Source organism: Ursus americanus, chromosome X (assembly GCF_024610735.1).
Source record: "Ursus americanus isolate L20-20 chromosome X, mUrsAme1.1.p, whole genome shotgun sequence".
Lineage (NCBI taxonomy): Eukaryota > Metazoa > Chordata > Mammalia > Carnivora > Ursidae > Ursus > Ursus americanus.
The window spans coordinates 28,080,523-28,141,470 of record NC_142164.1 but is presented as its reverse complement, the minus strand read 5'-3'; the positions used below and the strand labels follow the sequence as shown (position 1 = coordinate 28,141,470).

At 41.9% G+C, this 60,948-nt stretch overlaps 1 protein-coding gene and 1 long non-coding RNA gene across 11 annotated transcripts; one reads left to right on the top strand and one right to left on the bottom strand.

The window, feature by feature from the left end:
- Nucleotides 1-712: 712 nt before the first annotated feature.
- Nucleotides 713-5,493, bottom strand: C1GALT1C1 (C1GALT1 specific chaperone 1). Of its 4 annotated transcripts, none has more exons than XM_087859477.1 (3): nucleotides 5,272-5,493; nucleotides 2,200-3,203; nucleotides 713-1,786 (listed from the first exon to the last, which is right to left on the bottom strand). In XM_087859477.1, the coding sequence occupies exon 2, from the start codon at nucleotides 3,196-3,198 to the stop codon at nucleotides 2,242-2,244; it is 957 nt and encodes a 318-aa protein (XP_087715603.1). In that variant the 5' UTR covers nucleotides 3,199-3,203; nucleotides 5,272-5,493; the 3' UTR covers nucleotides 713-1,786; nucleotides 2,200-2,241. The 4 variants fall into 4 exon arrangements, with proteins under 4 accessions (XP_087715603.1, XP_087715604.1, XP_045660002.2 ...); XM_087859478.1 differs by having other exon boundaries at nucleotides 713-1,576; XM_045804046.2 differs by having other exon boundaries at nucleotides 713-3,203.
- Nucleotides 5,494-5,571: 78 nt separating this feature from the next.
- LOC123796547 (uncharacterized) lies at nucleotides 5,572-32,851 on the top strand. 7 transcript variants are annotated; one of them, XR_015723250.1, is made up of 7 exons: nucleotides 5,625-5,936; nucleotides 10,150-10,237; nucleotides 11,633-11,828; nucleotides 16,443-16,606; nucleotides 26,271-26,410; nucleotides 31,040-31,112; nucleotides 31,201-32,851. It is a non-coding gene; the product is annotated as an uncharacterized LOC123796547 (long non-coding RNA). The 7 variants fall into 7 exon arrangements; XR_015723248.1 differs by having other exon boundaries at nucleotides 5,572-5,693; nucleotides 26,271-31,112; XR_015723249.1 differs by having other exon boundaries at nucleotides 5,599-5,936; nucleotides 11,633-11,790; nucleotides 26,271-31,112.
- The last annotated feature ends 28,097 nt before the right edge of the window (nucleotides 32,852-60,948 follow it).

The window sequence follows — 60,948 nt, the reverse complement described above, 5'->3', positions numbered from 1 at the left end:
AGGATCTCACACTTCTGGAACTGGTTAGACCTGTGTTGTCCAATGTGGTAGTCACTAGCCATTTGTAAAATGTATTCACAACATGATTAATTTCCATTAACCTCCACTCTTCACAATTCTTTCCCCAGTAAGAGTGAGGTTAGGGTTAAGTTTTTGGCTTTTGAATGCACAGTGATCATATCTGTAACCATGACCCCAGTAGTACTATTTTCTGTATTACTGAATCAGATTTTATCTACAAGACTGGGTACAAATAAATTCAAAGAGACAGCATATTAAGACAAGTAACATTTTATAAAGGAATACTTGTGTATAAAAATACAATCAAGAGCATCAATTTGGTTTATTAAAAAATTTTTTTAAAGATTTTATTTATTTGACAGAAAGCGAGCACAAGTGGGGTGGGGGAGGGGTAGAGGGAGAGAAACAAGCAGACTCCCTGCTGAGCAGGAAGCCCGACAGAGGGCTAGATCCCAGGACCCTGAGATCACGACCTAAGCTGAAGCAGATGCTTAACTGACTGAGCCACCCGGCTGCCTCATAAAAAAATTTTATGTAATCTCTACACCCAATGTGGGGCTCAAACTCACAACTCCAAGATCAAGAGTTACATGCTCTACCAACTGAGCCAGCCAGGCACCCTTGAAGAGCATCAGTTTGGTTTAAAAAGCAATTGTTACCTTAGCACCCACCAGGAAATGAAACAATGGAATGCATTCTCTGACATATTTATTACAATTATACCGATACATTAATGTAATCAAAAGTGATAAATGCATAATTCTTTAAAATACATTGTTGTTGGGGCAAGGTGACACTTATAAATTGGGTGTCACATTCAGGGAGATGCTGTTTATCATTGTACTTACACTGAACATGACTTGATCTGTATTAATTGCATCTGAGACCACATATTAAGAGTGCTTGATAAAAAGGTCTTATTATTTTTTTAAAATTAATAATGCTTCCTTTTAACCAAAAGCCCCAATAAGGAAAATCAGATAAATTTTTAAAAAGCGCTTTATGCATTGATGATCGATAATTTGAAGCCCGAGGCCCTCTTGAGGAAATTCTCTTTCTGGTTTGCAAAAGCTATGGGAGACCATTAACTATCATGAGGCCAGTTACAGGAAATATTGATCTCTAAAATGTCATGGTTGCACACCCTATGGGGGTACTTATGGATCTCACTTAATATAGCATGTGCAGGCCCAATTATAGAACAAATCAGCAGCAAGCATTTTACATTTATAAGCACGAGAGCTATTGTATTCACCCCTGGATAAAGCTTCTGGGTAGCCACTGAAATAAGGCAAATGGTATGGTAATCCAAGGTGAACTGTGAGGTTAAGGCCTCCACACCCAAAACCGTTGGACATGATACAACTATGAATATGGGAAAAATCTCATTATTTGAATAGGTAAACAAAGACCAGACTCCACTCAGGTAAGTGAAACTGCCGACTATCAAAACAAGTTCTTGAAAGAAGACGTCCACAGATCTCATTTGCCCAGCAGAAGTAAAGAAATCTCAACTGACATAGAGTCTTCATAGTGACCACTCCAATTTCAGTGTCTGCACAGAGAAGTAGAGAGTTACACAACTTGTGTTTGCTGAGGAATGCCACTAAATTAGCTCCTGGGAAAATTATTAACCTTCATAGGTAATCTTCACTTTTTCTCTCAGGGACAGAATTCAACTTTCACTTTAACGTTGGTTCGGAACATTTCCTTTGCTGCTTGGTTGTGTATTTTGAGAAAGCAAATCCACGGGCACTTGCAGAGGCTTAGAATTAGAATATACACCAGCATTAACAAGTAATGGAAACACATAGCTGAAAGTTTTACTTTGATCACAAATTCACAACTAGACATTTTATTTGCGTAGCTTAGAAAGCTAAAAAGACATGAACTTTTTTAACTGATCAGCAAAAATATGTGCCACAGATTCATAATTTAGGATTTATCACATAAATATAATATTTATAAATATATCTTATTTTCAAAATTATCATTCTTAAAACATTTCTTTCCAACATGTTTGAAATTTTCACATGTTTTAAGGAAAAAAAACCCCACCCTATTTAAAAATGTACCACTAAACTTTAATGTGCAACTAAACCAGTGCCACCAAACTAAAAAAGAAAAACATACTGTTGTGTTGGATATGTAGTTGTTAACAACAAATAGTGACAATACCTCTCCTATACGGTGCTCGTATACACGCTCTTCTTTCACTTCTCAGTCATTGTCAGAACCATTTGGAGGTAAGAAAACCAATGCATCGTGGAAAATATGTCCAAATGCCCTAAGACGGTATACCCCATACATCATCACATGCATCTGATTGGGAGTCAGTCCATTAAAAGTAACAGCCATATCTGAACAGCATCCTTCTACCACAAGGTTGGGGTGGTTAGTCATTGCCTCTTTAATAAAAAGCCCGACGGATTTGGTATTAAATACATCTTTTCCTTCAGAATCTTCTGCGTTTTCTGCAAACACCCCAGCGTATTTCAGGCAGACTGCTAGCTGCTTATCTTCAGATATCTTCCAAATCATCCCTCCCTGTTCAGGACACTTTTCAGGGATACCGAGGAGGCCGTTAAGTCTTTTCATCGATTCTATACTTAAGACGATGCCTCCTTCTACACTCACATATTCAAGGTCTCCCGATTTTATAGTGTGGCCTAGATAGAAAGGTTGTGATGGATCCTTTTTTAACAAAAAATACTTTAAATTTTCAATAATAGCAAACGTAGTGGGGCGTGCAAGGAAGAACCAGTTGTATTGGTCTCTGTATTTATCAAAGGCATATTTGTAAGCTTTTCTCATCATTAGCCATATGTCATCTGTTTCCATGTTAATTGACTCAAACACTTTAACATTTTCAGAACTGAAGAACTCTGCTTTGTCACAGTGTTTGGTCCAAGTCTCCCTCACTGCAGCCCAAAGACTCACATCTTTGGGTTTTACAAGGATGATGCAGTATACCCGAAAGCTCTTACTGAGCTCCATGCGTTCATCCTCTGAAATTTTCAAGATATCTTCTTTATTAGGCGCTTGCAGGTGATGATGCTCATGCTGGTGCATTCTATTTCCATGACCAATCCTAACGTGTCCTAGCATAGTGATCAAGGCACAGAAAATGCTTCCGAGCATCACACCCTTCAAAAATGAACTGCTTTCAGAAAGCATGTTTCCTATAAAAAAAAAAAGATCCTTAAGATACTGAATAGAAAAGGACTTGTCTAGAGATTTGATTTGGTATACCTTATATACTTACATTTTGCTCTTAACATTAAAAAAAAGGCCCCAAGTTTGAAATCAAGTTAGTTGCATAGAGTACCAATACCAAGAGGTCTAAGAATCTTAGCTCCCAATGGTATCTCATCACTGTTCTGTAAAAACTGGAACTTTACAACAACACCTCCACGCACTAGAATTTTCTGGGAGGCCATTTTTGCACTTCATCCTTGGGGATTTAATTAACTAAGTACTAAATCAAAACATTAACCCTAGAAACCAATGTTACAGAGGTTCAGTCCATTATTCTCTTTGAAGGAATTTCATTTCACAAGCTTGCATTATATTATTTAAACACTTCCGTAGCTATAAATAGACTTTACATCAAAACCTTAAATTTAACAGATAAAACCACCTACAATTAGTGAATCACCAATGGTATCTGTGCTGGCATTTCTGTTCTCAACCTAGTGCTTTATTTAACTGATGGCTGCTGTCCTTAGGTGTTTGAGTACATTTACAGCAAATTTCTTGAGACTGATACCACACATGTTATTATTACTCTTTCGCTCCTAAGACTAAATGGTTTCCAATACAGTATCTCAATCAACTAATGTAATAAAAGCCCATAATGAAAATAGTTAAAATTATTTGGATGAGAACCGACTCAATATAGGCATATCTGATGAACCATTAATGAACATTTTAACTTCCTCCAAAGGCATTTTTTTTTATTCTTTGGGGAAGTACAAAGGGAAAAGTCTACACTTTGATTTCAATTATAAATTAAAAGAAAAGCCCACCTTAAATACAACTGTTGAGATTTCCCAATCTCCTCTCTCCACAAGGAATGTTCTACTGAGCTACTTAGATTTTTTCCCTTTGCGTCTTAAAGTTGAAAGAAGCCTTAGAAGCTACCTAATAGCATTTCTCTCATTTTATAGATAGGGAAAGAGAGGGTCCACAGAGGTTAAGTAACTGACCCAAAGTCACACAGTCAGTGGTAGAAATGAACCAGAAATCAGATCTCCTGAGATCAGTGCAATGCTTTTTCTATTACAGAATAATGATCTGTAGAGTGCTTCTACTCATATTGTTGAAAATTTAATAGATGAGTTACCTAATAACCTTGTTTTTCTATGAATGAAAAAAATACGTGGGATTTGTTAACCATGATTGACATTTTGCACCCATCTTATCATACTGCTAAAAGGAAACCACCCCTTGGTTTTCTTCTACAGGAAATGGACTTTGACTTCTATCAGAAGGCCAAGGTGTGGAATAGCTTGGCAGAATAATTCCTGAGTGTGGGTGGGGGTCGGCAAAGAAGCAGGATGGTTTTCCCGTGTCACTCACAGAACTTGGTCAACAAACAGCTCTATGAAGGAAAAGAGAACTGATAGAAAACAAGCTCTGTTTAATATCAGTATTATTAGATGCACTCTAAAAGTAATTTATAATAGGACTTTACTTCTGGCCCATATAGGATAATTCACACGTGTCTCTTAGCTTGAGAACAACATGTCAGAATTCTTCCTGATGGGGATACTACTCATGGATCATATGCATAAATTAAGGAGTAGATTTTTTTCCATCAGGGGGGCAAAAAAATGTAACACTGGAGAGGTACACGATAGGATATTTGGTGCGGAGGAGAGGGAAACTTAAAACTGCACACGGGCACAAATGAGGCAAAACCCACCAGAGTGGTTTCCGCGACGGCATCCTTTTAGAAGGTGAAGGTGGCTGGCTGGAGTATGGAATAGGGAGGAGGACGAAATGGAGAACGAAAATGAGAGCGAGGACGTGGTCACCTCAAAACCCCATTGAGGGGCCAAGGCAGCGCCTCCACGCAGGAGACTCTCATTCTCCCCCACTAACTACTACTCCCACTGCACCTGCCCGGGTACCCGGCGTGGAGCATGCTGGGACTGGGCCAGATCCCAGGCTTTCCCCCCAGGAGAGGGGCGGGGTCGGTCCGCTCCAGGGTCCGCTCAGGGTGCGGGCCGACGCCCCAGCACTCACCCGCGTCTAGAACGGCTCAGGGGCGGGAAAGCGCAGCCGCGCACAGCTTTCCTCTCACATTCGCGCACCACCCGGTTACGCTCCTGGTCGGGCTGCTCTAGATGCAGGGGGTGTCCTCTCGTTGGTTTCACTAAAGGCGGGGAGGGCCAGGAAGTGAACACCGCCACCGCGCCGGCAGCGGGGCGGGGCAAACGAACCGGCGGCCAGACGGAGCCGCCGGCCCGTGCTGACGTCGGAAGGGCCCGTACGCACGCAGTGCTCTCTTATTCCCCGCCTCCTGCTGAGTTCAGAGGATCGCGTCTTGCCGGCGTGACCCGCACGCTTCCCTGTACCCAATGGGACGCCCCAGAGGCGTGCGTACGTACGACCCGCGGACACTTCCCACCTCTTCACCTTCTCGGCGTGGAAACCGCGAGAGCGAGGTAGAGCGTTAGTACTTGCAGCGCTTGTGTCAGGTTTCTCAGTGGTTTCTCTAATGTACTCCTGCATCTTTGCATCCTCATATCGATGAGAAGGGTGCGCCACCCAGTATTCCTGGGTTGGGACCAAAATGCAAGCCACTGTATATTCCTCGAATTATGAGGGCAAGGATTTTCTATGGTTATTGGAGTGGAATCTGAAGCCCTACTGACTGGAATCCAATCCTGTCTTCACCGCGTCCTTTGGTATGCTGGAAAAGTTACTTCACCTCCCTATGCCTCAGTTCCCTCCTTGTAAAGTACAGAAATATCATGGTAGTGCTCCTAGGAGATAAATGAGAGTGCATAGGACTCCATTAGTAAAAGACCAAGCACAGAATAAGCATTCATTAAATGTTGGCTGTTATTATTATTCATCCCTGTGTCACTAGCACCTAGCCTAGTGCCAGCACGCAGTAGACAGTACATATTTGTGGTATTAATGAATGTTAGAGCTACAGATGAGGACCCCAGGACCAGAAAGGAAAGGAACTTCTTAAAGGTCGTGCGGTAATTAATGGTGGAAGTGGGACTGGAATCTAGGTTTCCTAATTACAAGCGCAGAACTCTGTTAAACACGTGGTCTTTTAAAATTAGTTTTTTTTTTTTTTTGTGGTAGCGAGGTTGTTTTTTTTTTTTTTTTTTTTTTTTTTGCTAAAAAACACAAATATCCCCAAATATTTAAAATGTACTGTCACTAGGTTCCATTCAAATAACATTGAGTGGTGACTTTCTTGGGGACTGAGTTCCTAACGGTAAATGTTTCGAGTATTGACAGTGACCCAGTTTAAGTAGACTGAAGGTTTCAGGAAGCACTGAAACAATGAACAAATAGATTTTAGGCAATTACCATCCTGGCAGCACTATCCTAAATTCTGAAGATAGAGGGGTGAACAAAATTGGCCCCCTGCCTTCATGGAGTTCTCAGTCTAGCAGAGAAGGAAGACATTGAACAATTCATTACAAATAATTATAATGGTAGTATGTTCTCTGAAGGAAAACAAAAACAAATTTTAGAACTGGAAAGGAACTTAAAACTGTGGAGTATCTCCAGTACATTTTGTTAAATACTAGATATTGTCATTGTCACCTATAAAAACATATATGTATGTATGTATATACATATATAGTTGAGTGAAACAAGTTGCAGAACAATGTGTATAGTATGATTATACTTTGGTGTAAAGAAAATTTTATGTATGTGGTCTGTTTGTATGAGCAGGGAAAGTTGTGGAAGACTCAGCACGCTGTTAATATTGATTATCTCAAGAGGTGGAGGTGGAGGTGATGAGCTTTGTCTTTATACATCCTCGTATGGAATTGTTTCACTGGTTCTAACAAGCATTTGTTACTTTTGAATTTGAAGAACAGTCAATAAAGCGATCTTTAAGATTAGAGGGACAAAAAGTAAAAGAGGAAAAGTTACTAATAAAAATACCTTTTCAGGGGCCCCTGGGTAGCTCACTCGGTTGAATATTGGACTCTCGGTTTCCGCTCAGGGCATGATTTCAGGGTCGTGAGATCGAGTTCTCCTTGGGCTCCGTGCTCAGTGGGGACTCTGCGGGAGATTCTCTCCTTCTCCTTCTACCCCTCCCCACTGCACTCTCTCTAGAATAAATAAATCTTTAAAAGATACCTTTTTATTTTATTATTTTAAAAGATTTTATTTATTTATTTGACAGAGAGACAGAGAGCACAAGCAGGGGGAGCAGCAGAGGGAGAGGGAGAAGCAGGCTCTCTCCTCTGAGCTGGGAGCTCCACGGGGGGCTCGTTGTGGGGCTCCACTCGGGGCTCGATCCGAGGACCCCGGGGTCATGACCCAAGCGGAAGGCAGTTGCTTAACCACTGAACCATCCAGGTGCCGCTAAACAAATACCTTTTTAAAGAGTGCGGAGAACCAGTCTCCTTGCAAAAAAAGGACCAAGAAAGGACAGATTGAAATGGCACTCAGAATTCAGAGACTGACAAGGTGACAATTTAAAATACCACTTCCTGATACAGGAAGGTATACCGAAGTGGATGTACTGATACAGGCTGCTCTGAAACAGAATAAGCCATGGGATTTCTAACACCAAAGGCACTGTTAATGGGAGGTTGTCGGAGAACCCAGTTCTCTACTTAAAGCAGAGCTGAAATATACTTAGCGTTTGTAGTGAAGTTAGTAAGATGATTGACTTATAGTTAAATAATTTTAAAAATGCAATTACCTATTTATTTAAGTAAAGATAGATTTATTTATTTATTTGAGAGAGAGAGAGCACGAGCCAGCATGTGGCGGGGAGGGGCAGAGGGAGAAGAGGATTTCAAGCAGACACTGAGCATGAAGCCCAACGCGGGACTTGATCTCAGGACCCTGAGATCATGACCTGAGCAGAAACCAAGAATCAGATGTTTAACCAACCGTGCTACCCAGGCGCCCCTAGGTGATTGCATTTTTAGAACACCATTCCACATTGTAGCCTGATTTAAAAATACATGCAATTAGTATTTATTAAAAATTAAGAATATTTATACTCTTGGCCCAGCCAGCCCATTTCTTATAATCTGTCTCTCAGAAATTAAAGCACCAGAATATAAGGCTAAATGTAGAAGGGTAAATGCATGGTTGTCTATAATAAAAAAGGTGGGAAACATCCATCAGTAAGAGAAATGGTTGAATTAATTATAACGTATCCATATAGTGGGATATTAAGCATAAATAAACAGCTTATTTCACATACCTACACTGAGCACTTCACTAAACACACTAGCTGGCACCTTGTGCAGGAGATTGCTTTTGATTTGGTTGTCCTCATGTACCCAGCATTTAAGGCAAGACTGCATTTAAAACTAACAATACTGCATTTTTGATAAAGACCTCCTGTCAAGTGCATGCATTATTCAGCATGAGAAGTCATAATTTCTAGTAATTGGCGATTTACTTGCATGTGAGCGCTCAAATTTTCAAAATCTTTCCAAAGGCAAATTAATGTGGCTTTCCACAACAGTTCACTGGAATAGTTAATATTGAAAAAAACCTAAGGTGGATTGTTTTCCACATAACATCTTTTTGGAGGGTTAAAAATGTCTTATGTGTTTACCCAAATTAAGTACCTGTAATGTATGTACCTCTTCTGCCCAGACTTTCACAACTGTTCATTTTCAATAAACAAATTCCCTTGTCTGGGCAAATTCATTATTGTTTCCATTTGAGTATAGTTTGGTCCCTAAACGAATCTCATTTGTGTTTTCAGGCATATTCATGCTTGTAATCTCATTTCCAGAATGTTTTTCCATTTGATGGCCATCTGAGAGCTTTCTTTAAAAAAAAAAATTGCCTGCAACAGATACATATTAAGTATTTACAGTATGTCAGTCACTGTGCTAGGTATTGTTTCTTTTAAAAACTTTTTTATTATGGGAAATTTTAAACACACACAGAAATAAAAGAGTGTAATGAAATCACATGTACTTTTAAGGAAGCTTCAACATCATGAGTTCACAGCCAGTCTTGTTACATCTACATCCCACCCACTTCTCTCCCTTCCAAATTATTGTGAAGGACCTTCAGGACATCATATAATTTCATCCACAAACATTTCAATGTGTATCTATAAAAGATAAGAGCTTCTTTTAAAAACTCCCACAATACAACTAGACGACTAAAAATTAATCATCTTAATATAATCAAACATCTAGTGAGTGTCGAAATTAGTATGTTTCTCAGTCCTTTGTGTTTCTTATAAATGGATAGTTAGATCTAAAGTAGGATCTCCAGGACAACTGGGTTGCTCAGTCAGTTGAGTGTCTTCCTTCGGCTGGGGTCATGATCCCTGGGGTCCTGGGATCGAGCCCCACATTGGGATCCCTGCTCAGTGGGGAGTCTGCTGCTCCCTCTCCCTCTGTCTCTCCCCCCTGCTTGTGTTCTCTCTCTCTCTCTCTCTCTCAAATAGGTAAATAAAATCTTTAAAAAACAATAAAGTAGGATTGCTAGATTTAGCAAATAAAAATACAGGGTACCCAGTTAAAATTGAATTTCAGATAAATAATGAATACTTTTTAAAGTATGTCCCAAATATAATGCATGGGACGTATTAAATATTGCATAGGACATGCTTACACTAAGAAAATTATTTGTTGTTTATCTGAAATGCAACTTTAATTGGGTTTCCTGAATTTTATCTGGCAACTGTAACCCTAATCTAAAAGCAGTGTTTGATTCAGGTTCCGTTTGGGGTGTGGTGGGGGGCAAAATTAACTTCATAGATGGTGGGTGGGTGTGTGCTTCCTTCAGGAGCCATAGTGTCTGGTTGTCTCTGTGATGATAGTTGCATTGATGCTCAGAGCCTAGGTCTGTAATTCATTAAGGTTATAATATGGTGATCTTCTAATTTTCCAAGGCATATTTTTTCCACTGTTTTTTTATTTTTAATGTTTTAAGCTCTAAGCCCAGTGTGGGGCTTGAACTCAGGACCCTGAGATCAAGAGTTGCATGTTCCGTGGACTGAGCCAGCCAGGTGCCCCTCAAGGTATATTTTTTTTAAAGGACTAATTTTTTTGGAAGAGTTTATTTATTTATTTGTCAGAGAGAGAAAGTGCACAAGCAGGGGAAGCAGCAGGCAGAGGGAAAAGCAGACTCCCCATTGAGCAAGGAGCCTGATGTGGGACTCAATCCTAGGACCCTGGGATCATGATCTGAGCTGCAGCAGACACTTAAGGGGGGGTGCTATTGGGGGGAGGGGCACAGGAAGAGGGAGAGAATCCCAAGCAGACTCCTGCTGAGTGCGGAGCCTGACACACGGCTCGATCTCACAACAGTGAGATCATGACCTGAGCCGAAATCAAGGGTCGGCTGCTTAACAAACTGAGCCAACCAAGAGCCCCTCAAGACATATTTTTTTTAATGATTTTATTTATTTATTTGACAGAGAAAACCAGCGAGAGAGGGAACACAAGCAGGGGGAGTGGGAGAGGAAGAAGCAGGCTCATAGCGAAAGAGCCTGATGTGGGGCTCGATCCCAGGTCGCCAGGATCACGCCCTGAGCCGAAGGCAGATGCTTAACGACTGTGCCACCCAGGCGCCCCTCAAGACATATTTTTAAGAGGAACTTCGGTGTAGTGATTAAGAGGTCAGGTTCGGGCATAGGAAAGACTTGGCTTGAGCTTTGGCTCACCTGTTTCCTAGCTGTGTGACCTGGGGCAAATTAGTTCACTCCTCTCAGCTTCAGCTTTCTCATCTGTAAAAAAAGGCTCATAATTGTACCTATCTCATACAATTTTGAGGGGATCAAATGAGTTAAGGTATGTGGAAAGATTTTATTTGTTTGAGAAAGAGAATGAACATGAGCGGGGGTGGGGGGAAGGGGCAGAGGCAGAGGGAGAAACAGACTCCCTGCTGAGCAGGGAGCCTGACGTGGGACCCAGGACCCTGAGATCATGACCTGAGCTGAAGGCAGACGCTTAACTGAGTGAGCCATCCAGGTGACCCTATGTGGAGGAACAGTGCCCAGCAGACAGTAGATGATCATAAGAGCTAGCTAGTATGAGACTCTTGAAGAATTATGGCCTTTAAAATTCAGCATTTTTTAATATTAGAAACTTAACCCTCCATTCAACAGTTAAGTTATATTTTCACATTAATAAAAATGGTAAATATTTATTGAGTGAATAGCCTCTCATATTTGTCCAATACTCTGCAGTTAAAAAAGGTCTTCTTCACACGGATCCATTCTCATTTGATCCTTACACAGCCGTTTAATTGGAAGGACTGGCCTTACCCGTTTTTTACATCTGAAGAATGTTAGGTTTACAGATATGATTTGCTTAATGTGTAACACAGCTAGAAAGTCACACAATAGAGCAGGGACTGAGTCTTAGCTCAAGACTCTTTTTTTAAAAAAAGATTTTATTTATTTATTTGACAGAGAGACAGAGCCAGAGAGCACAAGCAGAGGGAAGGGGCAGAGGGAGAGGGAGAAGCAGACTTCCCGCTGAGCAGGGAGCCCGATGCGGTACTGGATCCCAGGGCCCTGGGATCATGACCTGAGCCGAAGGCAGACGCTTCACCGACAGAGCCATCCAGGTGCCTCATCCCAAGACTCTTTTGATGGAAAACATTAAGTGAGCAAAATTGTTTGGTCTTCCCTCTGTGCAGTGCTTTCATTTCTTGGCTCCATTGACATCACTATCTTATTTTCTTTTTCAGCTTTTCACTTCTTTCTCAAACTACTCACATCCCCATCCCAGGGGCTCTTTCTTCTCTTCCCGAATATAGTTGTTCCCCAAGGTTCTATCCTTGGGCCATTTTTATTGCTATATTCTCCTTCTATGGTATGTACTCAGTGGCTTCATTTATTCAGATAGCTTCATCCTTCCCTCCGAGAAGATGATTTCTTAATCTGTATTCCTGGCTTCTACCTCTTCGTTGAGTTTTGGACCTGAAATTTCAGTTGCCTGCTTGATATGTCGACATAGCAGTTTTAGACAGAATCTTACATTCAATGGGTTTGTTTATCTGGGTCCTGATTTTAACCAATCAACTATAAATAAACAAGGAGACCATTGAGGAAATTTGAGTACTTACCAATAACATTAAGTATTTGATGATTGATTTTTTTTGGTTAAGATAATTGTATGTGGCTATGTTAAGAGTATCTTTTAGAAATACATACTGAAGTGTTTACTGGATGGTATCATGTATCTGGATTTATTTCAAAATAATCCAGTTGGGGAAAGGAGGAATAGGTAAGGGTATTGGTGAAACAAGATTGGCCATGAATTGATGATTGTTGAGCTAGGAAATGGGTACATGGGACTTCAATATCCTATTTCCTCAATTTTTCTCTATGTCTGAAAACTTGTATTATAAAAAATTTCATTGGGCGCCTGGGTGGCTCAGTCAGTTGAATGTCTGACTCTTGGTTTCATCTCATCTCATGATCTCAGCTTAGAGTCTGTTTGAGATTTTTTCCCTCTCCCTTTCCCTTCCCCTTTGCCCCTCCTCCCACTCTCTCTCTTTCTCTCTCTCTCTCAGAAATTAAAATCTTTAAAAAAATTTTTTAAAGATTAGATAGGTCCAAAATCAAATTGATCAATCTTGCTTATGTCCATCTCCTGACAATCATTTCCTATTAATGTCCCCTTTCTTCCCAGTCACTTATTATGAAAACCCAAAGCTCTCTTGGTTTCCTCTTCCCTGACCTCTGCACCCAATCAGTTGGTAAGTTAGGCTGAAACTCCCCTCACAGTGAATCCTGTTTATTCTTTCCTTTCCATTCAAACTGCTACCATTCTACTAAGTTCTTCATTACTTCTTGCCTGAATTAGTGTCATAGCATTCATAAATTTCTCCTCATTTCCGGTCCCTCCTCCCTTGGTATATGTAAAGCATCTAGCATAGTGTTTGGTACTTAGCCCCTTCTCCCTTTTTCCTGAATGGTGAATTCATCTTCCTTACTGCTGCCTGCTTAACCCTATGATAACATCTCCCTTCCCCGAGGAGACTACTCGTCTCTCTTCTTTCAGCATTGCCTTCCTTCCTATCCCTCCGGATCCTGCAACCTCACTGCTGCCTCCACTCCACCCCAACTGCCATGCTTTGTGGAGGAAGCGTGTGTGTCTGAATAAAGACTGATTTCTCAGTTCCAAAGTTAGATATAAGAGCAGGATTTTTCCTAGCTGTAGGTGAGTGGGCCTTTACATACAGACAAAACAGGCACACTAACTGTGAGTAAAAGAAAAGCAGATTTTAAAGCTGCCTCTTTCCCCCCCCCAGCTCAATGGGAAAGAAAAGGGCAGATGTCCAGTCCAGAGGGATCAGCTTCTATATCCAGGCAGGGTCGGGTAAATCCTGATGGCAAAGAAGGAGCTGGGTGGATAATTTGCAGCAAGCTGGGGGCGTCTTGAGGAAACACAACTTGTCTAGTTTGGCCAAGGGAGGAAGAGCGCAAACTGCCTCCATTGGGTCTCAGGGGGGCAACATCAACAGTGTGGATTGGGTGAAGGTCATGTGGCTCAGGCCTGTCCTAGGAAGATGGCTATGGTACTCTTGCTTTTGGTACCCTGCCTGGGTGTAGTTCTGTCTGTTACAGAGAGCAGCAGCCAGGCATTCAGGGGCTGGGCTGATCAAGCACAAGGAACTTTTATCCTTTAAAAAGAAAATGCTATAAGTCAATCACATTCTTACATTTTAAGCATAACACTTGCGACTAAAACCAAACTGCCATATTATAATCAAGATGCATCCGCCTATTTTATATTTAAGGCCCACAGGCTTCAACTAATTTAGGGACCATCTGGTGAGAAAGAGAGAAAGTCTCATTACAAAGTGGCATTTGTTTGCAGGCTGAGGCCTCAAAAGAGATTGTCCTGGGGACCCCGACAAATGTCCTGTGTGAGTGCCCAGTCCTCCCAACCCTACCGCTTAGGTAGAAAGAGCACAGCTTTGGACTCAGATAAGATTGAATTCTTCCTCCAACATTCATAGATGGGTGCCTTAAGCCACAGGACTTCTGAGGTTTGAGTTTCTTCAGTTTCCTCATATGTAAAATGGGAATTCAATTATACCTGAAGTTGTTGGGAAGATTAAAGGAGATCAAGTGTCAGAGGCAGCCCAGAACTATTGCTTCCTTCCCCATGACCCATAACTTAATTCTCTATATTATTCCCTCTGAGCCTTGCTCTTCTTGCCTTCTTTGCTTAATACCCACCTTCTCGTGCATAGACGTGGCGTGCTTTTAAACAGATCTTTTTAATTTTTTTATTTTTTATAAGATTTTATTTATTGGAGAGAGAGAGAGACTGAGGGGGGAGGGTCAGAGGCAGAAGCAGACTCCCTGCTGAGCAGGGTGCCCGAGGGGGAACTCGATTCTGGGACTCCAGGATCATGACCAGAGCTGAAGGCAGTTGCTTAACCAACTGAGCCACCCAGGCGCCCCTAAATAGATCTTTTATTTTTTAAGATTTTTTTATTATTATGTATTTATTTGACAGAGAGAGACAGGCAGCGAGAGAGGGAACACAAGCAGGGGGAGTGGGAGACGAAGAAGCAGGCTGCCAGCAGAAGAGCCTGATGTGGGACTCGATCCCAGAACGCTGGGATCACGCCCTGAGCCGAAGGCAGATGCTTAACGACTGAGCCACCCAGGCGCCCCTAAATAGATCTTTTAAAAAAAATTTTTATTTATTAGAGCATGGGCGTGTGTGCACGAGTGGGGGGAGGGGCGGAGGGAGAGAATCTTCAAGCAGACTCCCTGCTGAGCGTGGAGCCCAACAGGGGGCTCCATCTCAGGACCCATGAGATTATGACCTGAGCCGAAACCAAGAGTCAAAAGCTCAACCACCTGAGCCACTCAGGCGCACCTAAACAGATCTCTGAACAAAAGATCTAAAAAATAAATTTTGTTCTAATGCTTTTATATGTTCACCTCTCCAGAAGGTAAAGAAGTGAAATGGAATTGCCCTGGGATACATGGGTCAGAAGGCAATTTTGCCTCTTCTGCAGCACGCTGAACAAATGTGTTCTCAAAGTCTCCCTGTCCTATGTTCCCGTAGTTGAAAGAAGAAAGGATTAGATCATTAGCTGGGACTGATGCTGGTTGCAGCTCAGGGGTGGGGGGAGGGGGAGTCGAGGAGCAGGTTGGTTAGAGATGGGAAATCTGGGAATGCGAATGCTTTTAAATTCTCACTAGATAACCGCTACTGAGGTGACAGCTTTATTTCAAGTGAGACTATGAATTTGGCTGTATTCCTTGTGAGAACCTAGTGCTCAAAATTTCCTCTAAATCAAGAAACAAAATTAAAAAGTGATGATTGAGATTGGCAGAATGTAATTGCTGAAGCTGAGTAATGGATACCTGGAACTTAATTGCATTGTTCTCTTTACTCTTACGTATATTTGAAAGTATCCAAGATTAGACGTTTTTTGTTTATGTGGCAAGTATGGGGCAACAGAGGTGACTCAAGAACTGGAAATTTTGACTGTCATGTCAGAAAAGCTAGTAGAAGATATTTGGACCAAAAGAATTCCCTAGAGGAGATGTGATTTCTATAATGCTTATCTAGTTAACTGGATTTATTTGAAGGATTAAATAGCATGCAGATAAAATATTTAGTGCATGTAATATAAATTGACCTCATGAAATTTTTGATAAGATGTCACAACCACTGTTTTAAAGGGAATTGAGTCACTGTAGGACTGTGACCCTCTTTCCTCTGAGTAGATACTGCCTTAGAAATAGGAAACAAAGGTAAAGATAAAGGAAGTTAAGGATATTATTTTGACATTTCAAAAGCATGATTTCTTACGGATGGGGGGTAGGTAGTTTTTCAAAAAATAAATCTTTACAAAAGATCCAAAGGGAGGAATGCACAGTGAAATCTCCAAGTGGAAGATTGTATGAAACTGTTTCTGACAAGGAAAAGCTTAGTTGATGAGAATAAACAATAAGGAAATCTCATGGCCATGGTCATGGGCTCATTACTGAATGATCTAAAGACAAATTACGTAGGTAGTGGATGCATATTTGTTTGATGCTGGAGTAGTTGCTGGGGTTGATTGTGTTACTCAGGAGAACAGGTTTTTCCCCTGCCAGGATTGGCATTTTGGAAGGTATAGGCAGATACTGTAAGGGACACCCGTGATCCATCCTGTTGGGGGCTGGGAGAGAGTGTAAAGCTAAAATCTAATAGGGAAGAAAAATAGTCGGTCCTCAGAGGCTTTCTTTCCTCTTCCAGGGAGAGGGTTGATCAACCTGCTGACGGTGGAGAAAATGAGTTCAAAGCCTCCTCGTTGAGAGGTTTTCCTTTCTGCGTGAAGGAAGGAAAATGAAAACAGCAAGTTCTCACAGTGGTGGCGGTTGCAGAACAACGCATTTCAGGATGCCAGCGGAAGAGGCAAGGTATACTCCTGTCAGGACCAGCTACAGAATCTGCAGGACCCAGTGCAAAATGAAAATGTGGGGCCCTTTATTCATGAATTATTCAGAGTTTCAAAATCATGACAGTAGAGTACTAAAACATGGGCTCCTGTAACCATGGAGCTCTGTGTGACACCACAGGTTGTGTGCCCATCAAACCCACCTTACTCCTGCTGCCTAGGAGTAGTGATAGCAAAAATTCAGTAGGCATTCGTGGAAAACCATAAGGCAGAAAATCAAGATCATCTAAAATCCCACCACCTGGAAACAACTGTTGTTATCATTTTGCTATATATCCCCAAGATTTTTTTAAAAGATTTTATTTGTTTATTTGAGAGAGAGAGAGCACAAGCAGGGGGAGCAGCAGAGGGAGAGGGAGAAGCAGGCTCTCTGCTGAGCAGGGAGCCCCAAGTGGGGCTCCATCCCAGGACCTTGGGATCCTGACCTGAGCCAAAGGCAGATGCATAACCAATGGAGCCACCCAGGTGCCCCTCCCCAAGGTTTTTCTATATACATATACATACGTAGATAGGTATTCATGCAGTTTTTATACGATGGAAATAGTATATTGTACATTCTCTTCTGTAGCCTTTAAAAAAAACTTAACTATATTTTATAGAACTTTTCATGTAGTAAATATAGATCATTTCAATCCTGTTGTATAGAGGTTCCATGATCCATTTAACCAAACCCTGCTGTTGGGTGTCTGAGGAGTCTTGAGTTTTTTATTATTACAAATGATGCACTTTGAATATCAATAAAGCTGAGTGAGAATTGAATAACTTAATCAGCGCAAAGCACTTGGCAGAGTACTTAGCAAAGAGCAACTCCTTATAAATGTTAGTGTTATTTTTATATTGTCAAATAGCCCTGTATAAAGGTGAACTAATTTACATTCCCAACAGCATGTTGAGAGGCCTTCGTTTCCCTAACTCCTTGCCAGTTGTTTCAATTTTTGCCTTTTTGTATTTCTTTCTCTGTGAATGGCCTATTCATGTTCTTTGCCAGTTTTCCTGTTGGATTCCTCATGCTTTAACATTTTTAATTGATTTCTGTATTGGGGCTATCAATCCTTTGTAATATGAATAACAAGTACTTTTTTTTTCCCCTAGGTTTTTTTTTAATGTTTGATTTTGTTTGCTTTAACCTCACAGATGTTTTTAAGTTTAGTATGGCTAAATCTGTCCCATCTTTTCCTTTAGGATTTCTGTCTTTGCTGTCCTCCTTTAGGAAGTCTTTTGCCACAGAACAGGTTTAGAATTCAGTGGTCGGGAAGGCTTTCCTGCCATAGATTAGCTCCAGCAGGTTTCCTCTGAGGCTTTATTCTTCTGGGGCGTGGCTTTCCAAATTCTGTCAATGGAATTCACAACACTAGACTACTTTAAACGTATATGGGAGGGGAATACTTTTATTTTATTTTATTTTATTTTATTTTATTTTATTTTATTTTATTTTATTTATTTAAATATTTTATTTATTTGACAGAGAGAGACACAGCGAGAGAGGGAACACAAGCAGGGGAGTGGGAGAGGGAGAAGCAGGCTTCCCACTGAGCAGGGAGCCCGATGCTGGGCTTGATCCCAGGACCCTGGGATCATGACCTGAGCTGAAGGCAGACGCTTAACAGCTGAGCCACCCAGGCGCCCTGGGGAATACTTTTATTAACTTCAAATCTACTTGTGAAGACACAAGATGTATTAAAAATGAGTGTTGTCTGTCTTCATCCAACCCAAAAAACGCTTTTGCTCTTTTTATATTCTCTGCCTTTGTTTGCTTTCTATGGAGAGTTCTGTTTTTACTGGAGCTATTCTTTTCTTTAAAAAAATTTTATTTATTTGAGAGAGAGAGAATGAGCAGGGAGGAGGGGCAGAAGGAGAGAGAGAGAGAGAGAGAGAGAGAGAGAGAGGGAAGCAGACTCCCTGCTGAACAGGGAGCCCCACTCGGGGCTCGATCCCAGGACCTGGAGATCATGACCTGAGCTGAAGGCAGACGCTTAACCAACTGAGCCACCCAGGTGCCCCTTTACTGGAGCTATTCTTTTGGGGATCCAACCAAAGAGAAATTGAGTTTCGGATACATTTATTTGGGGTTAGTAGGATATATTTATGTGGTTTCCTATCACTTCTGCATACAGTTAAGTTATAGGTGGCTGTACCAGTGTAGAAATGACTTGAGGGAACACTTTTAAAGCAGTAAATCTAAAGCTTATTTAAGATTAGTCATTACATAAAAAACTTGACGTAGCCTAAAATCTTACAGCTTGTATATACAAGAAATGGTTTTCCCAAATTTGACAACAACCCAAAATACATATGTGACGTTAATCAGTGATGGGTTGGGAAACCGAAAGAAACTTTTCTAAACTCTTGGGAAAAACTAAACTGTTTCCCTGTTCTCTCTGTAGACATTATAGAGTATAAAAGTGGTATCAGATGAAGAGGTGATCAAAAGATGCAGGCAAGAAAATATAGAAAAAGTATCAAGGAGTTGTACCAGTTAATATAAAGAGAAATACTGTTTTTTAAAAATTTTGTGATATTTGTGCATTTTGTCAGTTTTTAAAACTTGTGGTTTCTTGTCATTTATTGTATCATTCTAAATAGATGTTTGGGATTGTAAAGTGTGATTTTACACTTAAAAAAAAAACTTAACCCAAATGGTATAAGTTTCAGGCCCCACAAAAGCTGGATCTGCCACTGCCTGTGTACTAAATATTGATGGTCGTTGGGAGTGTTTCATGTTACAGATAAGGACACTGGCTTGCCCAAGCCAGCATAGATAGTGGGAGAGCCAGGATCCAACCCTGAGTCTGTCTGGCTTCAGGGCTTTTTTCCCCCTCACTTTCTAAAACTGTCTTCTTTTGGACGAAAATGTATAGTAATCATCCCAAATTATAGTAATAATGATAATCTCCTGGCCTCTTTAGGGGCATACTCACAGTTGCCACTGAGTGCCCATTGCATTGACACTAAAGCAGCCGTGCTCTTTGCTTTCACCAATCCTGCTTTTATGGCAACACTACTACCTTTTTCAGCTTAATTTTGTTGATGTCAAATGTGGTTGTCAGCACCTGGACTGCCATGGTAACTTTTTCTTCAAGAAAGGTAGACCCCAGGGCATATACCTGGATCGTTCCAGTTCTTCCCTCACTTCTCAGCTTGGAGGAGAAGTGAGGCTGGGACTTCCACATTCCAGTATGAGATTTTAGCCTGCAGCTCTCAGTAGGGCAGGCAGAGGCTGAAATAAGCATTTTGAGGGCCTGTGAAAAAATGTGAGGCAAGGCTTGCCTTCTCAAGTTAGAGCTTACTTGACTCGAAGCAAGCTTAGGGAAAGCATTTTGCAGGTGTCTTCTCAATCCCAGAGACTGAGCCTGTACTTGACTCCTTCCTTCCTACTGTCCCTACTCAGCCAATAGTTCAACTCTCCACCATGAAAGAGATGCCCTTTCCTCAATCAACCCAGGCCTGCTTTCAGCTCCAAAGCTCTGCTTTCCAGGACACCAAGTACCTGAGGGTGTTGTCTGTCATTGTCTACTTTGTGCTACAAACTCAGTTTTTAAAACTGGATCCCAAGTCTCACCCGCTGACAGACCTCACTTGGCAAATGCAATGGTTATCTTCACCTCTGTGTCTTTATAACATAGCACAGATCTCCAGTCTTCAAAACTGCCTTCAGTTTATAAAAGGACATGGTGGTGGAGGACAACACATGCTAAAACAGATCCCTGAGCCAGGCAGCCGGGATCTAAAAGTGCAAGAGGAAGGGTGCACGAGAGCAGTTTGCCTGGGGGAAAACTGCTTTGTTTGCTTTGGGGGGCTTCACCCCCCTCCCCAGCAAGGACAGCTTTATTTTCATATGCAACATAGTTGTCCCCCAAGCACAAGTCTTCCTGACTGCCAGGCCCTGGTATTTTGACCTGCTTCCCCTCCCTCTTCAACTCACGTGTGCTCCAATTCCGATCTGATCACCCTGAGCTAACGCATTGCAGTGTTCTGCAATCTTCGAACAGTTCTTCTGCCAGCTCCTGTGGTGTCTGCTGCATCCCCTTCATGTTTTAAAATGTCGGGGTCTGGGGTGCCTGGGTGGCTTAGTCGTTAAGCGTCTGCCTTTGGCTCGGGGAGTGATCCCGGGGTCCTGGGATCGAGCCCCACATCGGGCTCCTCTGCTGGGAGCCTGCTTCTTCCTCTCCTACTCCCCCTGCTTGTGCTCCCTCTCTCACTGGCTGTCTCTCTCTCTGTCAAATAAATAAATAAAATCTTAAAATTAAAAAAAAATGTCAGGGTCTGACCAGTCAGTGATATTTCCAGAGTCCGTCCAGCCCCCGTTGTGATTTTATACATCCAACATATTTTATTGAGGTCCGGCAGGCCTGGCATGTGTCAAGGGACGGTTTTAGTCTATTTTCCAGGTGATCCAGTAATCTAAGGAGCCATTGTTCTCCAGAGCTCCGCCAAACATAATTATGCCATCTAAACAAATAAGCACCTCTAGGTAATTCATATCACCAAATGCTTTTTCCATTACTCTTGAAGGTGTCTCCAAAGATGTGTGGAGTAGCCTTTCAAATAGGTAAAACCTGACAGAGCAGATGCAGGCTGTCTTGTTTGGCCCAGTCAGACAGAGGGATTCAATAATAGCACTTCTCAAACATAGTGCTGGAAATCACTGATTCCCTACCATGCAGTCTAGAGGTTAATCTGGACACAGGAAACTCTGTAAGGTGGAGAAAGATAATAGAACATCAATACCCCTGCCCCACACCCCCGTCTCCTTGCTGTCCTGAGTCTGCTTTCTTCTATCATGAGCTTTCCTTCTTCTCCTTTACATATTTGTTTATCCAGCTAAATAGTAGTTCTTAACCCTGACTGCCTATTATAATCCATGGAGTTTGTTATAAAACATGTATCCTTGGGCCCACCCTCCCCTAGAGATCCTAACATTTTCTATTTTTTAAAGATTTTTTTTTATTTATTTGAGAGAGTGAGAACAAGAAAGAGTGCACGAGCAGGGGGAGGGTCAGAGGAGGGAGGGATAAGCAGACTCCCCGCTGAGCAGGGAGCCCATTATGGGACTCCATCCCAGGACCCTGGGATCATGACTTGAGCCAAAGGCAGACACTTAACCGACTGAGCCACCCAGGTGCCCAAGATCCTAACATTTTCTAAACACCTATGCTATGCTAGGCCCTATGCCCTGCTCTAGGAGTAGAGGCAATTTAGTCATGGCCCCTACCGCCACATAGTTCATAGTCAAGGGGCAGAGAAAAATACATTAAAAAGTATAATTCACACGGGGCGCCTGGGTGGCACAGCGGTTAAGCATCTGCCTTCGGCTCAGGGCGTGATCCCGGCGTTGTGGGATCGAGCCCCACATCAGGCTCCTCCGCTATGAGCCTGCTTCTTCCTCTCCCACTCCCCCTGCTTGTGTTCCCTCTCTCGCGGGCTGTCTCGCTCTCTGTCGAATAAATAAATAAAAAAAAAAACTTAAAAAAAAAAGTATAATTCACAGAGAAAATATGGTATAACTCCGTGGTTTTTTTTCTTTTTTCTTTTTTAATTTTTTTAAAAGATTTTATTTTATTTATGTGACAGAGACAGCCAGCGAGAGAGGGAACACAAGGCAGACGCTTAACAACTGTGCCACCCAGGTGCCCCTCCATGGTTTTTTTCTTAATCTAGCTTGTTTCTCATAAAACTGTAGCAGTATTAGTAAGGTAAACATAGATTTGTTCAACAATTTCTAGTATATAGGATATAGGAGGAGGTGGCTTTCTTAGATTCTTGGGTGACAAATTAAGAATTTAAAAAAATAGTAAAATGTGAAAGTCCATAGAAATTTTTTTCAAGTAATAAAAATTTATTGAGAATTCCTGGGATGGTGGTTATCACCTCCTGATCGGGAGGGAGGAACCAACACTGTAGGAAATCACTCAGAAATCACATTGTCCCAACACCTCTGGCCAGCACAGGGAGGAGCAAAATCATTCCCCCCAAAACTGGTCGGGCTTTGTTCATCCAAGAAGGGTTGGGAGGACAGATGCAGGAGGGACCATCACATGATGTTGGGGGTGGGATGGGGGTGTGCTTGGACCCCAAGCTGGCTCCTCAAAAACCACAGGAGAAACAGAACCGCTTCTTTGGGAGTGGAGTTCCTGGTCACCAGGCTCATTTTTCCCCTTTGATGAGGCTGTCATTGCCTCAGGCAAAACTTTCATCCTGTAGGTTCAGGACAAGGTTGTCAGCAGTGAGATAGACTTGGTTCTGTGATGTGGCAATCATCTTGGAGATGTTCTGGGCTGCCCAGATCTTGTACAGTTTGATATAGCCAGGGTTTTTGCTCAGGGCTTCTCCAAGGTGAGCAGGTTGGGGTTAAGGGTTCACACAAGGCCAGGTTGCAACCCCTGGCCTCATCCTTACTACTCCAGCCCTTTTCTGGGCTATCAGATCAGATAGCTCTTACCTAGTCCCACTTTGGTCCCCACCTGTCCATAGAAATTTTATTTGTAATAGCCAAAAACTGGAAATAGCCCAGATGTCCTTCAGTGAATGAACGGTTACACAAACTGGTATATTCATACCTTGGAATACTACTTAGCAAGAAAAAGGAACAAACTCTTGACACTTGTGACAACCTGGAGGAATTGCTAGACAATTATTCTGAGTGAAAAAGGCTAATCTCAAAAGGTTACATCTTGTGTGATTCCACTTACGTAACATTCTTGAAATGACAGAATTATAGTGATGGAAGGATGTTCAGTGGTTGCTAACAGGTGAGGAATTAGAGGGGGAGGTAGGTAAGTGTGGCTATGAAAGTGCAACATGGGGGAGCCTGGGTGGTTCAGTGGGTTAAGCATCTCACTCTCAATTTCGGCTCAGGTCATGATCTCAGGGTTGTGAGACTGAGCCACATGTTGGACTCCACACTCAGCGCTGAGTTTGCTTGTCCCTCTCCATCTGCTCCTCCCCCACTCATGCTCTCTCTCTCTCAAATAAATAAATAAAATCTTTTTAAAAAAGTGCAACATGAGGGATCCTTGTTGTGATGAAAATGTTCTAGATCTTGATTGTGGTGGTGGTTATGCAAAGCTATACATCTGATAGAATTATATAGAGCTAAACACCCACCCACACACAACACCCAGACACAAATGAGTACATGTATAACTGATGAAATCTGAATAAGCACTGAGGATTATACCAATGTCGATTTCTTGGTTTTGATATTGCACTATAGTTGTATAAGACGCTAACATTGGGGGCTACTGAGGAAACAGTGTATGGGACTTCCCTATACATTTCTCACAACCTTCATTGAATGTATAATTATAATAATAGGACAAAAAATAATAGGACAAGTTACTAACCAGAAGCCAAAAGGATTAAAAATGTTAAACACATTTACAAATGCAAAACTATAAATGGCTACATTAGGAGAAGCTGGGAATATAGTTACTCGTTGATGTTATAAGGAAGACAAATAGTCCTTCTCAGGGAATATTACATTTAAAAAATAGAAAGTTTCATTGTTTCATTGTTTTTTTTCCAATTAGAATGTTTCTTGTGGAAAATTTAGAACATGTAGCTCAAAAAAGGTCATTAATAATCCTTCCATTCTGAGGGGCGCCTGGGTGGCTCAGTCGATTAAGCATCTGCCTTCGGCTCAGGTCATGATCCCAGGATCCTGGGATCGAGTACCACATTGGGCTCCCTACTCAGCCGGGAGCCTGCTTCTCCCTCTGCCTACCACTTCCCATGCTTCTGCTTGTGCTCTCTTGCTCTGTCTCTCTCTGACAAATAAATAAATGAAATCTAAAAATAATAATAATAATAATTGTATCATTTGGGGATAAACATTTTTTTCAACATTTAAGGTAAATCTTTTCAGTCTTTATCTATGCATAAAATTAAAACAAAAATTTTCACAATCAGCAATAGATTTTTCCTGTCTTTAAAGAGTCTTGTATTAATAGGACTTTAATGTACATACAGTGTTCTATCATATGGATACAGAAAGAATTATTTACCTAGCTCTCTATTTTGGATATTTACATTGTTTCAGTATTATTAATAATGCTGCAGTACACATCATTGTGTTTGCATCTTTGTATGTATCTCTGATTACTTCCTTAGTATAAATTCTTAGGAGTAAAGTTATGGGTCAAAGATTATGTAAATTTTTAAAGCTTTTTTAACGTTTGGCTAAAAGGCCTGCCAGAAAGGTTGTGTGAATGTTCCATTTCTGTTTTTTCTTTTCTTTTTAAAAAAGATTTTATTTATTTATTTATTCGAGACAGAGACAGAGTGCACACACAAGCAGGGGGAGGGGCAGAGGGAGAAGCAGACTCTCCTGCTGAGCAAGGAGCCTGACATGGGGCTCCATCCCAGGACCCTGAGATCATGACCTGAGCCAAAGGCAGATGCTTAACCAACTGAGCCACCCGGGCACTACTATCTCTGTTTTTTTCCAGAGCAAGTTCTTTGTTGATAATGTTGTCAACTGGGTAGTAGGCTAGATAGATCCACCGTGGCAATTTTTCTTTTTTTATAAAGTATAGTTTAAATGATTTTATTTATTAGAGAATGTGCACACGCAAGTGTGTGAGCAGGGGGAGGGGCAGAGGGGAGAGAGAGGGAGAGAAGTAGGTTCTGTGTGGAGCGTGGAGTCTGATGCGGAGTTCAATCTCATGATCCTGAGATCACCACCTGAGCCAAAATCAGGAGTTGGACGCTTAGCCGACTGAGCCACCCAGGCACCCCAGAGGCAATTTTTCTGTTCCTTGATACAGTGCTATAGGATCTAGCCCAATGCTGGGTTCACACTAGGCCCCTAAAAAATTTGGTGATTTAATATTCTTCATAATATATTCCTTGAAACTCTTATGTGGGTCATGTGGGAAACAAAATCATCAAAATGTTAGTGTGCATTAACCCTGAATTATATCACTGACATCTAGTAAAGAGTATGGCCTTGAGGGAATAGACAGGTATATTTTGATTGGGAGGAAGGACTTGGGAAAAGTCCAGAGGCTCTAAAGTGGGAAGTGTGAAAATAAAGGAAACCTCATTTAAAATGGAGTCAGGGAGCACCTGGGTGGCTCAGTGGGTTAAGCGTTCCATTCTTGATTTTGGCTCAGGTCCTGATCTCGGGGTTGTGAGATTGAGCCCTGTGTTGGGCTCCGTGCTCAAGGGGAGTCTTCTTGAGATTCTCTCTCTCTCCTTGTGCCCCTACTGCCACGTGTGCGCACGTGCTCTCTCTCTCTCTCTTGCTCTCAAATAAATAAAAAGAAGAAATCTTTTTAAAAAAATTTAAAAATTGAGTCAGGAAGTCCTGAAGGGGGAGCTATCATGCGTTACCACTTGCTTGTAAGAAGCATATTTCACATTCCCCAAGAGGAAGCAGCTTACCTTGTAATGCCCCAGCAGGAGGAAGAATTTCTCCCTGCCCAGCAACAATCCAGCCAGTGAGAAATCAGCAAAACAGCCCCTCTCAGCTTCTTCCTTTCCCCTCCTAAAAACAAGCCCCTCTCCTCTGTTTTCTGGATTTGCCTGTGGTTCACTGTAGTTTTCCTGTCTTGAGTTGCAATTCTTCTCCATTCCCTAATGAAGTCATTTTGCTGGTAAAGTAACTGGCTCTTTTGTTTTTTAAGGTCAACATTACATGGTGACCCAGATGAGACCCAAAGGAGATGACCTCTGAGGAACTAACAATCCCCAGAACCCTGTGAAGTACCCACCTTAGTGCCTGGCGCTCTCCGCTTCTGTGAGTCATCTTCTTGCTTTTAGTTCGGTAAGTCTCCTCTCGGATCTGAGCTCCCTCCTTCTGGTTGAGCTCTCCGACTTTATTTGGGATCTGTTTAAATTTTTTTCTATTTTTTATGAAAGTGTTGTCCTTCCTGGTGAGTACTCTTCTGTTTCCTGAACCTCTGGTTTTGAGTAACGGGTTCTCAATCTGCTAAATTCTCTTTAGTAATGGGTTCTCAATCTGCTGAATTCTCTCAGGAGGGTCTTCCTCCTGGTACCCCAGCCAGTTTTATGTTTAAAAACTATGGTCCCTCCTCATGTGAATTTTTGACTAATTGGACCAACTTAACAAAAAATAACTTAGGACTCCAGTGGCTGTTATGGGGAGCTTTCGATCTTCCCAAACTTGCTTTTCTTAGAACCAAATTAGAAGCTCTAAAATAAAATGGGATAAAATAGCTCTAGAATAGAATGGGGTACCCATTTCAACTAATATCTTGAAGCTTCCAAGAGTATCCAAGACTCTAAAATTGTCTCTTTACAAAATACCATTTTAAATTAACCAAGGTGAACAAACAATTGAAAGAATGCAAAAAAAAAAAAACCCAAACAAAAACACAATCTTTTCAGGCCTCTTTCTTCCTCCCCTGTCCTCTTTGTCTCTGTCCCCACATCCTTTATACCCTCTGCTTCCTCATTCTGGTTCTTCCATTGAACTTCCCTTTTTCTCTGAACCTCTCCCCTCTCCCTTCTCTGAACCTATTTGAACCTACCTATTTAAAATTAGACTCTTGGAGGATCCTGATGCTAAGCTCCTAATTTCCCATGTCCCCTGGACTAAGGCTGAACTATGAGCCATAGTCAAAGATTTTCCTGGAGTAATTGAAGATCCTCATAGATTTGCCAAGGAATTTAATATAGTCATCCTGACTTACCAACCAGGTTCCTCAGATTTATATCAGCTAGTTCACATGCTTGTTGAAGGTCAGGCCCAGCACTGGATGAAAACAGCTAATTGGGATGATCCTGAAAAATCTTTAGAACTTTATTTTTTTATTTTTATTTTTTTTAAGATTTTATTTATTTATTTGACACAGAGAGAGACAGCCAGCGAGAGAGGGAACACAAGCAGGGGGAGTGGGAGAGGAAGAAGCAGGCTCCCAGCAGAGCAGGGAACCCAATGTGGGGCTCGATCCCAGGACTCTGGGATCACGCCCTGAGCCGAAGGCAGACACTTAACGACTGAGCCACCGAGGCGCCCCATAGAACTTTATTTTTTAAAAGATTTTATTTGTCATAGAGGGAGAGCACAAGCACACAACCAGGGGGTGGGGGGAAGGGTCGGTGTGGTGGTGTGAGGCAGGCAGAGGGAGAAGCAGGCTCCCCACTGAGCAAAGAGCCTGATGTGGGACTGGATCCCAGGACCCTGAGATCATGACCTAAGCTGAAGGCAGACGCTTAACCAGCTGAGCCACCCAGGCATCCCATCTTTTGAACTTTATTTATTTTTATTTTTTTAAAAGATTTTATTTATTTATTTGACAGAGAGAGAGAGAGCACAAGCAGGGGAAGTGGCAGGCAGAGGGAGAGGGAGAAACAGGCTCCCTGTCGAGCAGGGAGCCCAATGTGGGGCTTGATCCCAGGACCCCGGGATCATGACCCGAGCCGAAGGTGGCCACTTAACTGACTGAGCCACCCAGGCTCCCCTCATCTTTAGAACTTTAAATGAGAGACTAACCCCATGCCTTTTTAATATGATCAGGCTGGGCAGTTGCCGAACAACTTCACCTGGCAGTCTCTAGGGCTTTCCCAAAACCTGTTGATTGGATTAAGATTGAAGCTTGCACTCAGAAACCCAGTGAACCTGTGCATGACTATTACAGTCACCTCCAAATTGTTTTTAAGGAAAATCCTGGGCTCCTCTGGATGTTAAATCCACTCAGGTACCCTTCAATTCTGTGTTCATTAAAGGGCTGAACCGCGATTTTTCCCTTGTAGTTGAAAGGACTAGGATGGAATGGGAAACTGTCCACTTCAGATTCAGTTAATTTAGCAAAGTGGCCCACCCACACCCCAGAGAATTCAGCTACAGGGAAGACCACTAAAATCTTTAATTTTCAACTCCAACAAATGAGAACCCCTAAAACAAAACCAACCCCCTCCTGGTCTTTGCCGTAATTGCGATAAACCAGGACACTGGAAGAAAGATTATTCCAAATGCAAGCGTTCTAGGTGCCTTCAGCCCTCCAACCAGCCTTTCCAGTGCCCTCCAAACTCCCAACTACAGGACTCCAGAGAACTACAGGGGTTTTTCCCAATCCTTCCTCCTTACCAGTTTGGAGAAAAAAACTCTCCAGATTGGGGGTGAATCTCTTTGTGTCCTTATTGACACCGGAGCTACAGTCAGCGTGCAGCCCTACTGTTATTAAGCAGCCCCTGCTCAAAGTACTGAAATGGTTCAAGTAGTGGGGGTCTCTAATAAACCTCAGCAGGTTCCTATCTTTAAACCAATTCCTTCTTGTTTCCTTTAAGAGATACTCTTTTCTTCTTCGTTCCTCTGCCCCTATTCAGTTTTTGGACTGAGATTTCTTAGAAAAATAACATTGGAATTTTTTTCTCCTGAAAGGGGGAGATAATTCTAGAATTTGATAGCAACAACCAAAATTGCCAACTTAGGTGAATCAAATGACCCTTCAACATCATTTATTTGTTCCATCAGATTTTTCACTGTGATTGATTTCTCTGTGGATAAGGTCAGTCAATTATCTCTTTGCCTTTTGGGGAAGAAAAGCAGTGTATCTGGACAGTAATGCCCCGGAGTTTTGCTGAAAGTCCTTCCTACTTCTCTCAAACCTTAAAAGTGGATTTAGAAGATATAAAGTTACGTGGAAGTTCTGCTTTATTATAATACTTAGGTGACTTGCTTCTCTGATCCCCTTCTCAGGTGTCTTTGCAGGGATAGCATCCACCCATTTAGGCTGTTAGCCTTAAAGGGACATGAAGTTTCCACGGAGAAACTGCAGTTTGCTCAGACTCTGGTTTGATACTTGCGGCACCTGAGTTCAGAACGAAGCCTACACGTAGATCCAAATAGGCTTCATGGCATCCTGAACTTCCCAAAACTAAGGCAGTTATAAGGTTTTCTTAGGCTAGCTGGCTACTGTGCAAAATTGGATTCCAAACTCTCTAGCTATAATAATCTTAACCCTGTCACCATTCTTCCTTCTCCATGGACATTACTCTTCATGACTCTCGGACTCCCCATGATGGCTTACAGGAAACCTTTGGATAAAGCAGACTTTTGGTGGTTTACCAATAGTTCTTATTTAAAAGGTGAAAATGGTAAATATTATGTTGGGTATGCTATTACAATTTTTTTTGGAGTCATTAAGGCAGCACCTTTGCCTTCAGCTATCGTGGCCCAACAGGCTGAATTTATGTTCTTGCTTGGCAAAACTGCAAATATCTATACTGACGGGAGGTAGGCCTTTGGAGTAGCTCATGACTTTAGAATGCTATAGAAACGGGCTTCCTCACTTCTAGTGGGGACCAAATTAAAAATGACCTTTATGTTCAGCAATTACTAGATGCCATATTCTTGCCAGATGCTTTGGCCAGTATAAAGGTCCCTGTGCATTCTAAATTGGATTCCTTGGAGGCCAGAGGAAACCACCTAGTTGATATTTCCACAATGAATGCTGCTGTCAAAGGAACCAACAACCAAACCTCTGTCATGGACCAAAGGGATGTTCCCCTCCCCACACGATAATCTGGAAAAATCGGCTAGAGATGCCCAACAATCAGCCCCAGAAAAGGAAAAACAATATTGAAAACCTAATGACTGTTGGTTCGATTAAAAAAAAAGAAAACTCTGGGTTGGGCCAAATAATAATCCAGTGCTGCCAGAGAGTCTAAAATTCCCATTACTGACTATTATACATGTATCCAATCATTAATCTGCTGATAAAATGAAAACCTTTGAGCCAATACTGGTGGGTAAGTGTTAATAAGAACACAGAGTACCTACTTTGCTTGCCCCACCTGCCTTTAAATATACTTCGGGAAAACCTGTCTGCACTGCTCTGGACACTTTAAATTGCCCAATGGATCAAAGTTTGGCAGATGGATTTTATTCAACTTCCTCCATTTCAGGCATATAAATATGTCTTGGTAATGGTTTATATGTTTTCTCACTGTACTGCTTTTCTTGTGGCTAAAATCCTACTAGAAAAGATCATCCCTACCTGGGGAATCCCCGCAAACTTCATATGACCAGGGAATGTGCTTCAACAGGTTTGTGCTGTTTGGCCATTGTTACAACACTTCCACTATGCTTACTACCCTTACTCCTCAGGGCAAGTCAAACACACTAATGGCATCGTTAAGCAAAATTTGTAGAGGCCTTTCAAATACTCTGGCCAAAAGCACTACCATTAGTTTTCCTACATCTTAGATCTACCTCTTCGGAACCTATAAACTCTCACCCTTTGAGATAATCACAGGATGGCCAATGTACTTGGCTTCTGCTTCTTTCAATCCACAAATGGTAAAAGGAGATATACTTAAATATTGCAAAGGCCTAATTGCTTCTGTTGAGAATAACCATGCTTTAGTAGAACAGTCTTTCCACAGTGTGTTCCTGGGAGACAAAGATCTTAAGCATCATATCTTGCAGTCCAGAGATTTCATCTATTGGAAAAGACATCTACAGAAAGACTCTTCAACTCGGTTGGAAAGGCCCCTATCAGGTACTGTTAATGAATCCTTGTGCTGCCAAACTCCAAGGAATGACTCTTGGATCCATGCATCACATCTTTTTTTTTTTTTTTGATTCAGTTTTTTAAGTAATCTCTCCACCCAGTGTGGGGCTCGAACTCACAACTCCGAGATCAAGAGTTGCACACTCCTGCGACTGACCCAGCCAGGCATCGCCCCATGTGTCACATCTACAGAAAGCACCAAACCCTGACTAGATCTGCACACCAACTGAGTACCTGGAAATAAAGATTCCCAGGAATTGAAGCAGATGACAGCTGAAGGAGACAGCTTTCCTAAGATGACTGGACCAGACCTGTATACCTTTTTCTTGCTGTTGCTTCTTACTTTATTTCCTCCCTTTCTTTGATGGTCTGATCTGTTGCAAAAGGGGAACCTTTTTGACTGTTGGATCTGACACCAGAAACTTTGATTTGTTCTTCCCTATTTATTATTTGTTTCCCTGAATCCAAGGGAAATACAAATGAACTAACTCCTCTTTGCAAGGCTTTTTTAAAAAAAGATTTTTATTTATTTTTTAGAGAGTGTGTGCAAAAGCGAGTGAGCAGGGAGGGGTAGAGGGGGAGGGAAAGAGAATCCGAAGCAGACTCCACACTGAGTGTGGAGCCCAACTCGGGGCTCAGTCTCATTACTGCAAGATCATGACCTGAGCCGAAACCAAGAGTCTGATGCTCAACCAACTGAGCCACGCAGGCGCCCCTGCAAGGCTTTTAGAAAAGACCCCTTCAACCTTGCAGAAGTTCTGCTCACCTTATTCTGTATAATCACTTTTTAAAAGATTTTATTTTTAAGTAATCTCTACACCGAATGTGGGGTTCAAACTTAAAACCCTGAGATCAAGAGTTGCAAGCTCTACTGACTGAGCCAGCCAGGCGCCCCCTCTGTATAATTATTTTTTTAAGTAGGCGCCATGCTCAGCATGGAGCCCAACCTGGGGCTTGAACACAGAACCCTGATGAGATCAAGACCTGAGCTGAGAGCAAGAGTTGGACGCTTAACTACCCAGGCGCACCTTTATAATCCTTTTTAAGCTTTATACCAATTGCCGCTCAAAAAAACCTTCATAGAAACGACGTGCCCGATAGGGTGATGCTAGCTCAGCACTTTGAGATGATCTTCAGTGTTTACCTCAGATGGGGAATGCCTGATAGTTCTCCCTCCTACCCTTCGCTGTTACTCAGATGTGACCTCAGCGGTTTCCAGTCTACGCACTTTCCCTCTGATGTGGGACGTGACAACCGGGAAAGGTCCTTTCTGACACCAAGGGGATGAAACCACTAAATATGAAAAAAACCAAAAACCGAACACAGCCCTGACTTTAGATTAGCAATGCTTTAGAAAAAAGACCCTGTTTGAAAGGGGGAGATGTGAAAATAAAGGAAACCTCGTTTAAAATGGAGTCAGGAAGCCCTGAAGGGGGAGCTCTCATGCATTACCACTTGCTGTAAGGAGTACGTCTCAATTCCCAGCAGGAAGCAGCTTGCTTTCCCTACCCTAGCCCGAAGAAGGAAGAATTTCTCCTTGCCCAGCAAGAGCCCAGCCAGTGAGAACTCAATGAAACAGTCCCTCCTCCCAGTTTCCTCTTTTCCCCTGTGAAAGCAGGCCCCTTTCCTCTGTCCTCTGGGTTTGCCAGTGGTTTGCCATGGTTTGCTTGTCCTGAATTGCAATTCCTCTGTTCTTCCTGAATAAACTCATTTTGCTGGTAAAGTAACTGGCTCTTTTGCTTTTTGAAGTCAGCAGAAGCAGAAACCACCCGAGGTTTCTGGGAACAGACTGATGGGGTCTGAAAAACTGAGGTTTGCTGGGAAGGGAGGTGGTGTCTGGGTCATTAAGGATAGTTGTTGTGGGGGGTGGGAGAGAGTAAAACTCTAGCCAATTACCCACTTCCCCACTCCTTTAAGCACTCAGGATGTTAATTGGCCTGGCGGCCTTTATGTAAAACAGGAGTATGTAAGCTTCTCCCAGCAGAAATCTGGGCATAATTATACTGAATTGTGCTTTTATTTTGTATTGGGGGGGTATGAGTTTCATCTGTGTAAGTTTCCCCCTTTGTGTCCTCCATGCGGCATTACTAGTCAAGTGGGACCAGTGGCCAGAGGTCTGCGTTTCTGCTTGCCCTCATTGCTGCTCCATCCACCCTGTGCCTGAAATACAAGTAGGGTGGGTAACCACACAGGCCCCAGGGCTCTCTAGGAGGAGCCCATCATGGTTTTAGAAAAGAATAGGCCGTGGCTGCCTCGATTTAATTACCAGATGTGATTAAATAATAAAAATATGTGAGCACTCAAATTATACCAGACTCTTCTTGGATGACTTTATGTCATTTCATTTAATCTTTCTAACAACCTGGTAAGATAGATCCTTATTATCCCTATTTTACAGTTGAGGATATAGACTTAATTAACTTACCTGGGTCACCCAGCTTGTATGTTGCAGATCTAGGATTTGAAATTGGATTTGAAATCTCATCCATCTGATTCTAGACAGCTGCTCCTAACCACTGCCTGATTTGAAGCACACAGGGTGACGTGCTCTTCCTGAATCCATTTCCTGCATCACACATCTTATTTTCTTAGATTCCACCATTTGAGATTCAGTCCTTTGGATCATGAAGGCTTTTCCTACCCCAAGATCCCTTTTTTCAAGGTATCTATCCAAAGGAGCAGCAATGGCTTAAGCACATTAGGTAACATTTGAGTGGAGGAAAATTGGTTATTAGCGAAGTTCCCTAAACAAAGGACATGGACAGTTGTTTCCTCAAGGTAATCAGTTTTGGTAAATCAGGGACACAAAGGTCCAAAGAAGAATAGATAAGGTCAAGTATCAATGTTATATTGGTATCCTCAGACATTTGCTACCACTTAGGAAGCCAACTCTTTGGGGCCTACTCCATTGCTCTTGCATTCCAGATGACTTAGTAGCGCATAAGGTAAACAGTACATTTTAATTCTCAGAGGCCCCTGACTTCACCTTCTGTAGCCTTCCTTGCTTCCTTCAAAGTTCCCTTTATTTCTCAAGATTACAGGAAGATTCAGTCAGGTTCATATATCCTAAGGGAGTTTTTCTCCCAGCAGGCTGAGTTAGCATGCTGTCATAGGTCCTTTGGTATTCTCTTTTTGCTGTACATTTTAATAGGTACTTGTTCAGATTAATCAACAATCTGTATGATGTAACAGTATGTTATTGAGTGCATGTTATATCCCAGACTCTGTACTAAGCACTTTCCATGCATGATCTCATAAAAGCCTCATGAGTCTGAGAACAAACTCTATCTCAGAAAGGCCATCTTGTTCGAAGTCACAAAGACAGTAGCAGAATGAGGGTTTAGGCCAAGTCTGACTTCGGAGTCTCATAACCATGCCTGGTGGTAGCTATAGTTAGAACATAATAATTGACGTAAATATAGAAATAGGGGCTCTGATAAAAGGTGGTAGGGTATTTGACCAACAACGTGGTCTGTGCTAACATTTTGCTGGTTCCTGTAGGGTAAGGATCAATGAAATGGCACACTTACAATAATCAAATAATAATAAACAACAATGATTGTTAGTATTTTATTATTTGTAGCAGTAGCTAACACCTCCCTCATTCAATGAACAAATATTCATTGAGTGCTTCCTATATGTCAAAGATTGGGCAAGGTTCTGGGGATACAAAAGTAAGCAAAAAATATGTGTTTCTTACTTTCTCATGCTTAAAGTTTAGTGGCAGAAACAGACATTAAACAATCGCTCTGATGACTATGTAATTACAGAGATAAGAGGTAAGGAGAGAAAGAACATGGTTCTCAGTGGGCAAATAAAAAAGAATGTGAAATAGATGATGGGTTGGGATCAGGAAAAGCTTCCCTGAAGAAGAGAAGTAAAGGTGTAAGGGTGAGTTGGAATGAAGCAGGTGAGGAGCAGGTGGGAGTTGAGCTGAAATGCACATCTCAGGGAGAGGAACCGCATTAGCATACGTCTTAAGGACTTGGTCCTATGCTAAGAGCATTGAGAAGTCACTGAAAGGTTTTAAGCAAAGACCTGCTGGGAGCGGATTTACATTTTAGTAAGATCACCGGAGTTGCTGCAGGGATAATGGATGGGAGGAGAGTGAAAGTCTAGGTCGGGACCAGTTAGCAATGTCCAGGCTAGAGATGATGACTTAAACCAGGGTCGTGGCAGTGGAGATGGAAACATATTTGGGAGGTGACGGATTTCTTGGGGGTGGTGCTGATAGGACTCGGTGATAGATTCAATAAGGAGGTGTGGGATGGGGAAGGGCAGTGATGCCATTTAATCTTCACAGCTACCCTTGAGCGAGATGTAACTATCCCTTCTTTTACGAAGAAGGAAACAGACTTCTCATGGCTTTAGCATAAAGACCACAGGCTTCCTAAGACCCTTGGGACATTCTCTCAGCCAAGCTCTATTGACTTGTGTATCCTGGTCTCTGCCATTATCCCTCTAGTTCTCTGTGCTCTAGCTACCGTTGCCTTTTAGTTATTTGCTCTGCCGTGCTCCTCCTAGTCTTAAAGCCTTTTCATATGCTGTTCACTTGACCTGAAATGCTTTTTTTCCTTTTCTTTGCCTGGCTTATCTTTCCTTGGGGAAACTTCTGACCTATGAGACTGGGTTAGGCCTTTAGGTTATCTGCTCTCCTAACACTCTGTACTTTTGCACTGATTACACTTGTATCTAGTTTTTTGTGTGATTATTTTTGGACAGTCCCTCCTACAAAACTGTAAGCTCTGGAGAAGAGATCTTGTCTGTCTTGTTTTATCTCCCTATTGCCAATGACTAGCATAGGACTCAACATAGAGTAAGGTGTTTCATACATGTTTGTTGAATGAATGACTGAAGCTTATACAGTCTAAGCTAACTTGCCTACTGTTAAACAGTAAGTGACTGTTCAAGACTTGGACTCAAGTCTACCCAAGAGGAAAGCCCAAGCCCTAACCACTATGCAAGACTGTCCCTGTTCATGTTTGCAACCGAAATGTCAAAGCCATACAACAATTGCTGAACAACTTAGAATCCATTTTCTTTTCCTACTCTGCCCTCCCTTCTTCCTTCATTCCTTCCTCCTTCCCTCCCTTCTTACCTTCCCACCTCCCTCCCTCCCTCCCTGCCTGCCTGCTTGCCTCCCAGTGTTTTTTTTTTTTAAATAAGATTTGGAAAGACTATAAGAAGTCATCTTGTCCAGCCTGCACATTTTACAAACGATGAAACTGAAGCTAGACCAAATCGCCTGCCCAAAGGCAGTAGTTATTGGCAGGCTCAATAGATATCTTTATCTTTTATGGTGGGCATCATTCTAGCAAAATCAATGGAGATCTAATTTATTTTAATCTTGTTTACCCAATATCCGTTTGTTATAACCAGGTTAGTCTCATCACTGAGGGGCGCATGTTTTGCTCATTTTTACTTCAGGAGCATGATCCACACTGGTCCCTTTGCTTGGGACTTAGTTTTTCTTTCTAACCTATCTATTCATCCTTCAAACCCCAGCTCCATTCTTATCCCCTCCATGCAGACTTTCCGGCTCACTGTAGTCATACAGCAGTCTATATCACTCGTTTGGCCTTTAATCACACAGTAATGTGTATTTTCTTTTAAATGTTCTTAGGTGTATTTTTTTCTTCTTTGCAGACTACTCTCACCCCAAGCTCTTCAAGGGCAGGAACCATATCACATCCTTTGCCTCTTTTATAATCCTTTTGATCCCTAGAAAAGCACTCTACACGTAGTAGTAGACACTCAAAGAATAATTCTTGAATGAATGAATGAATGAATAAATGATGTAAGCAAGAAAAAATGAAATGGTAAACTCTGCCATCTTGTGGCTATCAGTCTTTAGTGTTGCCATGTTCCCTGTGTTTTTCGTGTTGAAATTAGAAAAAAACAGTACGTGGTAATAAACAAGGGTGATGGTGGTGAGGTGGGAAAGGTTTCTTTTTCTTTTGCTCCTAGAGTTGTACCAACAGCATGGTTACTGAAATACAAGAGAAAACGGAGGGAAACTAAAAACCAAACTAACCATGTACCTAAGGACTGAGGAATATTAATTGGATTTCCTCAGGTACAATTCCTGCTTTGAAAGGGACAAGTAAAAGAAATTGTCCCAACATATCCAACAGAGCTCTGATGAGATGACCAACCTACTCATTGAGAGGGATCTATTAATAGACCTTTTGTGAGAGTTATCTGATGAAGAGAATATCTGCCTTTGAGTTATTGGCCCTAAGATCCAGTCTTTGTTTTGCTGAACAACCTTGTGCGGATCAAACAACCTCTCTTGTCTCAGTTTTCTTACCAGTTAATTTACTGCCCAGTTTACTTTCAGGGCTGTTGTAAGACTCTGTGAAACCACAGGCATGAAGATTCTTAGAAACGTTTTTAAAAAGTAATGTATGTGGGGAGCCTGGGTGGCTCAGTCGGTTAAGCATCTACCTTTGGCTCGGGTCATGATCCCAGGGTCCTAGGACTGAGTCCCGCATCAGGCTCCCTGCTCAGCAGGGAGTCTTCTTCTGCCTCTGCCTCTCTCCCCAGCTCGTGCTCGCTATCTTCCTCTCAAAAATAAATAAATAAAATCTTTTAAAAAATTAATCATCAGGGGGCACCTGGGTGGCTCAGTCAGTTAAGCATCTGCCTTTGGCTCAGCTCATGATCCCAGGGTCCTGGGATCGAGTCCTGCGTCGGGCTCCCTGCTCGACAGGGAGCCTACTTATCCCTCTGCCTGCCGCTCCCCCTGCTTGTGCTCTTTCTCTCTCGCTTTCTGACACAAAAAAATAATAAAATCTTTTTTTAAAAAGTGATATATATGTTTAACATTTCATTAAAGAAAAAGAACATTTATACTTCCCATTTGTATAGCACCTTAATGTTTATAAAGGTCCTGTAAGGCCATTACCTATTTTTAGTCTCATGGCAACTCTAGGAGATAGGCAGGCAGGTATTATTACCCTCAATTTACAGGTGAAGCTTGGAGATTCATATTCAGAGTTAATGAACCTACATCGAGGACCTGTTACATGTCAGGCCGACTGACAGGTACTTTCACATGTTAGAGAAGTTAAGTTAGTTGCCAAAGATCACCTGGCTGCTAAGTGGTAGCGTCTGTAATCTGACCCAGGTCATCTGACTTTGGAAGGCAGTGCTCAAATGCCACTATCTATAGGTCAGTCGCGTTCCTCTCCTGGGGCCATTGCATTTCTCTCTCTTTTGTAGAGTGAAATATTTTGTTACCTGTTAAAAATATTTAAGGTCTGAAGAGCAGACCTGGGTATAGGTTACAAGCCTGTACTCTGCTTAAGGCAGTGGTTCTTAGCCCTGGTTGTACATTAACATCACTTGGGAAGTTAAAAAAAAAATTACCCATGTCTTGGCCCCAGAACAGAGTAATTAAATCAGTCTCTGGGGATGGAGCCCAGGAAAAAGGTTTTTTTTTCTTTTTTAAAGCTTAAGGGTTGAGAACCACACTGCTCTAGCAGAAAGGTCAGCAACCCAACCTCCTGACAGTCAATCCAACTTTTTCAGAGACTGATCCTGGCAAACTTTAAGAGCATTCAATGAGGAAGAGAGAAGAGAAGTGAAGAAACACCTTAGCAATGTAATTTGTTGGGTCTGCTTTTAGTAGTACAAGCAAACTGAACAGCAGTGACAGAGGTAAATCATTAGAGCCAAAGAAGAACCAGGAAAGGAAAGGACATGGATCTCACTTTGAGGTAGCGAAAGGGATGGGAGCTACTTCCTTCTCCAAAAGAGCAGACATTATAACCCCCTTTTCACCCGTCCATCTATTCATTCATTCATTCACTCATAAAGTATTTACTGAGCATCTACGGTGTGTCAGGCACTATTCCAGGTACTGGAGATACAGCAGTGAACAAGCCAGATACAGACTTTAGCCTCATGGAACTTTCATTCTAGTTGTGGGTATAGCGGGGAATGGTTCTGCCACAGTGTTCTCGCGATCTTGAACATCTCCCCAGAGGCCACATAGCCAAGGCTCAACCACGGCCTGACTCAAGTCATGGAGGAATGCCCTGTAATCCTCTCTGGAATATGGCAAGATGAGCGATTGCAAGGAGCTGTTACAAAAGACCATTTCTTTTTAATGGGAGGCTGCCATGAGGCAGTTTCTCATCTGCCTCCCTGGTTCTGGTGAGGCATAGGGCTTTCCGCCATCACGCACACAATCCCCTTCAGTATAGGTGCGGCATAAAGGGTGTGGCTGTAGTTTAGAGTTGGCTCCTCCACAACAGTGTCCCACTGTTCATGTCATCTGTCATCTGGCCCCTCCAAGTCCATGTCATCCTGTGGGACTAGGAACATGGGAGTGCCGACACCATGATGATCTTGTTTTGCTGCCTATGTAAGTAATAAGCTGTCTGTATCCATTTGGACTCACTGTCTTCTCGTTGGCTGAATCTATGGAAGTGTAGTAAGCCAGCCTAGCAGCTGCCAGTGCACTGCTGTTTAGGGACTGCTTGACCGCTTGATAGTAGTTCCAGACTGTATAATTTGATTGGAAAAACAGCCGTTGGCAGAACCTTCACGTTGGTGGTTTGGCCAGTTGAGTAAGAGCTGTTGTAGTAGGAAAGGCCAAATAGAAGCCTCAGAAACTCTTCACTCCCACCTACCAATGTAATAAGTAAATAAAAGTTAAAAACCCATATTGTATCCCAGGGAGAATTGCAGAATTCAGTGCTCTTAAGAGACTTATGCGGTGCATTCCCCCGTCAGATACCTATTAAATTCACTAGTGTGTCCCCAAAAAGAAAAAACGGATGAATCATAGCAGGTGACATTATGAAGTACCACAAATTTTACTAAGTAGTTCCAACGGCTCTGTCAGATGTGATATCTTCACTAGAGCAGATTAACACAGCCGTGTGTATATGGCTGTCGATCTACTGAATGTGTTATTTGCCATACCCGTCAGAAGGCAGATCGGAAAGTTTATGTTCACAGGGTATGGCCATCATTGCATGTGATGAATGCTGTAATGTGTCACCCAGATCGCCTTTCAGCAATGAGGACAGTAGTCCTCCAGCTGCTGGGAGCACATCTGATAGATGGTCATCAGGTGTCAGCTCTCTTTATGGGATGCCTCAGCTGAAGAAAACTGCTTCACCTAAGATCATGCCTCCTTCCAAAGGCCCAGCCCTTTTAACCGAATTTGGGGCAACCAGATATTCTAGTTTTAGAGCCTGCCATGGGGTTGGCTGAGGCCTTCGTTGGGACTGTATCATAGCTTCGCTTCTCCTTCTGCACAATGCCTTTCCTCCACCTCTTTTGCACAAGTGTTGATCCCAAAGGCACTCCCTAATAAACATCCTGTGCACTAGTCTCCATCTCGAGGTCTGTTTCCTGGAGAAGCCAGACCCTGTGACAGTTGGTGCCAGGAGCGGGTGTGATGATGGGATTTTGGACCTGGCCCACTCACTACCTGGCTGGCGTTGTGGACTCCATACTGGTGGTAGGCGGAGCATGGATATTTCCTGATACAAGGCAGCAGTGCAGTTAAAACTTTCATTGGTGGGAGGGAATAAATCAGCTACTGGGATATATCATACATTTGAGAAATATGGGGAAAATAGTAATCTTTAAGAGAATGGGATTTGGTGGCTATTCCTGTTTGATGGGCACTCTGGAAAAAGAGAACAAAAAGCTGAAAGTGATTAGCTGGCAATTTAAAGTTCAGTGGGAAAGTCACAGAACCTCCTTGGTAGCGTATACAGAGTCTCACCTCCTGCAGCAGGATGATAAAGAAACTGGATGACTGGGCCTAGGACTTGAATCATAAGAGTAGTCAGTCTCCAAGCGTGGTTAAATTCCCAACTAAGACAGGTCTGCTATGCCAAGGTCTGGACTGGCTGGGAAAGAATGAGACTCTGACATATGAGAGAGGGACTTCTAGGCCTTGAAAACCTTGAATTCCCCTCTGAGAAGTGGCCCACTCCTCCCTATTAAGAGCTAGCACACCCTGTTTGTTTGAACACAGTATAGAGGCCTCTCCCTTGGAAGACAGCATGTGCCGATCCCCTGTCCTACTCTTCCCAGACAGTAGGCCAATAACTAGGGTTAAATCACAAAATGTTGCAGCAGGAGCTGAGACAGTAGGTATGGGCAAGGATTTTGCTGAATCAAGGAAGTAGAACACAAATTTGGATAAAAGGTCTTTTGTAAATATAGGGGTAGTCTCCCGGGATACAGGATTTAAAAGCCTGGCAGAGACCCTGAAAGATGGTGCAGACACACTGCTAGGATGGATCCTAGAAGCATGGAAAACATGTTGGCTAAGTTGGGTGGAAATAACTTGAATTGTCATGACAGTGGATTAGAAGGCTCGGGGTGGAACCTGCTAAGTGGATCTGTTATGTGAGGCCAGAAGATGTACTAGGGGATCATGTTGCACAGGGGCGCTCAGGGAACACACCATTCACCAAGGCCATGAGGTTTGTGCTGATCGGAGAGGCACGAGCATGACTAAGAAGTTCATGTGCAGACCACATGCAGGCCAGAGTGGACAGTAGGTGAAGCAGTCACAGAGCTGAGCTCATCACTAGCAATGGGGATGACGTGGAAACTGAAGGAACAGAGGCCAGGTGGCTATGTTCAATTGCCAGAAGCTAGGTGGATGCAAGAACCATAATCAGGAGCTAGGTCAGAGTGGCAGCCAAGGGGACCTGACCTAGAGGGAGTGATGGAGGTTAATGGAATATAGCATCCCTAGGGGCAAAATAGATGGGCAGATGGCAGGGATGCTGCTCAATCTGCCAAATCAAAAGCAATCAAAGTTCGATCAGGAGGCTGAAGGTGGTTGCTCTAGTACCAAGTCACGACCTCTTGCTGAGTTGCTGGACATAAGCCAGTTTTCAGACCCGGAACCCATGGACTAAGTGGGGTCCAAGTCCCTCAGGAGGGAGGACCCTGCAGTAGCACTGCAAGTATGTGTAGTCATGATTTCTTCAGTCCTTTCCCAGAAGGACTCGTGGCCATTTACTTGGGTAACTGTGCACTGGAGAAAGGAACCCAAACATTTTGAGAACCATTTGACTGATGGACATGGGGGTACAAAAGGTTATTTCCTCAAGTTGGTAGGTGGGGAGGGAATACTCTATAGTGCAGTTTATACTCCAGAGGATCTTCATGGGATCAGACTGAGGCTAGTCTCCAGCTAAGACCAAATTCTTGCCTGCATTTTCCCCCTGGCCCTGTCCTGCCTGACTTACTCCCTTCTCCTGAGAGCAGCTCCCCAGTAAATCATGTGCCCAAGAATCCTTGTCTCAGGCTCCATTCTGGCAAACCCAAACTGAGACAAACTGTGTCGGTTCATACATGAAACATAAGAACGCACAGTATGGTTGTGTCCTGGTACATTTAACCGTTCTCCAAGTGATGGATAAATTGGGGATTTATCTAGTCTTTTTCTATTACAAATAATGCTTCAGTGAATGTCCTTGCATCTGATTCTTTATGTCCTCAATCCTCTTTATATAACTTGCCATCAGAAAAACTCATCTAGGGGACGCCTGGGTGGCTCAGTCAGTTAAGCATCTGCCCTTGGCTCAGGTCATGATCCCAGGGTCCTGGGATTGAGCCCCAAGTCTGGCTCCCTGCTTAGTGTGGAGTCTGCTTCCCCCTTGGCCCCTCACCCTGCTCATGCTCACTTGCGTGTGCGCTCGTCTCTCTCAAATAAATAAATAAAATCTTCTAAAAATTTTTTAAAAAAAGAAAGAAAAATTCATCTAGGATTCCAGGTAGTCCCAAGAGGGCTATAAATATTAGTTTTGTGGGCTGTGGCTATGTCCAAGGAAACTAATTACCTGAGGCAAATCATAAAAGAGTCCATGACTTCTGGGGCTACACAGAGGTATTTATGAAAGGGTCACAAAGTAGGGAAATGGAAAGGAGGAAGGATGGTTGGAGAAATAAGTTGAGATAGAATAGTCCAGATAAGCTTCAAGGAAGTGGTTAAAGTAGCATTTAGGAGTATTTTCGCTAGAGGGAAATTAGAATTTGAGGTTAGGTAGGATTAAGTGGCAAACCCAGGTTCGAATATTCTGGTTAATTAGGAGACTGAAGAGATAAGGCAAGGGACTAAAGTGAGGATCTTAAAGTATAGTATTGGAAATTACAGTCAAAATGGCTAAAGTCAACAGGTGCACCTAGGAATGAACTAGTAATGAATATAAATGCCTAAGAATCATTTTTCTTGAATTCATTTCCTGTAGTACTTTTCTGAAAGAACACCATGCTCCTTTCTAAACTTACTTTCTTTGTTTTGATCATCATTCTTCCCTTGCGTCCTGTCTTTGTTGCCAAGATCCAGGAGGCAAAGATAGGCAAGAGAGAAGGTCATGGACTATAACTGTACAAGCTGTGTGACTCAAGAGGCGGAACAAAGGTTGGGGCATGGCAACCCTGCTTTGGCTATGCTCCTACACAAATGGGGCACCTGGCCTATTTTTTGTTAAATGTATCCATTAATATGACAATGTGCATTTTGTGATTGTTCCATTTCATGTGTTCCAATGGCATGCTGCTTTTTTAAAAAAACTTTTTATTATGTTCAGTTAGCCAGCATATAGTCCATCATTAGTTTTTGATGTAGCGTTCAACGATTCGTTAGTTGTATATAACACCCAGTGTTCATCACCACCCATTATACCACTGTTTTCATTCTGACTTGCATTATAGTTAAATTATTTACTATTCCGAGGTCACAGAGTGGTGGCTTATGGGACACCTCCGGCCCATACATATGCTTCATTAAGCTAACATGTTCACATTTGAGAAAAAAAAAATTGTTGCCAGTATTTCAAAAATAGGAGGGTTCATACAAAAATATGGATTCCTGACTTCTGAAAAAACAGAATATGGCATACAGGGCCTCCATTTCCTCATGACAACAGGAACTGAGCAGGGGCTACTCTTGTTATTAACTTGACATTGAATCTGGAAGTCTGCTACCATTTTTCATGAACCAGGCATTGTTGTTCTTACAGTGACATTCAGAAGAAAGTGAAACGTTTTTCCACATCCAGTTTATATAAAATCTGGGAAAATGGGGCATGGGTGGCTCAGTCGGTTAAGTGTCTGCCTTTAGCTCAGGTCATGATCCCAAGGTCCTAGGATCGAGTCCTGAGTTGGAATCTCTGCTCAGCAGGGAGCCTGCTTCTCCCTCTCCTGCCTGCTGCTCCACCTGCTTGTGCTCTCTGTCTCTGTCAAATAAATAAATAAAATCTTGAAAAAAAAACCTGGGAAAACAATAGCTAGGCTGAGAGGGGAGAAAACTATTGTGATTTAAGAATTAAAGGATAGAGGGGTGCCTGCGTGGCTCAGTCGGTTAAATGTCCGACTTGGTTTCGGCTCAGGTCATGATCTCAGGGTCGTGAGAACGAGCCCTGTGTCTGGCTCCAGGGTGAGCGCAGGGGCTGCTGGAGAGTCTTTCCCCCTTCCTCCCCCTCCCCCTCTGCTCCCCACTGCAACGTGCATGCTTTCTCTCTCAAATAAATAAATAAATAAAATCTTTTTAAAAAAGAATTAAAGGATGGAGGTGGGGTGAAGACTGTTAGGCGAGGAATGGGGAGCTTGGACAAAACCGCTGAGATGGCAGAGGGAGAAGGTAGAGGAGCTAGCTCAGGCACTTCTCTTACCAGGCTTTTCCTGGGGGAAACCGGCCCTAGGACATATTGTACTGTTTCTCTGCCTTCCACTGCAATTTTCATTGTCTACACGGTGCCAGGCACTGGGGATATGGAGGTGAGTATAGGAGATGTAGCCCCTGCTCTCGTAGAGCTCACAGTTGAGTAAGGTAGCCAGACATTAATAAATACTATGAGGGAAGGTAAGAGGATGCAAAGGAAACAAACACTGGAGAAATGCTTTTCTAATCTAGGGGATCAGGGCAGGCTTCCCTGGGGAAGTGACACTTAAATTGGGGCCTGACAAATAAATGGCAGCTAGTTAGGCAAAGAGGCGGGGATAGAGCTTTACAGACAGAAGGCAGAGCATGTGCAAATACCACAAAACAGGCAGGAGTTTGGCACCACTGAAGACCTGACAGGAGGTCAAGTGGCTGCAATTAGACAGGAGAGTGGCTGAGAATGAGGCTGGATCTTCTCTTCAGAGTGGCAAGAGTCACCAACAGGTTTTAAGCAAAATGCACCATGATTTGAATTTTAATTCTTACTTCAGCTACCCAGTAGCTAACATATGAGAGAGAGACTTCATTACTCCTTTAAAGGCCCTGTCTCTAAATACAGTTACATTTGATGTATTGGGGGTTTTGGGCTTCAATATATGAATGGGGTGGGCATCATTCAGTGCATAACAATGAACCATGTGCTCTAGAAGCATTTCTGGTGCTGTAAAGAATGTTAAGAACCTTGTGCTTCATCCCAGATCCACTGATTCAGAATCTACTTGTCATGAGTCTGAGGGTTGTTCACTCCTCCTCACCAAGAGTATGTACGTCTGAGGGGAAATCATGTTTCCCCCTTTGTTCCTATCAATTCTAGGAGGGACGAAGTCCACTCCTTTGTTGTGTTCCTCTTAACCTCTTGGCACAGGTTAGGCCATGGTATGTGCATTACCTCTGCCTTGTAACCCTCGACAAAACTCCCACCCAACTTCCGCAAGATCAGAAGGCATGTACTACTGTCTACTCCATTTCAGTTGCTTTAAATAGACCTCATGTTTTTACATATGTAGGAATGTCAGTAATAATGGTAATAGTAGTAGAAATACTGTCCAACATATACTGAATGGTACTATGTTTCAGGAATTATGTTAAACATTTTATGTTATCTCATTTAATAAAGCTATGGAGTTACAGTCATTTCCATTTTACAGAAGAGAATCAGGATCAGAGAGGTTGTTACTTTAGCGAAGGTGGCACAGCTAATAAATGGCAGATTCTGGACTCTAACCTAGGTCTGTATATCTCTAAGTACATGTTTTTCCATCATGATGGGAATCTTGCCCCTAGGTTCATGAGAAATGCTGGTCTGTAATTTTCTTATACTATTTTAGTCTGGTATTGCTATCAGGATAATGCTGGCCTCATGAAACAATGTTTGCTCCTCCACTGTTTTTTGATAGAAATTGTGTAGAATTGATGTTATTTCTTCTCTAGATGTTTAGTGGTGAAGCAATCTGGGCCTAGATATTTCTTTTTTGGAAGGTTTTTAAAATACAACTTCAATGTCTTTAATAGTTACAGGAATATTTAGGTTCTCTATTTCATCTTGGATGAGTTTTCATAATTTGTGGTTTTCAAGGGGTTAGTCCTTCACATGTAAGTCTTCAAATTTCAAATAGAGTTGTTTGTAGTATTCCCTTATTTTCCTTTTAATGTCCAAGGCATTTCTGCTGATAGTCTCTCTTTTGTTTCTGGTATTGGCGATTTGTCTTATCTTCCTTCTTTTATCAGTCTTTGTCAGGTTTATTAATTTGATTGATTTTTTAAAAATCATTAGTTTTTATTTTCATTTATTTTCTCTATTGTTTTCTGTTTTCAATTTTATTAGTTTTTCCTCTTTATGATTTCCTTTCTTCTGTTTGCTTTGGGTTTATTTCATTCTTTTTTTGCTAGTTTCTTGAGGTGGGAGCTTAGATTATTGACTTGAGAATTTCCCTCTTTTCTAATATAAGCATTTAATGTTATAAAATTCCCTCTAAGGATTGCTTTCACTGCTTCCCACAATTTTGATGTTTTACTTTCATTTTCATTCAATTTTATGATCTAATAACCCTTATTAATTTCTCCATCTTTTTTTCTCTGTATATAATTTTGAATAAAATCTATTGCTATTTCTTCAAATATACTCATTTTTTCTTCTGCGATTATTTCCTTCTAATCCATCAAGTGTACTTTTCAGATGTTGTAATTTTTCACCTCTAGAAGCTCCATTTGAGTCTCTTTTATATCTTCCATTTCTCATCTCATCACGTTCATGTTTTTCTCTGCCTTTTTGAATGTATAAAGCATATTTACAATAGCTTTTTAAAATGTTCCTGTCTGCTATTTCCATCATTTTGGTCATATCTTGTTCTCTTTTTGTTGACTTTTTTCCTTATTAGGAGTCATATTTTTCTGCTTCTTTGTGTGCCTACTAACTTTATATGGAATGTCAGACATTGTTAGGTTTTTGTTGTTGGTTGCTGGATTTTATTGTATTCCTTTAAATAGTGTTGGATTTATTTTTTCTTTTTATTTACTTATTTATTTTTAATTTAAATTCAAGTTAGTTAACATATAGTGTAGTATTAGTTTCAGGAGTAGATTTTAGTGATTCATCACTTATGTACAACATCCAATGCTCACCTCAACAAGTGTCCTCCTTAATGCCCATCACCCATTTAGCGCATCCCCCCCACCCCCGCCCCTCTGGCAACCCTCAGTTTGTTCTCTATAGTTAAGAGTCTCTTATGGTTTGCCTCCCTCTCTGTTTTTATTTTATTTTCCTTTCCTTCCCCTGTGTTCCTCTGTTTTGTTTCTTAAATTCCACATATGAGTGAAATCATATATTTGTCTTTCTCTGATTGCCTTATTTTGCTTAGCATAATACACTCTAGTTCCATCCACGTTGTTGCAAACAGCAAGATTTCATTCTTTATGATGGCCGAGTAATATTCCATTGTGTATAGATACCACAATTTCTTTATCCATTCATCAGTCGATGGACATTTGGGCTCTTTCTATAATTTGACTATTATTGATGGTGCTGCTATAAACACTGGGGTGCATGTGCCCCTTTGAATCAGCACTTTTGTATCCTTTAGTTAAATACCTAGTAGTGCAATTGCTGGGTCATAGGGTAGTTCTATTTTTAACATTCTGAGGAACCCTCATACTATTCTCCAGAGTGGCTGACCAGTTTGCATTCCCACCAACAGTGCAAGAGGGTTCCCCTTTTTCTACATCCTTGCCAACACCTGTTGTTTTGTTTTGTGTTGTTAATTTTAGCCATCCTTAGAAGTGTGATGTAGTATCTCCTTGTGGTTTTGATTTGTATTTTCCTGACGATGAGTGATGTTGAGAATTTTTTCATGTGTCTGTTACCCATTTGTATATCTTCTTTGGAGAAATGTCTGTTCATGTCTTCTGCCCATTTCTTAAATGGATTATTTATTTTTGGCATATTGATTTTGATGAGTTCTTTATAGATTCTGGATACCAGCCCTTTATCTGATATGTCATTTGTGAATATCTTGTCCCATTCTGTTGTTTGCCTTTTCGTTTTGTTGATTCCTTTTCCTTTGCTGTGCAGAATCTTTTTATCTTGATGAAGTCCCAGTAGTTCATTTTTGCTTTTGTTTCCCTTGCCTCCGGAGATGTGTCTAGTAAGAAGTTGCTGTGGCTGAGGTCAGAGAGGTTGCTGCCTGTGTTCTCTTCTAGGATTTTGATGGTTTCCTGCCTCACATTTAGGTCTTTCATCCATTTTGAATTTATTTTTGTGTGTGGTGTAAGAAAGTGGTCCAATTTCATTCTTCTGCATGTCACTGTCCAGTTTTCCTCACACCATTTATTGAAGAGACTGTCTTTTTTCCATTGGCTATTCTTTCCTGCCTTGTCAAAGATCAGTTAGCCATACAGTTGTGGGTCCATTTCTGGGTGCTCTGTTCTGTTCCATTGATCTATATGTCTGTTTCTGTGCCAGTACCATACTGTCTTGATGATTACAGCTTTGTCATACAACTTGAAGTCTAGGATTATGATGCCTCCCACTTTGCCTTTCTTTTTCAACATTACTTTGGCTATTTGGGGTCTTTTCTGGTTCCATACAAATTTTAGAATTGTTTGTTCTAGTTCTGTGAAAAATGCTGGTGTTATTTTGATCAGGATTGCACTGGCTGTGTAGGTTGCTTTGGGTAGTATAGACATTTTAACAATATTTGTTCTTCCAATCCATGAGTATGGAATGTTTTTCCATTTCTTTGTATCTTCTTCAATTTATTTCATAAGTGTTCTATAGTTTTCAGCATACAGATCTTTTCCCTCTTTGGTTAGGTTTATTCCTAGGTGTCTTTTGATTTTGGTGCAATTGTAGATGGGATTGATTCCTTGATTTCTCTTTTTACTGCTTCATTATTGGTGTTTAGAAATACAGCTGATTTCTGTACATTGATTTTATATCCTGTGACTTTGCTGAATTCCTGTATCAGTTCTAGCAATTTTTGGGTGCAGTCTTTCGGGTTTTCTACATAGAGTATCATGTTGTCTGTGAAGAGTGAAAGTTTGACTTCTTTCTTGCTGATTTGGATACCTTTTATTTCTTTTTGTTGTCTGATTACTGAGGTTAGGACTTCCAGTATTATGTTGAACAGTAGTCGTGAGAGTGGACATCCCTGTCACGTTCCTGATATTTGGGGAAAAGCTCTCAGTTTTTTCCCATTGAGGATATTAGCTGTGGGTCTTTTGTATATGCCTTTATGACGTTGAGGTATGTTCCTTCTATCCCTATTTTCTTGAGGGTTTTTATCAAGAAAGGATTTTATATTTTGTCAAATGCTTTTTCTGCATCTATTGAGAGGATCATATGGTTCTTATCCTTTCTTTTATTAATGTGGTGTATCACACTGACTAATGTGTGGATGCTGAACCGCCTTTGCAGCTAGGAATAAATCCCACTTGATCATGGTGAATAATCCATTTAATGTACTGTTGTATTCATTTAGCTAGTATCTTGTCGAGAATTTTTGCATCCGTGTTCATCAGGCATATTGGTATGTAATTCTCCTTTTTAGTGGGGTCTTTGGTTTTGGAATCAAGGTAATGCTGGCCTCATAGAATGAGTTTGGAATTTTCCCTTCCATTTCTATTTTTTGGAACAGCTTCAGAAGAATAGGAATTAATTCTTTAAATGTTTGGTAGAATTCCCCTGGGATGCCATCTGGCCTTGGACTCTTGTTTGTTGGGAGATATTTGATTACTGATTCAATTTCTTTGCTGGTTATGGGTCTGTTCAAATTCTCTATTTCTTCCTGTTTCAGTTTTGATAGTTCATATGTTTCTAGGAATTTATCCATTTCTTCCAGATTGCCCAATTTGTTGGCATATAATTGCTCATAATATTCTCTTATTATTGTTTGTATTTCTGTGGCGTTTGTTGTGATCTCATCTTTCATACAGGCTTTTATATATTTGGGTCCTTTCTCTTTTCTTTTTGATAAGTCTGGCTAGGGGGTTATCAATTTTGTTAATTTCAAAGAACCAGCTCCTAGTGTAGATGATTTGTTCTACTGTTTTTTTTTTTTTAATATTTCTGTATCATTTATTTCTCTTCTAATCCTAATTATTTCCCTTCTGCTGGTTTAAGGCTTTATTTGCTGTTCTTTTCCCATCTCCTTTAGGTGTAAGATTAGGTTGTATATTTGAGACTTTTCTTGCTTCTTGAGAAAGGCCTGTATTGCTCTGGTCCTCTTAGAACCACCTTTGCTGTGTCCCAAAAGTTTTGGACTGTTGTGTTTTCATTTTCATTTGCTTCCATGTATTTTTAAAAATTTCTTCTTTAATTTCCTGGCTAACCCATTCATTCTTTAGTAGGATGTTCTTTAACCTCCATGTATTTGTGGTCTTCCCAAATTTTTTCTTGTGGTTGACTTCAAGTTTCATAGCATTGTGGTTTAAAAATATGCATGGTATGATCTCAGTCTTTTTGTACTGCTTGAGGCCTGATTTGTGACCCAGTATGTGATCTGTTCTGGAGAATGTTCCCTGTGCACTTGAAAAGAATGTGTATTCTGCTGCCTTAGGATGGAATGCTCTGAATATATCTGTTAAGTCCATCTGGTCCAGTGTGTCATTCAAAGCCATTCCTTCCTTGTCGCTCTTCTGCTTAGATGATCTGTCCGTTGCTGTGAGTGGGATGTTAAAGTCCCCTACTATTATTGTATTGTTATCAATGAGTTTCTTTAAGTTTGTTATTAATTGATTTATATATTTGGGTGCTCCCAAGTTTGGGGCATAAATATTTACAATTGTTAGATCCTCTTGTTGAATACACCCTTTTATTAAGATATAGTGCCCTTCTTCATCTCTTATTACAATCTTTGGTTTAAAATCTAGTTTGTCTGATATAATTATGGCTACTCCAGTTTTCTTTTGTTGTCCATTAGCATGATAGATGGTTTTCCACCCCCCCCCCACTTTCAATCTGTAGGTGTCTTTGGGTCTAAAATGAGTCTTCTGGGGTGCCTGGGTGGCTCAGGTGGTTAAGCATCCAACTCTTGATTTTGGTTCAGGTCATGATCTCAGGGTTGTACAATCGAGCCCCATGTCAGGCTCCATGTCGGTGGGGAGTTTGTTTGAGATTCTCTCCCTCTGTCTCTCCCCCCCACTCTCTCTCTCTCTAAAATAAATAAATTAATCTTGAAAGAGTCTCTTGTAAGCAGCATATAGATGGGTATTGTTTTTCTTTTAAATCCATTCTGATACCCTGTGTCTTTTGATTGGAGCATTGAGTCCATTTACATTCAGAGTAATTATTGATAGATATGCATTTAGTGCAATTGTGTTACCTGTAATGTCACTGTTTCTGTAGATTGTTTCTTTCTAGTCTTTGTTGCTTTTGGTCTCTTTTTCCCCTCAAAGGGCCCCCTCTAATATTTCTTGCAGAGCTGCTTTAGTGTTCATGAACTCCTTTAGTTTTTATCTTGGAAACTCTTTATCTCTTCTTCTATTCTGAATGACGGCCTTGCTGGATAAAGTATTCTTGGCTGCATGTTTTTCCCATTTAGCATGTTGACTATATCATGCCACTACTTTCTGGCCTGCCAAGTTTCTGTGGAGAAGTCTGCTGCTAACGTTAAGTGTCTGCCTTTGTAGGTTAAAGACCTCCCCCCCCCCCGGCTGATTTCATAATTTACTCTTTATCTTTGTGTTTTGCAGGTTTCACTATGATATATCTTGGTGTTGACCTGTTTTTGTTGATTTTGAGGATAGTTCTCTGTGCCTCTTGGACTTGAATGCCTGTTTCCTTCCCCAGATTAGGGAAGTACACAGCTTTAATTTGTTCAAATAAGCCTTCTGCCCCCTTTTTCACACTCTTCTTCTTCTGGGACTCCTATGATACAGATATTATTGTACTTTGTGGAATCGCTGAGTTCCCTAAGTCTATATTTGTGATCTAATAGTTTTCTTTCCCTCTTTACCTTCATTATTGTCCATAATTGTATCTTCTATATCACCTGTTTGATTCTCTGCTTCTTCCATCCTTGTTGTGATTACATTCGGTTGGTTTTGCATCTCGGTTATCGCAATTTTTTTATTTCAGCCTGACTAGTTTTTAGGTCTTTTATCTCTGCAGCCAGGGTTTCTCTGGTGTCTTCTATGTTTCTTTCAAGTCCAGCTAGTATTCTTATGACTGTTGTTCTAAATTCTTGTTCAGATATATTGCTTATATCTGTTTTGAGCAAATCCCTGGCTGTGATTTCCTATCGATCTTTCTTTTGGGGGGAATTCCTCTGTCTTGTCATCATGTCTAGGTTTCTGTCTTTTGCGTATTATGAAAGCTTGTTACATTTTCTGCTCCTGAGAGTAATACTGTATTAAGAAGGAATCTTATACACTGTCCATGACCTGCTGCTTTAGGAAGTGTTTCTGAGTATGCTGCGTACACTCTGCTGTTGTGTTTTGGCTGCTCTTTCCCACTGGTCAGTCCTCTACAGAGTTCCTCTTTGCTTGCAATGGGGAGTGTTTGGACCTTTAACTAGGTGTGCTTTGATTTGTTTGTTAAGATAAGCCTGATTTTGAAAAGAAAAAAAAGCCTGATTCAAGAAAAGAGAAAAGGAAAGGGAACAAAAAATTAAACAGACAGAAAAACAAAAAACTATAAGCCTGATTCCAAAGAAAAAGGAAGGAAGAAGGAAAAAAAAGAAAAATAAAAAAAGAAGATGATCCATAAAACAAGAAAAGGAAACAAGCCAACAAATGAACAAAAAACTATAAGCCTGATATCAAAGAAAAAGAAAGAAAATTTTAAAAATTAAAAATTAAAAAATATTAAAGATAAATAAATAATTGGGGCACCTGGGTGGCTCAGTTGGGTAGGCATCTGCCTCTTGATTTGGTCTTGGGTCATGGTCTTGGGGTTGTGGGATTGAGCCACACATTGGGGGGGGGGCGTCTGTGCTCAGCAGGGAGTCTGCTTGGGATTCTCTTTTTTCCCCTCCCTCTGCCCTCTCCCCACCCCCCCACTCTCTCTCTCTCAAATGAATAAATAAATCTTTTAAAAAAATAAATAAATAAAAAGAAAGCTTGCTCCTATTTCCACCAGAACTGAAGGTGACACTTTGGAGCACTCTATAATCAGTAGACTTGGTATATGTAGGGAGCTTGTGTTAGTTTTTTGAGAGGTCAGCTTCGCTGGCTCACAGTCAGACCTGCCTTTGCAAAAATGCCCCTGCTGTGTACAGAGGGGTGGGGTTTGCTGTAAGCAACTCCAGCCTCCACTGGAGACTGTGTTTCTCTCTGAAGTCCGACAGTACGGTGGGCAGGGGTGGAAGATGGTGTCATGCTGCCCTCTCATCCCCGGGGAGGGGAACTTGTGGCACTCACTGTTCAGGAGGCCTCACGGTAAAGCAAACAATCTCCCCTCCTGTGTCCCAGGCTTTATCAGATCCCTGCCCTCAATCTGTCTGTGCCTGGGCCGTTAGCATGCCTGGTGCCACAGCTCTCCTGTGTTTTATCTCTGGTCTGTGGCTGGGATTCAAAACTCCAAATCTTTTTTTTTAACTCCAAATCTTAATGGACCCATCGAGGCGTGGACTTGTTTCTCTCCCCCCAGAGGAGAGCCTTGCAGTGCACCTGGCACTGTTCTGTCCCAGAAATGCAGTTACATAGCATGTGCACAGTGGCTGGAGTCTATGGTGAAGCACCAGCCAGGTTATCTGTCCTCTATGCAAACCTCTGTCCCCTGCTGTTGGATGGCCATTCAGCGTTAGGTCTTTTGTCCTTGGAAAAGCAAAATACCCTCTTCCAAATGTAATCCAGGTAGAAGAACATTCTCTCCTAGTGTGACCTAGGGGATCCCCACCCTACTGCGTCCTGTGCGAGCCCTACCTTCTGCTGTCTCTCCCGCTCTCCCCCTCTCTCCCTGACTTCCCTTCCACGAAAAGGGATCACTCCCGTTTGTGGCACTGTGGCTTTTCTCTCCCCCAGTTCACATCTCCAAACCTCAGATCTGCCATGTTCTCTCCCTCCAGGTGTGCAGATCGTTTTCTTAATCCTCAGATTGATTTCCTAGTTGTTTGAAATGATTTGATGTTGATCTAGCTGTGTTTGAGGGATGAGGCAAGCTCAGGGTCTCCCTACTACTCCGCCATCTTAAGTCCTCCCTTGGATTTATTTTTCTGATATACAGTTAAGTTACTTAGACTTAGTTTGATCCTTTCAAGGCTTGTCAAACTTTGTCAGGACAAGTTCAGAGCAGCCTTTATTCTAGGGTTAATTTTGTTCCCCTGTGTCTTCTGAGGATTCCACTGGATGATCTGTGTATTAAGATATTTTTCTACTGTGGCTGGTGAGGACATGAAGTATTACCAGCTTTATGTGAACTCCAAGTATTATTCTAGTTTCTCTCTCTCTCTTTCTTTCTTTCTTTCTTTCTTTCTTTCTTTCTTTCTTTCTTTCTTTCTTCCTTTCCTTTCCTTTCCTTTCCTTTCCTTTCCTTTCCTTTCCTTTCCTTTCCTTTCCTTTCCTCTTTCCCCGGCTCTGAGTGTTTTCCTTTCACATCTGTGCATAACAGCACTTAGCCAAAGACTTAAGAGGACCCTTCTGCATATCTCTGGAACTCTTTCTCTGTGTAGCTCTTCCTCTCTGGTAGTCTGCCCCACAAATCATAACTGCTTTGGCCTTCCTGAACACCAGTCTCTGTCCCCTCGACTCAATGAGTGCTCTTTTTGGGTTCCTTCTCCTTGAGCTGCATCCTGGAAACTGCCTCAAGGCAGTAACCTGGTGCAACGTTAGGGCTCGCTTTGTTTACATACATTTGAGGTTATAGGCCTTCCCTGCCCAATGTCCGAAAAATATTCCTTCATAAGTTTTGTACAGTTCTATAGTTTTTACGGTGGAAGCAGAAGTTCAATTAATTGAATTTTAACATTTAAATTTTAGCTTTGTTTTTCTTATCTTGCTATGCTTAGCTTTTAGTAGAAGGAGGTAAACAACACAAAACCAAGGCTCTGTCAGGAATTTATTTCAAAAAATCAATTTGTAGAGCATGTCCCAGGCTCAATCTACACTCAGCCAATCTGAGAACCATATGCCCTAATGTATGATTTTTCATAATTGATAATAATGACCCTTAGACTCTTAACCAGTAGGAAAATACTATCTCACTTAGAGTCTGCTCACTAAGAAAGGATGAACTCAAATTTTATAAAATGGCTTTCCAAGGGTGGTGTGTGGTTGTGGGGAGTAATCCAAAGGGGTTTCTGCTTAACACTTAACTTGCTAGAATATTCTATTGCCTGAAAGAATTGCTCCAAAATTTCCAGGTAGTACAGGTTTTTCCTATACCCGATATATATTACCTAGTTTATCATGTCTACATATAGTTGCTTCTTACCCTCTTCTGTTCTTCCTCACCATCAGTGCTTCTTCCCCATAGACGCCATTTTCTTCCTGGCCCCAGCATGTCAGAAGCTGAGCTATGTCCCAAATTCTATGAGGCTTGACTCTTGATATAACTCTAGCTGTATTTTCTATTGCACTCTGCCATGGTCCCTCTATAGGCTGGTTTCCTTACTGACTTTTGAATATATTGTACTCATTTGTAATTTTAAGTTCATGCTTATGCTGTTGCCACTGCCTGCAATGTCCCTTGCCACCACAAATCTTGGGTACCCTTCAAGGGTCAGCACAAGTTGCATGCAGGGGTCAATGCTCAGAGTCTGAGAGTGCAAACAAACACTCCACTTTTGGATCAGGGGCTTAGTGGGTAGGGTAACTGAAACTTATGTGGAATGGAAGTAGGAAAGGGAATCAGAGATTGACCTCTGCAGGCGGAGAGCCAGGGAAGGAGGTGAGGACATGGACAGGAGCATTTTCCATCACTAAACTCACTTGGGAAACTGCAAGAGACCATTTTCAACTACCTTTGAGGAAGGAAGGCCAGATGGCTAATGGGACATTCTTCAGGAAGGAGAAGGGGCAAACCTGGCTGGGATGGGGCAGCAGCCAGTTCCTTTTTTAGCAGGGGGAGAAAGCCAGAACACCAGGTCTCGCCAGTGACCCTACAGGTACAGTATGAGTTTTTACAGCTTAGAAATCACCTGTGTGCCCCCACCCACTCCTCCTTCTGCTCCTTGACTCTTGGTGTGGATGCTAGTCTCTGGCCTGAGGAGATGGAGAGTGCTGTTGCCTGGAGCCCTGGCCCTTCTTTTGTGTCTCTGGCATAGCTGGCAGAGGTAGCCTCTGCCTGGACTCCTGGCTCTTGGGGCGGCGGGGGACCCTTTCCTTCCTGGTAGGCTGCTCAGTACTGCCGGCCCAACCTCATTCTCCTACTCCCTTGATGAATGAGGCTAGAGACACAACATCTTCAGCCTCTTTCTGGGTTTTCTTGAAGGAAATCCTCTATTTGAAGGGCTCCAATAAGGGAATTATTTCTCTTCTTTCTTCTCCTCCTTTCCCATGTCTCTTCCCTTCTCCTTCCCTTCCTTCTCTTTTTTCTCCTTTCTTCTTCTGAGTCTTTTAGGGACTCTTTCATGGACTCAAGAATGAAAGATTCTGGCTCAGTGGCACCTCTGGTGGCCTGGGCTGTCCCATCTGTCCTATTCAGGGTGAGGAGAATCCCCCCCCCCTTGCCTATGGATGTTACATCTTTACTGCTTTTCAAGTGGCCATTCTCCTGTTCTTTGTCCTTGGCAGTGGGGTGGAGGAAGTGTTCCCCTTGCCCTAGGGTGCCTAAGAGCTCTGGGTGCTTATATTGAGGGGTCGTTGGAGGATACAGTCTCCCCAGACCCACACCCCTGGAGGGAGTCTGGTGCTAGCAGAGTGGATGACTAAAAGAGTAGAGTGTCAGGGGAGGGGCTGTGCCAGAATTTCTCATTTAATTCTTACGAAACACTATAAGATAGATAAATATCGTTATCCTTTATACGACGTTCATAAAGCTGAGTCTCAGAGGAGTTCAGTAACTTGTCCAAGGTCACACAGCTAGTAAGTGTCTTAAATTAAAACCCATGTGTGTTTCTAGAGCCTGTGTTCTTAACCAGGCTAGGTTAGGCTACTTTGACTACAAATCAGTAAGCTATGTGAATGCTGGTACTGGCAAATAGGATTTTTCTTGCTGTTGACAGTGGGTGTAAGAAGATGTATTTTCATCCCCTCTGAATTGTGTGCCTTTGTGGAGAGAGACTGGCCCACCTACAGTTCAGATGTTTGGCAGGTGTGACCAGGACCTCTGAAGGGAATTGGAGTAGTTGTCAATTAGATGACCAAATTCGAATCACTGTGTCCTGGTCAATAGAGCCATGGGGAGTGCTGAAGGAAGCCCAACTCTTAGTTATGCTCATGGAGGAGAAATAGGCATTGAAGCAAAATTTTCCTCACTTGCCAGGTTTCTTGCCAAAGGGTATCCTGTTGAAACTCATTTGGACTTTGTGTCTTTTGTTGAGTGAGTCAGGTGGTTAGAATGCAGGCATGTGGCTGCCAGCAGGGTCCTGCAGCCCCCTGTTGGAAGGTGCCAGCTAGAGGGCTCCTGTAAGTGCAGTAATTACTAAGCCATTATTGAAATGGGCTTTGGAAGAAAACTTGTTGAAAGGGTTTTATATCCTGGGAATTTTTACTCCTCCAATGTTACTAAAACCCAGTTGCTGTTTTCTCGGTTAGGCAAATGTTAGAGGAAATGAAATATAAACAGAGATGAATTTCTTCCCTCTGACGTTTGATTTGCATTAGTTCCAAGTTACACTGTGTTCCTTTAAAAGCTCTGTTCTACAGACTTAATGTATGTATTTTTTTTTCCTTTTGAGATTGACAATGGGCTTTAAAACTCATATTTCTAAAAAAAAAAAAAAGAGCTTTGATGTGACCTGCCTTTCTTTGGTTTATCCAAATAGTGTATTCTTGAATATGTCTTTTTGGGCAGAAAATAGCCACCAAGTAGACCCCTCCACTCAGAGCTAGGCATAGTGTGAAGAAGGATGCAAAAGCTCCCATGGGTGGCTCCCCACTGCCTCAGCCATCTTTCTCCACCAACCCCTTCCTGCCTCCAGCAGGCTTGCACCAGAGACTGCTCACTCTGCCCTCTCACCCATTGTAGTGTGCCCCCCCTTTCAAGAACTTCACTCACATCAAAATGTCCTCCCACAGGACCTGTACTCTGCCCCCGTCTTTGTCTTACCATCCATTCCCTTTCTTCCATCCAAGACTGGAACTGACTCCTCCTTACTCTTTCTCCTGGTCTGACCCCTACATGACTGGTTTCAGCCTTGCTATACCCTATGCTATGCCAGAGGCAACAATAAGTATTTGTTGAATGAATGAATAGGTAAATGAATGAATTTAAGTAATTCTGATACTTTTTAAAAAGATTTTATTTATTTATTTGAGAGAGAAAGCATGAGCAGGGGGAGGGGGAGAGGGTGAGGGAGAAGCAGGCACCGCACTGAGCAGGGAGCCTGACATGGGGCTTCATCGCAGGACCCTGAAATCATGACCTGAGCCAAAGGCGTAGACGCTTAACCGCCTGAGCCACCCAGGTGCCCGAATAATTCTGGTAATTAAACAGCATGTCAGATCCTTTATTATTTCTAAATCACTATAGTATGAACAATTTCAAATATACAGAAAAGTAAAGTAGTATAAAGAACCCGATGTGCTTATCACCCAACTTCTATAGTTATCAACATGTAGCCACTCTGTTTTCATTTTACTCTATCTACCTTTTGTCAGGCCCAAGCAAGTGCATGATGGGAACACTTAAAAGGCCACTATAGTATCGGTCCTTAATCATATGAATTCCTTCAGATCCCTTGTTTGCCCCTCTGTTACTCTTTGTTCTGAACTTTCCTGGATTCTTGTTTTGGCTTCTGTTTTTTCACTTCTACCAGGGGTTCCTAGTCCAGGCACACAGATTCCCAAAGAGTCCATGGATAAATCCATCAATTATATCTCAACTTAAAAAAATCAAGGGGTCAGGGCCCCTGGGTGGCTCAGTCAGTTGAGCATCCAACTCTTGATTTTGGCTCAGGTCATAAGCTGGGGTCCTGGGATCAAGCCCTGCATTGGGCTCTGCACTCAGCAGGGAGTCTGCTTCTCTGCTTCTCTCTCCCTCTGCCCACCCACCCCCACCCCTGTGCTTGCACTGGAGCGTATGTGCACTCTCTCTCTCAAATGAATAAATAAATTTTTTAAAAAAATCAAGGTCAATAAATTTGCATGGGGAAAAACACAGCTTTGTTTTCACTAGCCTCTAACTGAAATTTAACATTTTCTTCTATCATGAGGGTAAGCAACTGAACCACAGTAGTATTCACAGTACCTGCAACTTTGAAGCTAGTGGAAATTTTTTTTAAATCAAATGACAGAAATTGTAGAGATTTCAGAATACCTCTTATGCTCATCACTGCTTTGAAATTATGGTAGCTATTATACCCACTACCAGATTATTATTTAATGTGTTAATAAAAAAACACTTTTATTCCTATATCATATAAAATAATATATAATTGTGTAGCATTATATTTGGTTTCCTTTTTAATCCATTGTGTTATTGTATGTATGTAAAAATATTACTCTCAAAACAAATCCATAGGTTTCACCAAACTGTTGAAGGGGTCTGATCAGGAACCCCAGGTCTAGACACTTTGATTGATGACATATTTGAACTCCCTATTCTAACTTTGATTTGCTGTCTTCCTCCCCACCACCATTCCCCCGCCCCTCTCCACCACACCATTTATTGCTTGTTTTCTGCCTGCTATGCAGGAAGGAAGCACCTCTCTTTTAAATCCTGCCTGCAGGGCTGATTGCCCAGGGCCTGCTCCTTTTACTTTCTGCCAAAAGAAGAGCCTGAGCAGCCTTGGCTGGCAACCCCAGAAAATGGATTCAGCCAATTATCATTTACTAGCAATAGGAGGGCCTGATGGATGACTTTAATATATTTTAGTTTTCTACTGCTCAAGTAATTCTCATAATTCAGCTGGTTTCAAATTATAATCTATTTTAGACCCTGACTGTTGGGTAAATATTTAATCCCTGACTCTTCCATGGTTTTGGCAAGCACCCCAGCCCTTAGAATTATAAAAGAAGAAGCAGGTTGGATTGTGTGCCCCTCCACCCTTTCTTTTATCAATGCTTCCCCCACCTTTTCTGTTCCTTCTTGGCCTTCTTCCTTTTCACAGTCCAAGATAGTTTCATTTCTTCTGGGCCCAGATCTGTACTAGGTGGGCCACAAGCCAATCTACTGGGCCTCACATTCTGATGGCCCCTGCACTGAATTTATAGACCTGATCTGTAGGAGCACAGCTCAGGTTGAAAAGGGTGGCCATCCCAGCCTCTCTGCAGGGTGGCTTTGTCTCATTCTTTGCCTCAACTCCACCAGCTGTCCCAATTTTCTCTGTCTGCTACCACTCTTAGCCTTGAGAACAGTGACCAGACCCAGACAGCTGCCATATGGGCTTGGTCACTCTGGAGGTGGGGCTTCCAGAGCAGGTACTAACACCCCAGGAGCATCTGTTTCCAGTAATGTTTGATTTCCAGTATCTACTATTCAGTTGTCAGGTAATAGATAATTGCTGTCTCCTCCATTTCTCAAGTCCCCATGCCTACAATAAGGTGTCCTCTAAGTTCTTTTTATTATGTCTGAGG

What these genes read in the sequence shown, in the direction of transcription:
- C1GALT1C1 (XM_045804046.2), bottom strand. Translation starts at nt 3,198, where the DNA reads ATGCTTTCTGAAAGCAGTTCATTTTTGAAGGGTGTGATGCTCGGAAGC.